We start from the raw sequence: 71,375 nt of genomic DNA on the forward strand, positions 1-71,375 counted from the left end.
TGTATTCTGTGCCTCTCTGTGAGTCTGACTTATACAGCATACAAACTCCTTCACTAGTCTTGCAAGACTCTACAACCAGTGAAGAAGTTGGATACCAAGTGGCTGTAATGCACCAAGAGCCAGATGATGCTGGAAGCCAAAAAAAAAAAAAAAAAGCTGCCTAGGTGCACTAACAAACCCAGGGGCAGACTTGGCTTGGACGAATTGAGGACAGGAGCATAGTAGCTGATGGGAGTTGAGAATGATTGGGATAAGGTTGGGGGGGGGGGGGGCTGGGAGTCTGGAAAATCAAAAGTTATTTAATATGCCTCAGAAGCCAGACTGGTTACAGCATTGGATCCCCCCAAATATATCTTCATCTGTTTTATCCGACGCTGGTTCTGGCTATTAGGTTAAATCTTTTTGGCAGTGTGGCTCCTGTTTCCAAAATAGTGATCCTTCTCTCTCTAATCCTACCATCTCTCTTCAATAAAGATCATGAAAGAAAGCGTCAAACAGAACTGCAGGAGCATTTGTACAGGTGTTTGCTTTCTTTTTAATCAGGTTCATGAATGTTGTGAGATTTCTTTTAAAACTAGTTAAAATAAGCTAATAGCTGATACCTGCTCCAGCCCATTTGTCATCTAATGTACTAGGGATAAAATTAGATCAAACTATGAGATGTACGGCTGAAAGCACTTTTCTTCGTGCAAATTCAGGAAAATCACTTTAGTATATAGCTAGTGTCAGGATTGCGGGAATTCAAAATTATACAACCCCAAGGCTTCTCCCTTCCTCTGAACAAACACCCTATCCTTTCTTTCTCTCCCGAAACACACACAGATACAGCCCTGTACCAGTTACCTGTTCTAAGTGCTGTAAGCCTATACATATCTGCAAATATAATATACTTTAGATCCAAACTCGTGTGGATTCTTTGGGAACCCACTGCCTCTGTGAGCTGGACTCGGGACCAACCCTAGACAATGATTGCTGACATCTAGCTCTCGGGCTACTTCCAACTTTCTCTGGGTTAAAACCTCCACTAAAACTGAGCCCGGCAGTGTTTGTTACAATGTATTTAGTCTCCTTTTGAAAGGGCTTCTTCCCCCCCCAACATGATTAAAAAAAACAACCAATAACCTACTATCTGGACAGATTTATTCCTAAATGATGGGTCCATGTTTACCACCTGCAGATTTGCCTCTGCAATGCTGCTGCCTACGGAGAAGTGGGGTGGCCCGACTTGCTAACACACTAACCTCTGCTGCTGGGCCCAGCCCGCCTGCTGTACTCCTTATACTGCTATAGACATTTTGAAGCCGATAAGGTTAGTCTCTGTTTCTTCTCCCCCCACACAGCCATCTTTCCAGCTACACTCAAAACAAAGCAAACAACCCTATGAGCTGCTGCATCAACCTTGTCGTTCTTTATTGGTGGGTAGCATTTTTATTTAACCCATTAGTGCCCACTGTTCCCATATGGCTTCTTATTGGGCACTAATGGGTTACTCGCTTATATTTTCAAACATGCCAAATTGTGCAGCATGTTTGAAAATATAAGCGGAGGAAGTATAATAATGGAATAACAGGATCTCCTCACTGAAATTCGGCTGTGTATTGCATAGAACAGTATAGAAAAATGAGCACAAAATACAGCCTTTATTAGTGCTGTTTTCACCAGCGACAACAATTTTTGAAGCTGTTTTAGTGATACTCAGTTTTCATTTCATATGGAAAGCTTTCAAAGAAGGTTTTTTATTTTTTTTTAACTTTTGTCCTCTACCTTTTAAGGCACTGCCTATCCAACTGGAACAGCTTTTGACTTTTTACAGATGGACCACGCATAGGCAATTCATTATTTCTAATAATCTTTTAATATTGTTTTCAGTGGCATTTGCTGTTGTTTTGGGTGAACCAGTGTGGTGGCAGTCTCCGCCTACTGGCTTCAACCCATATAATGGGCTAGATAGCCTTATTCTTAATCTAACCTCCTTGGGCCAGGGCCAGCTTGTGCACTATCCTGACCTGATGTTTTTTAGTGCTGGATTCCACATAGCACCGTCTTTCTATGTATAAACCATGCTGACACTGAACTATATAAACCAGACATCGCTACTGCCTGTAATGTTTGATTTTTCTGAAGGCCAAAAAGAATTATGAAATTGCCATGTCTGTGTACCTCTTTATACCAAACTGTCAGGGGGGGGGGGTGGAGGGTGTCTGTCTCCAAGAGGATCATAGCAGGGTCTTTTTTTTTATAGAGGGTCCACTTCTGTGCATAGAAAGCAGGATCCTTTGACGTTTGGATGAAATTTTTTATACGTGAGGCTGTCTTCCCTGTCCTTTTGTCACCATTTTATGTGAATGGGAAGGAATTAAAACAGTCTCATCTGAATTGCAGTGGGTCTGAGTGAGCTGAGAGGTGATGTGAGTTTATACATCTGTTTGTGTTTTAGTCAATCTGTATCATTTATAATCTGTGATTTTGTTTTGTGTTATGAATGTGCCTGAAACCATTGGGCAAAGCCATTACATCTGAGAATGAATGAATAGATGATAATCCTCACAGCTGAACAAGATGCAAATTTGGGTTTCACTTGTCCTTTTGTTAAATAAAGTGATGCACTTGTGTGCAAAACAGAATTGTTATTTAAAATGAGTGTGTTGTAATATTCTTTCCCCAATGTTAAATGGATGGGTACAGATTGTGGAATCTCTTCTCCTACCCTCCTCTGCCCATGGAGGTTTATAACTGGAGTAAAAGCTGCCACCTGATTTACCACCATGCTTTAATAACTCAACCTTGTGCACGTATACTATATTTAAATTTGACTAGGGATGGTATGGCTGCTGTTGGATCACATATGTCATGTACGAGTCAAATATTTTTATTAGAATACATGCAAACCAACAATGCTCAAATACAATAGTATGGATTCCCACTCAGCGTATTAGTAAATAAAAGACCACTCAATTCTTCTACACACATGCCCCACCCATCTTCCTCCTCCCTTTTAATATAACAAGTAACCAAAGGACTCTGACACAGAATTAAATCCTATGCCAAATTAAAGGTTCCGTACTGTCTACAATGTTCAGATGGTGTTAAAGAATTCCAAAAAGGTTTCTTCTTTACTGATTTCAAAGCAGCAGCCAATTTTTCATAAGATAGCAAGGAGATCATTAAAGATCTCCACTAGAGAATGACAGGGGGACAAAATTGGTCCCAATCCCAACAGCTTCTGTCTCCATCCTATCCCCATGGGCTCTGTTCTCATCTGCAGAAGCCTGTAAACACTTATGATTTTATATTTAAATCTTTTTATTAAAGTACAAAAAGGAACAATATGCACTTTGTAACTGTTGTGTATAAATTACAAATAGAAAACAATAACAGCAAGCAGCTATAATAACCCTCCTCACCACCACCCTTCCAACCCCAACAATAGCTGATTTCTACTACCCCAAGGAATCCTAATCCACCCAAATGTCCAGGGGTACAAAATACAACCTGTTCTGTGCCCTAGAGGGGAGAAATATGCCCAAGAAGCACTGTTATGATTGTTGAATAAGAAATCATTAACAATCTCAGGATTCAGTCAAGCTCTCCTGTCTTCCACTGTTCTTCCTGTAATAGAGGATGTGCTGGTAGCAGGATGTACAGGATCCCCCATGCAAATTTTGCTAGCTGTGGCCAGCATGTTTTCCCCATAAATAAATATATTGTCATCTGCATCAAATGGACATAACAGGCCATTTCAGTAACAGGCTTCAAAAGTAGAAAGTTTGTCCCCACCCACACCCTTTGGTTACTGCAGGTCCCCCCTGTCATTCTCTAATAGAGAACTAGTGAAGGTGCCTCTGGTGACAGCCACATAGTAAGAATACATTTCTTAGCCTCAAGAAGCCAAGTTCAACCCTAGGCACAGGATGAGTCACAGAAAGCTTCTCAAGATGGGCAAACCCGCCCAGTGTGCATCTGTGCTCTATGCACACACAACGAACAAGAAAAAGGCAAGATGCTGGGCCATGTGAGCTAGAGTGGCTTGTGATTAGAATGTTCTAATCATTCTTGTATGCTTTATAAGGCATATTATAGTCTTAAAAATCATTTTATACTGTAATTACTAGTGTGTAACATTCTTAGTAATGAAGCGAGTTCCTTGTAAACAGGACCTCACATGAGCACAGTAATGGCCAACACCTCCTCCAAGTCTAAAAATGTGCTTTGTAAATGGTAAATCTCAGTGGTGCTTTGAGATTAAGTGCTTCTGGTAAGATCTGCAATTCCAGAGGAAGGGTTCTGCTTTCTATCGAGTTCACACAATGTTTCAATGGTAAGTAAAAAAAAAAAAAAAAAAAATGGATCTGATGGTTAAGTGAAACTCCATGGTCAAAGTCCTGGAATTGTCTAAAGTAGCTGGTATAAATATGGTAATCCCTTCATTTCCCAAACTTGGAAAGCTTTAGCAGAAATCCCAAAGAAAAGAAATCCCTATTATGTGAGTAATGAAAGTAAATAACTTTGAAAAAAAAAAAAACACAGTAATGGGATGTTTTAGGATGAGGCTTGAAATTAATTTCTTAATGAATGCTTAGGAATTTAATCTCCACCAGTGTAGAGCAGGCTTATTTGAATACGAGGTGAAGGAAGGATGAGTGTAGCCAAACTAATTGTCTAGATTCTCTCAAAGGTTTTGGTAGGCCCTGTCCCTGATATGTGCATATAACAGATCTCTGCTTTATGTAAATTTAGCTCAGGTACATTCATGGTTTGTTGTGCTAATCCTGAAAAGCTGACTGGTTCCTTATGGCTCCAGAAGAAGGTGGTTGAGAAGCACTGGCTTAATGCAGTTGTATTCTGCTTACTTCTGAAAACATCTGGCATGTTTTACGAGAAGTATTACTGGAAATTAACTCCGACATCCTTGCTGCTTTATTATTTAAAACAGCAAATGAGAAATCTTCAGTTCTAAAGTAAGAAAATGGCAGGGGGTAAGGGAAGTGGTCTTGGAGATTAAAACATTACTTGTCAACTTTTTCATGTAAAATATGGGATCAGTGTTGCTCCAGAAACTTACTCCCCTGTGTACTAAGGAGCATGCCAATGCCACTACAGCCCATGTTGGCACTGCCATGCAGCTTAGTAAACAGCATTAAAAAAAAAAAAATTTCAAATGGAAGAATTTCCCAAGACTAGACATGACAATTTTGTATTTCTGAAGCACGTAAAGATGCCCTTCTTCCATTACTTTAATTATATAAAGTGATTGTAGTTTACTTAAATATAGTTAAGTGGAAATTTTCTTCTGGAATTAAAGAGCAATAGTTCATAAATTTTTAATTAAAGGCTTAAGAAAATGAAAATCTGAAATATTAAAAAAATATCAAATATATGCAGCATCTATAATTTAACAGGTATGTTAATGCAAAAGCTTTATACTTAAATTTTTTTTTAATAGGATGCCGGTGATAAAGATGGACCTCAAAGATTGGCTTCTAGTTTTTAAAAGTTCACACAATGTATCATACAAAACAGAATTTAAGCCATACAGCAGAGGAAAATAAATCAATACTTTTGTTACTTTCTGTAGTTCCTTTCATAACAGTGTTGATGAAGGTGGGGGCCATTGTGGTATACTTAATCCTTCTCCTCAGGATGCAGTGCTGTAAATGTCTCAGCCTGGCTCAAAGCATCAATTGTGTTCCTATTCCCCTGAACAAACAAAAAAACAAAACAAAAAACCCACAGCGTAAGATGGCCATTCCCAGAGATGTTTACAGGTATTGGAGATCCATATCATATGTAAGCCAGACTAGCTTGTAGGACCAGAAGGGTAGATGCAAGGACCCCTGTTCTCATAGTTAGAGCACAAAATGGATATTCAGCTATTCACCTGTTACAAATTTAAGTAGATTCACATGCTTGTTTAGGATAAAAAAGGTAAAACTGACAGAATGCAAGACAGGAAAAACAAACTATTTGGGGTTTAATCTGCAGCTACTTTAGAACACTTCTGTATTCTATATCGTGTAAAAGGAAAGAATAAAACACAGCAAAATGGTTCACCCTTGTGCTAATAATTGAAAGAAAAGAGCTGCTAACTTGTAAAATGACAATTTGGGCTCCTTTTCTAAGGTGTAGTAATGAATTAGCATGCAGGAAAGAGAAACACGCAGAGTGGGAATGAATAGGAACCCAAGATGCTAGCCAGAACCTGAATTAGGCAAATGGTGGACAGCAACTGTAGAAGGAAGTTTAGGGCCCAACACAGGCCGTGTTTCGGCAGTGGTCCTTCCTCAGGGGTCCTGTGTAAATGCAACGTGTACAAATTTGCTGTCCTTGTACACAAGACAGCTCTGACGGCTGCCAAGTAGAGCATGGAACAGTCAGTCTGGCTATCAGCTTGGTTCATATTCCTGTGGTCATTCCCACTCGTGTTTCTCATTGGTTTGTTGTGGGAGTGGACTAGTCTTATTTTCCTGGTCAAGTGCCATGCAGCCCATTTTATTCCTATGAGCTTCTTAGCATTTAGCACAAACTAATTAGTGCACCTTAGTAAAAAAAAAAAAAAAAAAAAGCCCTTTGCCACCTTAGATGTATAAAGCTCTATGTCCACTTTTAGGGCAAGTATGACAGTGACTCTGGGCAAGTCACTTAACCCTCCATTGCCCCATGTAAGCCGCATTGAGCCTGCCATGAGTGGGAAAGCGTAGGGTACAAATGTAGCAAAAATAAAATAGATACTATTGGAGATTCAGAAGCAGAAGCCTGCGCGGCCACATTGGTGATCTGCAAGGGCTGACTTCTACATGGAATGTTGCTAGTGGAATAGCAACATTCCATGCAGAATCTCAAATAGTAGCAACAGTGGAGGAGTGGCCTAGTGGTTAGGGTGGTGGACTTGGTCCTGGGGAACTGAGTTCGATTCCCACTTCAGGCACAGGCAGCTCCTTGTGACTCCGGGGAAATCACTTAACCCTCCATTGCCCCATGTAAGCCGCATTGAGCGGGAAAGTGCGGGATACAAATGTAATAAAAAATAAATAAGTGGGGTTTTTTTTTTTTAATGCTACAATTAAATCTGTCAATAGGAAAGTATTCCAGGCACACGACTAGACTTAACGGGTGGTATTTTTATTATAATGTCAAAATAAAAGTCAAGATACTCAACGAAGTATAGTCTTCAGTCTTGCAAGGTTTTCTAGCATCTGATTGCAGTGTACAATATTTTTCAGTAGAAGTTGCTGCCGGGCTTCAAACTTCTGTACAAGTTCTTTTACACCTACTGTAGCCTAGTGAAGAACAATCCTTGTTAAATTTTTAGTACATACAGTTATTAGGGCAATAGGATTTGCATTTAGCTCACATCTTTCTCAAGGTATATTACATGTTTAAATTGATTGTCAGACTGCATTACCCCATATCCTTACTCAACTGAGATAGTGGCTGGAACGGGGTCGGCTGAGGACCAGTTGGGGCACTGTTACTATAGCATTTTGTGCATCAATAGGACAAATTTTGGGAACACGCTCCCTTGCTATAAAATGCACAGGTGTGCCATTTTTAAATACTTTTTATTCAGATCACAAGCAATACAATCAAGTACTAAAAACAAATATACGAAGTACAACATTGTATGTAGCATATTAACTATCCCAAAGATCAAATGACCAAAACTGTGATACCAATTTTTAAAGAAAGAAAATACCACACCAGAAAAAAAACAAATTCCTAATGTCTATATCTCAAAGCTCTGCTGAAAATTTTAAATTTTTTTTTGTTACATTTGTACCCCGCGCTTTCCCACTCATGGAAGGCTCAATGCGGCTTACATGGGGCAATGGAGGGTTAAGTGACTTGCCCAGAGTCACAAGGAGCTGCCTGTGCCTGAAGTGGGAATCGAACTCAGTTCCTCAGGACCAAAGTCCATCACCCTAACCACTAGGCCACTCCTCCACTGTTGCTACTATTTGAGATTCCACTAGCAACATTCCATGTAGAAGTCGGCCCTTGCAGATCACCAATGTGGCCGCGCAGGCTTCTGCGAGTCTGACGTCCTGCACGTATGTGCAGGACGTCAGACTCACAGAAACAGAAGCCTGCGCAGCCTTCTACATGGAATGTTGCTAGTGGAATAGCAACATTCCATGTAGAATCTCCAATAGTAGCAACATTCCATGTAGAATCTCCAATAGTATCTATTTTATTTGTTACATTTGTACCCTGCGCTTTCCCACTCATGGCAGGCTCAATGCAGCTTACATGGGGCAATGGAGGGTTAAGTGACTTGCCCAGAGTCCCAAGGAGCTGCCTGTGCCTGAAGTGGGAATCAAACTCAGTTCCTCAGGACCAAAGTCCATCACCCTAACCACTAGGCCACTCCTCCACTGTTGCTACTATTTGAGATTCCACTAGCAACATTCCATGTAGAAGTCGGCCCTTGCAGATCACCAATGTGGCCGCGCAGGCTTCTGCTTCTGTGAGTCTGACGTCCTGCACGTACATGCAGGATGTCAGACTCACAGAAACAGAAGCCTGCGCAGCCTTCTACATGGAATGTTGCTAGTGGAATAGCAACATTCCATGTAGAATCTCCAATAGTATCTATTTTATTTGTTACATTTGTACCCTGCGCTTTCCCACTCATGGCAGGCTCAATGCAGCTTACATGGGGCAATGGAGGGTTAAGTGACTTGCCCAGAGTCCCAAGGAGCTGCCTGTGCCTGAAGTGGGAATCAAACTCAGTTCCTCAGGACCAAAGTCCATCACCCTAACCACTAGGCCACTCCTCCACTGTTGCTACTATTTGAGATTCCACTAGCAACATTCCATGTAGAAGTCGGCCCTTGCAGATCACCAATGTGGCCGCGCAGGCTTCTGCTTCTGTGAGTCTGACGTCCTGCACGTACATGCAGGATGTCAGACTCACAGAAACAGAAGCCTGCGCAGCCTTCTACATGGAATGTTGCTAGTGGAATAGCAACATTCCATGTAGAATCTCCAATAGTATCTATTTTATTTGTTACATTTGTACCCTGCGCTTTCCCACTCATGGCAGGCTCAATGCAGCTTACATGGGGCAATGGAGGGTTAAGTGACTTGCCCAGAGTCCCGAGGAGCTGCCTGTGCCTGAAGTGGGAATCGAACTCAGTTCCTCAGGACCAAAGTCCACCACCCTAACCACTAGGCCACTCCTACAATGTGTATGGCACTCATTGCCAAAGAGGGCAGTTTGTGTCAAAGATTATCCCCCTCCCCCCCCACAGTCTCATTACCCATTCCCTCCCACTGAAGGATAAATGTTAAGGATGGCTGATGGCCTGCACTCTTAATAGGCCCAAGCCATCCCTACCAAAGAGGCTTTTGTGCTAGTTTATAAAAGAGGAAAGAATGAGCAGAGTTTTGAAAATAATCTCAGAAAAAGAGAGGAACGACACTTTTGAGAATGTGAACTGACTGAGATTCTACTTCCTCCAACCCATGCCTGCCCCTGGGAATGCCTTTCTGTATTATAGATAAAACTACACATGCTACCTGCAGAGGGAGGGCAGATTTGACGTGGTCAGTTTACTCCAATACATAGAAAAGTTCCGAGTAAATAGATGGGTCTTCAGTGCTTGTTTGAAAGTCTGGAGAGAAGGTTGGTTACGGATGTTAGTGGGAAGATAGTTCCAGAGTTTGGGGCCCGAGGTAACAAAGTATGGGTAGTTAAACGGAGTTGTGTGGGGGAGGGAAGAGTAAGATATTCTAAGAAGAACAATATACACATAAAATCAAAAATATAAAACAGTAACAATACATAAATCATAAAAATCAACATCAAAAACATTTCTGCATAATTACCTTCTTAGTTCAGATGCTACCACAGGTTATAATCGGTCTTAGTGCCTTTTTTTCGTTTTTTTTTTTACAAAGTCGCACCAGCGGCAAATGAGAGAGAGAGGCCGTAAGAACTGAATGGGCTTCCTCTCAAACTGCACAGAAATCACTGCGGCTTTGTAAAAGAAACCCTTAATCAGTAATTCTCAAACCTGAAATTATCTTTGATCTAGATCATGGATCTTAAGGTTCACACACCAGTTAGGTTTTCAGTGCAGATCTCTCTTGCACATCCTTCACTCTTATGCATATTTATTACCGATATGCAGTCAACCCACCTGACTAGGTGTGCTTCCAGGAGAGGAGCGAGATCCACTAGTCTAGGTACACTACCTTTCTCCAAAGGCTATGAGACAGTACCGAAGAATAAACACTCACCTGCTGTTCAGAATCTTGTTCCCGTGAAACGTTTTCTACATCCATTACAAAATTCTAAAATTAAAAAAAAAGGTACTAGAGTTTGAATGCGATATTAGTTAAGTACAAAGACTGAGGCATGACACTCAGTTTTATACTTATTACATCCGATTTACTCAAGTAATAATGCATTTATAGATAAATAATTACCCTACCTAAATACATCACCTCAAATTCATGTTTGGAAAGACAAGTAATTGAAGATGACCAAGTTAAAAAAAATGTGGGTATTGGTGGATAAGTACTTTATGGTTATTAGAAGTGGTGTACAGGTGCTAGAAACAGTTTATTTATTGCATTTGTATCCCACATTTTCCCACCTCTTTGCGGGCTCAGTGTGGCTTACAATAGGATATGAATAATGGAAATACATTTGTTATAACTTGGTTATGGGTTACATTGTACAAGTTATGTGAAACCATCGAAGTATCGTTAAGAATATAACAATGGGATATCAACATTGAAACGTTGGAAAGAGACAATGGGAAGCTTAAAGGGCAGTGTTAAGACACAAAGACATATGGAGGCTTATTTTCAAAGCACTTAGCCTCCCAAAGTTCCATAGAAACCTATGGAACTTAGCCTCCCAAAGTGCTTTGAAAATATGCCTCATGGTGTACATATTCCTGTGAGTAAAGGTATGAGTGATGTGGAATTACGGGGGATGAGGGTTAGAAGTGGATGTATGATGCATTGATGATCAGTGAGTGTGGACTATGTGTTTTGGCTCTTGCCATAGATTGTTTCAAACAGATGGGTCTTCAGTAATTTGCAGAAGGAGGCTTGTTCCTAAATCGTTAAGTTGCGCGGCAGTGTATTCCAAAGCTGCGTGCTTGTGTGAGAAAAGGTTGACGCGTGTAGCGTATTGTATTTCACACCCTTGCAATTAGGGAAGTGGAGGTTGAGGTATGTTCTGGATGATCTTTTAGCATTTCTGGGTGGTAGGTCTATCAACTTGGTTGACGTGGTCTGTAGGGTTCAACAGGTGTCAAGTGTTATGAACATTGTTGTTCAGCACCATTAGATCACTTACTGCAGTCTCTGGGAATATCATTCCGTTTTTTATGTGAATGATGTTCCAATTATTAGTTTTCCATCAGGTTGACATCAAACATATTCCATATCTTTTAACTACACACCAGAAACCTGATTATAAATCTGCAAAAGTATAACATTCAAATATTTTCTTTTAACATTTCCTCCCTTCTACACCCTCTCCCTCCCCCACCCCTCGTATACCTACCAACTGCCCCCTCCCTCTTACCCCCTCTTCTCTTCTTAGAGTCGTTTTTTTTAAGTCATATGTTTTTAATTGGTTTCCAGAAACTATTCCGTGCTCCCTCTTTGACTCCCCAGCCCCCCTTTTATTTCTAAAGTGTACCACAGAGCATAGGAGCCAACTTTTCAAGATTATTGGGGTTGCTAAGCCTAATGGAAATAAGCCCTCCCTGGACACATACAAGGAATTTTCTCAATATTGGGGGTGCTCAAGCCCCCACAGAGGTACCTTTGCACGTTCACTGAATGAAATCTCAGTACTTCTTGAGAGAGAGCAGAGCTATTTATTTAAATGACACGTTATCCTAACTATGAAGTGAAATAAATGCACCGGCTTCTCTCCCGGACGACGGACCTGCTCAGCCTCCTCGAGACCCCAGATCAGTCGAAGTGATATGAGCCGGCCACGAAAGAGTTAAGTCCTGACCCATCTTCTCTTACCAGCCGTACGTGCTCCTCCTCCTTCAGTGTTAGCGTTGGACCGCAGGCGCCTCCCCTTTTAAAGCGTCGGGGGCGTGGTCCGTAGACCGGAAGCAGCTGATTTGTCGGTCGCTGCCGCACATGTTCCTGTTTGCCCGGCGCTGCTGGTCTTTAATCTGCTCCGATCGCTGGGTCCTGCCTGGTCCAATCGCTGCTATGCGTAAGGAACCGCGCTGCAGGATCCTGCCTTTACCCGGAGGAGGACCTGAAGGTGAGAAGGACCGAGAAGGCCTGTCTGGCTATTTTAGTCCTGTTGTTATGAAGGGAGGGGGCACCTTCCTGGGAAGGAGGGAGGGAGGGCAGTAGGGCACCTTCCTGGGAAGGAGGGAGGGAGGGCAGTAGGGCACCTTCCTAGGAGGGGGAGGGGAGGGGGGACCCCCCTAGGAGGGCTGAAACGCTTATGAGGCGGCCACTCGGATGTCCTAATTCAATGGATCCCAAGGCAGATTTGTTAGCTGCTGGTTGAAAGAAAAGTGGGGGCAGGAGCCAGAGCCAACACTGCCCTCAGAAGTGTATCCGTTCTTCTCTCCCTTTCTGCTTTATTGTTCGCTAGCATACACGCTTATGTCCGCCATTAGACAGCATCAGCGTATTTTGTTTTTGTTTCATGAATATCTTGGAAGTGTACCTGTAAACGTCAGATTCAGGACCCCTGAGGAAGGCCTGCTGGCCGAAACACGGACCGTGTAGGGTCCCATTAAACTTTTCTGGCGCTCTTACTCCCTTGGTTTTTGGTCTGTTTTGGTTTATCTTCCGCCATTTTTTGTGGTTTGTTCCGTTTTCACGGGAGATTTGGACCCCCTTTTTTGTGTTTGACAATTATTTTTTTTCCTGGCAGCTGCTTTGCTTAGGACCACTCAAACATTAATCCCACAAAGATCAGCAATTGTAAATATAACACAACTCCACCTTACCTATAATCAGAATTGTTTTTTCTTATATCTGCTTGTTCAATTTTCTGCTATGTCATTCACGGCCCTTATGTAACACTAATTGTTATCTACCAAGAACCATACATTGTAAGCCACATTGAGCCTGCAAAAAGGTGGGAAAATGTGGGATACAAATGCAATAAATAAATCCTGCCGTGCCCCTCTCCCCATGATCTGATTACTCTATAAATGGCTTTCAGTCTGTTTGGGACATCATTAGCTCATGCCAGTCTCTGGGTAGTAGGCAGTGTTGCTGTCCCGGTAAGTAGAAAAAAAAAAGCATAAGTGGTACCTGTTACATCAGACAGATGGTCCAGTGAACCCAGCATCATACTCCAGCAGAAGCCACTACAAGTCATGACTAAGAGCTTGGTGGGGGGAGTACATTTGATCGCTCCAAAAAATAGGAAGCAGCAATTCTTTAAGCCTGCCTGGCCAATTATTTATGGACCTGTTCTCCACAAAGTTACTCAAAACCCTTAAAAATTATATATACATACATACACTTAGTTTATGCAAGAAAAACCTGATGGAAACGGAGAACTATGGAGTTTGCAGAAATTACCAAAAAATAAAACCCCTTAGTACACTGGGGTTGATATTTAAAGTGATTTAACTGACCAGAAATAGTTCCTGGTGGTTTAAATAGCTTGTTCAGAGCTTAACTAGTCATATACAGTGGCATTTAACAGGATACTGCCGCTGAACATGTCTGCTTACAAGTGTGAGTGGATTTGGAGGGTCGGGGGGAGGGCACTAGATTACCAAGGGATTTTTTTTTATCGTTGGGAGGAGGACTTAGAAACATGTAAATGTATGCTGGACATTGTCTCCCCATTCCTCCCCAATGCCCTGGCTCCAAGCTGGCGTAAGGTTTGCAGCACCCTTGTTTGGCTCGCTGCCTGGTGAGCATTGGGTAGGAATGTTAATGGCCCTGTTTACCATGCATTTGCACGCTGTTAGCGTTCAGAGCCAATGAGCTCATTGTTAAACACGCGCTCCAGCTGTGATCCTAGGCTGCAGGCAAATGCGGGTGTTAGTCCATTGCTGATGGTTTCTAGCGCCTGCGTTTGCCTTTGATTATCGGGGCTTTAGTTTTAACCATATTCTGTAGTTCAAGAAGACTTTTCTCGGCTAGAGTGGAAGCTCCATGGTTTAGGGACTCTGTTGTGTATCTCTGCTGCATTGCTGGTGTCTAATAGTTATTACAGATGATGGCAAACTTGACTTGCAACAGCTTCCCAGGCTGGCATTCCATGGTGTGTGCTTGACCTGTTCCTGGCCCTTCCTAGGTTGGACAGAAGTTCTAAAGGCAGCGGCTGGAGCCCTTCACGAGGGAGGTGTCATAGGAGTCCCGACCGACACTATTTATGGTATAGCCTGTTTAGCCCAGGACTCCCGGGCCATCAAGGAAATCTACAGAATGAAGGAGCGCAATGGAGGGAAACCTTTAGCCATCTGTGTCGGAGATACCCAGGACATATACCGGTAATCCTCGCTTCAAGTTCTGTCCAGTGTCTTAATTATGCTTTGTTAATAAAATATTGGAACATTTCAGCAAGAAATGTCCTATAAGTGGGTCACTCTGAAGCAGCCTTGAAGAGTAAGCGTAGACCTGGAGGTGTTGAAGCGTCCGTTCTAAACCGGAACATCTGTTTCCCTTGTTTTAGTGCACATCTGATTGCAGTACTGGAATTGATAACATGTATGTATAGTGAAGGCACTCTTCAGTTTACACAACACATATTTATTTCAAACAGCTTATAACCCTGGCACCCAGATTTTATTCCTCGGTTACAATTCTTGCTTGCACCCCGAATAAACTTGTAGTAATGATGCTTGAAGCCATCAGGATTACACACGGGTAACCTTCCTTCGAGCTAAAGGAGGTGAAACGTTATGTGCTTTGGGACTCTGAAATGTGTAGTTGCTTCAGCTGTTCTCTTGCCCCTTAACTCTATAAACTCGTGCGCACAGATTTGCGCTTAGCTTGAAATGTTGCACGCGTAAGCTGCGGAATAGTGTAGGTGACGCACGTAACTTAAGTAGCTGCTAAGTGGCGTTAACCAATTGGCTATAATTAGTGTTAATTAGCACTAATTAGCAGTTGTGTACGTGCAACTGCCCTTACTCGGATTTAATGCGCTCCATTTCTAAAATTTGCTGGCGTACACCTGAGAGGGACATGGGCAGGTCAGGAGTGTACCTGGCACTTATGCATGCACACAGGTTATAGAATACTAGTAGTTTTACGCACAAGTATTTACACCAACTAGTAACCGAGGAACTGGTTAAGCGCTCACTCCTAAAGTTAGTGCATAACTGCAGACATGCTTGTGGCAGGGGCATAGCCACGGGCGGGCCTAGGCCCACCCAGTTTGGGTTCAGGCCCACCAGCAGTGGAGCACCTTCGTCAGAACGGCAGCGGAGGGAGCAGGCTGAGCTCCGATCCTGCATCTGCTTCCCAGACGCTGCCTACCGCCGCCACGATCCTGCATCTACCTCCCTCTGTCTCGGCAGCAGCGGACCAGCGGTAGCGATTCATGCTGCCTCCTGCTTCTAACCCGGAAGCATCTCCTCTGCCGCGTCCCGCCCCCCCATTATTACAACTTCCTATTTCTGCTGGGGCAGGGCGCGCGGCAGAGGAGACGCTTCCGAGTTAGAACGAAGCAGGAGGCAGCATGAATCGCTACCGCTGGTCCGCTGCTGCTGAGACAGAGGGAGGTAGATGCAAGATCGTGGCGGCGGTGCAGACAATGAAGGCGTATTGCTGCCACGCCAGAGAAAATGCTGAGGTACACCTGCAGGGCTGCCAGGCCATGGGCAGGGGGATAATACTGGATCCGGGGTTGGAGAAAAGGGAGAGAGACGCAGGACAAAGTGGGGGGGGGGGGGTAGTTTTAGGAGGCCCACCCATCCTAACTGTGAGCCCACCCAAAATGATAGGTCTGGCTACGCCACTGGCTTGTGGGTCTATAATGGCAATTATGTATGTAATTTACCGATATAGAATTTGCGCTTCGTGTGAATCATCTCGGTTCCTACCTTTAGGCAGTCTATAGAGAATTGCCCTCTATACTTCTATCAAAAAAAGTATCATTCGTCTATCTCAAGGTGACTCGACTGCAACCTCATGCACATTACATTTTAAGTTGAATTTGCAAGCATAATCTGCTTCCCGCTTCTCCTGTCAGGTCTCAGTGAGAATTCCTTTCTCATCCCTAGATACTGTCGTGTGCATGTTCCAGACCAGCTCTTGCAAGATTTGTTGCCTGGTCCTGTAACGCTGGTGTTGGAGCGCTCGGAGGCACTCAGCAAAGACCTGAACCCCTTCACACCTGTAAGTCCTAGCGAGCAGATAAGCTCTTCCTGTGCTCCATTTTTTTTTATTACTTTGTTGTGCGAGACAAAGATTTTATTTATTTATTTATTGCATTTGTATCCCACATATTTGCAGGCTCTATGTGGCTTACATTGCTCTGTCGTGGTATCACCATGACTGAATAAACATATACAATTAGTAATTATATAAGAAACATGGGAAATATAGGGTATAAAAGTAACATGTATAGAGAGAACATTAATGGAATAACAGATGAAAATGGTACTGTACTAAAGTTCAGATGATGGATCATTATGGTATGTTTTGTTAAAGAGGTGGGTCTTCAAGGATTTCCGAAAGTTGATTAGATCGTGCATTTTTTTCATAGCAGTTGGTAGTGCATTCCATAGCTGCGTGCCTATATAAGAAAAACTAGATGCATGTGTCAGTTTGTATTTTAGTCCTTTACAGCTTGGGAAGTGGAGATCTAAATGCATGTCTTGCTTGCAGAAAGTTCTATGTAAATTGGGGGGCAAAAAAAGTACAGTTTATGTGAGGTTGATTAACAAAGGCAGACCACTTGCCCTGGGATTGGTAGCATGGAATCCTTCTACTCTTTATGGGATCCTGCTACTCTTTGGGGTTCTGTCAAATACTTGTGACCTGGATTGGCCACTGTTGGAAGCAGGATACTGGGTTAGATGGACCATTGGTCTGACCCAGAATGGCTATTCTTATGTTCTTATAATATTTATATCCTGCCAACTCCTAAAGTGGATTACAAAATATTACAGTATAGAAGTTTCCTAAATAAGTTTTTAATTCCTTTCAAAAGTTTAAATAAGAAGGTGACATTTTCAGTCAGATGGAAGAGGATACTAAATCTGAGCAGCCTGAGAAGAGATTTTTTGGAGAAATCCTTCCATTATACTGTATTCCAGAAAAAGAGGGGGGAAAGTAACTTAGATGACCCTGCTTGTGAAATATTAGGGTGAAGAGGAAATGAGAACAGACCTGGTAAATGTTCTGGACAAGTACCGTGAAATAATTTAAATATCAAGTAATTTAAATTAAAAGTAATGCCTGAAAAGGTAACCAACGCAGGTTTATTAAAGAGGGCATTCCCCTATCAATTTTTTTAAAGGCAAAAAATCATGTTGGTAGCAATGTTTTGAAGTTTTGAAATCAACTGAACAGAAATAGAACAGTATAATCCATGACAGTATTGTAAATGGGACAGGATAAGTGACTGAACAATGTTTTTCGGCAAATATTTATTTTATTACATTTGTACCCCGCACTTTCCCACACAATGCAGGCTCAATGCGGATTACATAGTAATTTGAAATACAAAGTTATAGAATAGAAATTTCAAAAACAGTAGTGAAACATTGTAAAGTTGAGCGTGGTAGTGTATGATTAGGATAAGAGAGGGGTAGACAGGATAGGATAGTATGAATTGGGAGAAAAGGGGTAAGGAGGGATAAAATTAAGGGGAGATGGAGAAGAGAAGGATGGGAGGTCGGTATCTAAGTCAGAGCAGAATTGGGAGTGGAGGTTTGTAAGATTAGGTTGGGGCATTAGGGTAGGCTTGCTTTAAAGAGATAAGCTTTCAGAATTTTTGTAAAGGGCAAATAGAGATCCTGTATTTGGAGTAGAGTATCTCTGGTTTGCTTATGTTTAGGTGTATCTTTAAATCATGTCTAGCTGGTGTAGTTTTTCCAATTTAACCCACTTTTTTTGTATGTCTGTATGGACATTTTATTGAGGTGACTTATTCTTTCCCCCCCCCAGAATACAGTCAATAAATCTAGTTGACCCAGGAAAGGGAAAAATTGCTGGATACTAACTTGCCTTAAACCAGCTGCAAAATATTACTCTCTCCACCCCCCCCCCCCCCCAAAGAAAAAATGTACTGAGATTCGCCTTCATACTGAGCAACTCAGGATAGTCACAGTCCCCTAATTTTTCACGCTTAGCACACACTTATGCACGCAAGTTATAGAATGCTGCCAGTTCCATATGAACTGCTATGGGGGTGTGGATATGGGAGGGGCATAGGTGGGTCAGGGGCGTGTCTAGCAGTTATTCACTAAGGTAAGAGAATATAGTCAATTACAGGTGTAACTGCTATGGGGGTGTGGATATGGGAGGGGCATAGGTGGGTCAGGGGCGTGTCTAGCAGTTATTCACTAAGGTAATAGAATATTGTCAATTACAGGTGTAACTGTTATGGGGGTGTGGATGTGGGAGGAGCATGTACAGGTCAGGGGTGTGCCCAGCTTTTTGGCTGTTGAGCTAGTGGGAGTGCTCGCACCGAAAGGTTGGCGTGTTCCTGTGGACTTACTTTTAGTATTAAGTGGCAATTACTTGTACAGTTGCTATAATAGAATTTCTTTTTGGCGCCTAACCGTAGGCGACTTTTCGAGAATTACCCCCAGTGTTTCCAGCGGCAGAATTAAGCCTCCATGCTGTTTGTAACCCGTTACCTCTCCCCTCATGCTCCCCTTCTCTCGCAGCTTGTTGGGGTACGCATTCCCAACCACCTCTTCATACAGCAGCTGGCTCAGGCGTGCTCGGAACCGCTGGCCTTGACGAGCGCCAACGTCAGTTCTCAGGGCAGCACACTGACCGTGGAGGTGAGGATTCGGTCACTTTATTTTACTATGTAACTGTTATCCTAGACACGTCTTGGCCACTTGCATGTTGGTGACCAGTAGGACAGAATAACATGAGGCCCAACATAATCTAAATTTTCAGAGAAGAAGCTGGGGCTCTGGGGGTCAATTCTTTCAGTGGAGCAAGGGAAATAGGGTGCCCCAGGGATCTGTAGTGGGATGGTGCTTTTTCTAGAGAAGGGAGTGGCAAGTGAGTGAACAAATCTGATGACCTGTATTATGCCACAAGTTGACTGAGGCATTGCAAGAGGGTTTGACCAGACTGGGGGGGTGATTGGGTGTCTAAATTTCATCTACTGTTTAATGTGTGTGGCAGTGGTTGAAACCCCCCCCCCCCAACAAATACAATTTTAGGAATTTTCAGGGTCAACATCCAAGCTGTGATACTACCTTCCCATTGGACTAATATTTGACAAGCGTTCAAGAGTTGTCCTTTCATCAAGTCAACGAAGAAACAATTTAGTTACACTTTCTTTCAGCAGTACTAACTTGTCTACATGTAGATTTTAGATTATTTGTATATGTTGATACAGCACAGTGAAAGGGGGGATAGACAAAGGTGACCAGGGTACAGTTTTCTTGGAGATGATTTTGGGGTGATGTTCCTTTTGGTTAAAGGATTCTGTTAGAGCTTGAAGTGTTCCATCTTGTGTGTCTGCTCAGGAAGTTTTAGGAATGGAAAATAGACAAAATATCAAAATGCTATGATCCAGGTGTGACTACATGTTAAGTACTTTGTGTGTCATTCTGCTTGTCGGCTGTATCTAGAACGGCTTCTCAACCCAGTCCTTAGGACATAACCTAGCCAGTCAGCTTTTCAGGATACCCACAATGAATATGCAAGAGACAAGTTTACATGCAGATCAATCTCTTTACATATTCATTGTAAGATATCGTGAAAAACCGGCTGGCTAGCTGTGTCCCGAGGACTGGGTTGAGAACACCTGATCTAGAAAGATATAACTGAATTAGGAAAGAAAGTGGCTGCAGCGGAGCTTGGTGAGGGAAATCCCTGAAAAATGGCGGAGCTGGGTCATGGAGAGCTGTCTAGTCTTTGCCATTGATTCCTCCATCCCTTAAGTACATAAGTAATGCCATACTGGGAAAAGAGCAAGGGTCCATCGAGCCCAGCATCCTGTCCCCAACAGCGGCCAATCCAGGCCAAGGGCACCTGGCGAGCTTCCCAAACGTACAAACATTCTATACATGTTATTCCTGGAATTGTGGATTTTTCCCAAGTCCATTTAGTAGCGGTTTATGGACTTGTCCTTTAGGAAACCGTTTAACCCCTTTTTAAACTCGTTCTCCGGCAACGAATTCCAGAGTTTAATTACGTGTTGGGTGAAGAAACATTTTCTCCTATTTGTTTTAAATTTACTACACTGTAGTTTCATCGCATGCCCCCTAGTCCTGGTATTTTTGGAAAGCGTGAACAGACGCTTCACATCCACCTGTTCCACTCCACTCATTATTTTATATACCTCTATCATGTCTCCCCTCAGCCGTCTCTTCTCCAAGCTGAAAAGCCCTAGCCTCCTTAGTCTTTCTTCATAGGGAAGTCGTCCCATCCCCGCTATCATTTTTGTTGCCCTTGTTTTCCATGGGGTAATAGCAGACGAGAGCTTTCTCAACCTCTGACTGCTAAGTTGTTTTTTTTTTTTTTTTTAAGCTGGCGTGTAGCTCCAAAGAATATAGGGTTGATTTGTTAACAGGCCTTCACAAATCATGCAATCTACAGATGTTTGAGAATCGGTCACCAGAGCATGTTTTGCTGACGTTGAGGAACCAGAAAGCATCTTGGTTAACTGCTCATGTTCTGCATTCCCAGGAATTCCAGGATCTCTGGCCTCAACTGTCTCTCGTCATCGATGGGGGCCCGATTGGCGATGATACGAGCCCAGCTTGCCGACTCGGATCAACGGTAGTTGACCTCTCCGTGTGCGGCAGTTATACTGTTATCAGACCGGGAAGGTGAGTATTTTAGAGAGGAGCCAATGATGGGACTTTGCTTCAAGATAAAAATGTGCTTATGTAGGTTGAAGCTCCTGGTGAATAGGAAATGGTCATGTGACTGTATTGTGTTGTGTTGTGTATTGTATTCTGGAAGTTATTTTGCAGCTTAAATCCAGGTTCTGTACCCACTTTGGGTGATAAGGAGTAGTGTGAATTCCCGTACTTGGTGGGGTGGCCAGATCTGACCATGCTGTGATTATTTCAGTAATCTCAAAGCCTCCAACTCAAAAGTTGGCTCTAGTCAGTGAGCATTTGTTGATCTGAGCTGTGCTTATTTTGGCTGACCTCTGCCTAGCACCCTTAAGTGTTTGCCTTCTCTTTGCAGTGCATTAATACCGACCCTTAAGATTCTGGAGAAGTACGGCTTGACCCCTAACTCGCAACAGAATGCCTGACTGCAAATCTCGAGGACATGCAGAGGGGCGTTGGAGTCGGGACTGAGTTTTGATAGCTGTGGGTTCGGTTTGTTTCCTTTTGAGGTTCTATTTCAGTACTTCTGACCTTTTCAGGACACGGGCGCAGCAGTTCTGATCCAGTTTCTCTTAGTGCCTCGCAGCCGGTGTGTTGAAGGAAGGTCGACAACCACAGTGTCTACCGTGACTGCTACAGTGTACTGCCAACTAGCAGCTCACCCACTCATGTTTATCGGTCGAGCGTGTGGGTTATTGTGAAATGAAATCGGCTTTTGTGGAACTGCCTCCAAGCTTCTGTGTATGTTTATTTTTTATCCTTTAGCAGGTGACATCTGGATTTCACATTCCTTCTATGTTTTACTACTGGAGTTATGACCAAAGCTTCAGCAGAGCTTCTGGAACCTGTCCTTGCTTTTTTTTTTTGCCTTGTTGGCTTTCAGATGGGCGATGGAGGTCGGAGACCCTCTGAAGTACTGACTGAGGGCAGGTTCTGCATGTCCTACTTAGTTCCTTCTGTTACTTTGTCTAAATATTGAATTTTAAAGCATTCATTTTGTTAAATGCTGGCATCGTGACTGGAAAACATTCAATTTTGTAAATACGTTAAATATACAAGAGGCTTGTGAGTTTATGTTTGGTGTATCCCCTCTCTTTCCCCCTTCCCCCCCTCCAATAAATTAATATTTGTCCTATCTGAACTGGATTCAAAATTTAGAACTGAGCGATAACAGGTGTTCTGGGATCGGTGCCCTTCTTAGAACAGTGCGTAGCTCCGGGATCCACGCCCAACTTTGGGTGGAAGGAGTTACACCAGTGTTGGCCCTACCATTAGGCCACCTGAGGCGGGGGCCTTAGGCGACACTCTTCCGGGACCAGCATATCCCCCCCACACCGGCTGCAGTCTGGCATATTCCCCCAATCCCCTTCCCTGAGCCTACTTTTGTTTATTAAAAGGCGACAGCAGCGATTCCCATTGGCTGCCCTGCCACCGGCACCGGCCTCTTCTCTCTGCTGTGGCCCACCTCTGACATAATTTCCTGTTTCCTCAGAGGCAGGCTGCAGAGAGAAGCAGGTGCTGAATGCAAGGCGGCCTATGGAAGCAACCAGGGGCGTAGCCAGACTTCGGCAGGAGGGAGGTCCAGAGCCCGAGGTGAGGGGGAATATTTTAGCCCCCCCCCCCCCCCCGCCATTGCCGACCCCACCGCCGCCACCATCAACTTTGCCCCCCCCCACGCGGATAACCCTCTCGACCATCCCCCCTCCCGCCGCCAACCCGCCGTCGCCTACCTTTGCTGGCGGGGGACCCCAACCCCCGCCAGCCGAGGTCCTCTGCAAGGCTTCGTTTTGTGAGTCTGTACGTGCAGACGTTGTACGTGCAGGACGTCAGAAACAGAAGGAAACCTTTTGCGGGAAGAAGACCTCGGCTGGCAGGGGTTGAGGTCACCCGCCAGCAAAGGCAGGCGATGGCGGGTTGGCGTCGGGAGAGGGGGGTCGAGAGGGTCGTCGGCAGGGGGGTCCAGGGCCAAATCTACGGGAGCCCAGGCCCCCCTGGCCCCACGTAGCTACGCCACTGGAAATAACTGCTGCCATCTTCTTTTGCAAAAGAAAGGTAGGTTTGGGGAAGGGGGTTGAAGAAGGAAGTGGTGGGGGGGGGGGGGGGGGGGGGGGGGAGGCGCCACCTCTGCCCTCGCCTCAGGCAGCAGATTACCTTGGGCTGCCCCTGAGTTACCAGCTAAATTGAGTTCGGATCTGTTTTGTTCCATCATGCCGCGCATTTTAAAGGTCTGTCATGGCCACGCCCTTGCAGATCTGCACACAAATACTTAGGTGCCGTTCTGTATATGGGCACCGTGTGCGTTTTCATGCGGGATCTGCTGTTTTCGGCGTCTTGCGTCCGTTAGAATGCTTTTCCATGCTGAAAATCCAGCATAACGTTCAGTGCCATATATACAATTTCCACTGTTAATATAGAGAATGTGTCAAGGAACATATCAGGGTGTGGTGCTTGTAGGATGAATTTTTTTTTTTTTTTTTTTTGGGGGGGGGGGGGGGGCGGGATCCACATACGTGTATTGATCACGAATAGATTTACACGTCTCATAAAGCTGGTTCCTCTAGTTGGTCTTTTTATTTTAGTTTAAATAAAGGTGTTACACTCCCATTTCGATCTCAAAAAGCAGCTCCTTTCACAGGAGAGAGAGAGAAAATGAGGTCCCTCATTCACCCATTGCTCCCTCTGAGACCAGATCTAGAGAAGCTCATTTATGATTTTTTTTGTTTTGTTACATTTGTACCCCGCGCTTTCCCACTCATGGCAGGCTCAATGCGGCTTACATGGGGCAATGGAGGGTTAAGTGACTTGCCCAGAGTCACAAGGAGCTGCCTGTGCCCAATAGTAGAAGTCGGCCCTTGCAGATCACCAATGTGGCCGCGCAGGCTTCTGCTTCTGTGAGTCTGACGTCCTGCACGTACGTGCAGGACGTCAGACTCACAGAAACAGAAGCCTGCGCAGCCTTCTACATGGAATGTTGCTAGTGGAATAGCAACATTCCATGTAGAATCTCCAATAGTAGCAACAGTCCATGTAGAATCTCCAATAGCAGCAACAGAATCTCAATAGTAGCAACATTCCATGTAAAATCTCCAATAGTAGCAACAGTCCATGTAGAATCTCCAATAGCAGCAACAGAATCTCAATAGTAGCAACAGTCCATGTAGAATCTCCAATAGCAGCAACATTCCATGTAGAATCTCCAATAGCAGCAACAGAATCTCAATAGTAGCAACATTCCATGTAGAATCTCCAATAGTAGCAACATTCCATGTAGAATCTCCAATAGCAGCAACAGAATCTCAATAGTAGCAACATTCCATGTAGAATCTCCAATAGTATCTATTTTATTTTTGTTACATTTGTACCCTGCGCTTTCCCACTCATGGCAGGCTCAATGCGGCTTACATGGGGCAATGGAGGGTTAAGTGACTTGCCCAGAGTCACAAGGAGCTGCCTGTGCCTGAAGTGGGAATCGAACTCAGTTCCCCAGGACCAAAGTCCACCACCCTAACCACTAGGCCACTCCTCCACTCCATATTAAGGGGCAGAAGGGAGTGTAATGATCTGAAGTGGCACTAAAGTAAATGCTGCAGCATGTCAGCCTTCTGCCACAGTAGAGGTGGTTGTGAAACATGCCCAGTCCTGAAAAATGCCATATCATATCGGTGAATACCATTTGTCAGCAATGGAGAGGAGGCGGCAGGGTGCAAGGATTCTATGGACACTGTATTAAGAACATAAGAGTAACCATACTGGTTCAGACCAATGGTCCTTCTAGCCCAGTATCCTGTTTCAAACAGTGGCCAATTTAGGTCACAAGTACCTGACAGAATCCCAAATAGTAGCAAGATTCATGCCGTTATATCGCTCCATGGTGCGACCGCACCTTGAGTATTGTGTTCAATTCTGGTCGCCGCATCTCAAGAAAGATATAGTAGAACTGGAAAAGGTGCAGCGAAGGGAGACGAAAATGATAGCGGGGATGGGACGACTTCCCTATGAAGAAAGCCTAAGGAGGCTAGGGCTATACAGCTTGGAGAAGAGACGGCTGAGGGGAGACATGATAGAGGTATATAAAATAATGAGTGGAGTGGAACAGGTGGATGTGAAGCGTCTGTTCACGCTTTCCAAAAATACTAGGACTAGGGGGCATGCGATGAAACTACAGTGTAGTAAATTTAAAACAAATCTGAGAAAACATTTCTTCACCCAACGCATAATTAAACTCTGGAATTCGTTGCCGGAGAACGTGGTGAAGGCGGTTAGCTTGGCAGAGTTTAAAAAGGGGTTAGACAGTTTCCTAAAGGACAAGTCCATAAACCACTACTAAATGGACTTGGGGAAAATCCACAATTCCAGGAATAACATGTATAGAATGTTTGTACGTTTGGGAAGCTCGCCAGATGCCCTTGGCCTGGATTGGCCGCTGTCGTGGACAGGATGCTGGGCTCGATGGACCCTTGGTCTTTTCCCAGTGTGACATTGCTTATGTACTTATGTCCTCTACTTGGCTCACTTTTATTACATAGAGCAGTGATTTAACCTATTGTGATGTCATAGTGGCTCATTCCACCAATAAGAGCCAACCTCATTAGTGATGTCACAATGGCTTGATTGTATAGAATGTTTGTACGTTTGGGAAGCTTGCCAGGTGCCCTTGGTCTGGATTGGCCGCTGTCGTGGACAGGATGCAGGGCTCGATGGACCCTTGGTCTTTTCCCAGTGTGGCATTACTTATGTACTGATCCAAGCAGTGGCTCCCCCCATGTCTTTCTCAATAGCAGACTGTGGACTTTTCCTCCAGGAACTTGCCTAAATCATTTTTAAGCCCATTATACTAACCACAGATACAACATCCTCTGGCAGCGCTGCCTAGTCATTCCTATAAAGGAAAAGTTTTGTCTGTAACGAAAATCACTGAATGATTTGGTGATGGGCAGAAATCCCATCTGGATAGAGTTCAGCTTGTCTTGCCGCTTCAGAACAGTCCTAGACGTCATCTGCAGGGATCCTGGACTGGATGTGGTCTCTCCTCAGAATCCTTTGTGGAAAATTGAACTTCCAGGACCTGAGCAGGCAGCTTTATCAGCAGCACAAGTGAGAAAGCGGAGGCTGTGAAGTGATGAAGATGCTGCTCGGGCTGCTTAAGTACTGGAGGCTGGGATCCAGACTGTGGGGTAGAAAGACAAACTTTTATCCATCATAGGTGTTGATTTAGGAACTTTGGACCCCAGAAGGAGAAAACATTTTGAAAAAAGAGAACCTACAACCTTTTTATTTATGTATGTATTTATTTTTAAATAGCAAGCTTGAGGCCCTGTTTACTCAAAACAACCTTTTTAAAGGCGTTATTTGGTTCAGTTTCTTCAACTCCATCAACTGGCGTTTACCAAGCACAGACTCCCGAGGCAGGCGGTGTTCGCCGAAACACGGTGTCGAGTCTTATTCACCATCTTTCATCTGCTTGGATTTGTTTGCAAGTGTCCTCTACATCACGCTACTCCCTTCCCTCTGCATTTCTTCTCATGGCGGATCCAGTTTCTCCACTGCTGTGGCTTCTCATGCTGGTGAACAACATACAGTGACGGAAAAGTGTGAGCGTCTCGGGCAAATATTAGAACATGATGTTAGTGGGGGGCTACTGTGGATGAGTAACCGGTCTTTTTCCAGTTCGTTTTTATTTATTTTATTTGTTACATTTGTATCCCACATTTTCCCACCTAGTTGTAGGCTCAATGTGGCTTACATAGTACCGGAGAGGCCTTTGCAGACACCGGTGTGAACAAATGTTGTGGTAGGATAAAGTTCATGTGGCAGAGCCACATTAGGGCATCGTATAACGGAAGAGTTGTGTTATCTTCATTACGTGCTTTAGTTTTCTTGTGTAGCCGAGATCAGGCATTTAAGTTGGATCGAGTAGGGTAGGCTTTTTTTTAAACAGGGTGGTTTTTAGTATTTTCCGGAAGTTTAGGTGGTCGTACGTTGTTTTCGAGCCTTTTGGTAGCGCGTTCCACAGTTGTGTGCTTATGTAGGGAAAGCTGGATGCGTAGATTGGGGTCTTTGCTTGCAGTTACTTTACTCTTCTGGTATATTGTGTCTGTACTTTGCACCCTGGATCCTTGTTTCAAATGTTCTCCCTGAGCTTATTCTGCATGTCTGTATTTAAGTTTTGTATATCTATCTGACACCTGCAAGGGGAAAAAAACCATGTCTTAATTGAAGCATCAAACACGGCCCATTCAGTGGATGATTTTGGTCCAAATATTTTGCTAGGAATCTTTGCTGCACTTCTGCACTGTAAAATACAAGTGCCTGCCTAATTCCCTCTTCTTTTACCTGTTTGTGTCTTACTACTACTTATCATTTCTATAGCGCTACAAGGCATACGCAGCGCTGCACAAACATAGAAGAAAGACAGTCCCTGCTCAAAGAGCTTACAATCTAGATAAGACTTGAGACAGACAGAACAATTAAGGGTAGGGGAATAAAGAGGTGAAGATAAAGGACAGGGCAAATGAGCAGTGGTTAGGAGTCAAAAGCAGTGATAAAGAGGTGGGCTTTAAGTTTGGACTTGAAAACGGCCAAACTGGGGGCTAGACGTACAGGCTCGGGAAGTCTATTCCAGGCGTGAGGTGCAGCAAGATAAAAGGAACGGAGTCTGGAATTAGCAGTAGGTTTTGAGGTCTTATTCTCTGCTTGCCCCTTTGTAAATATATTAACACACTTCTGGAACCATGGCCTTTTTAAATGAAATTTTTAGTTACCCTGAATTAAGAAGGTGCAGTCTAGCTCTCTAGGATTTAGCGTGTGGTTCCCCTGTCGTCGTCCCCCCCCCCCCCCCCCCCCCCCCCCCCCCCGGATGCCTTTCTGAAACCTTTCCCTTGGGCTGCTAAACTTTTTTTTTTTTTTCCCCTGAATAGTTTGGCTGCTTTGAAAACCAGGCCCACTTGCAGCGCTCAGGGCCAGGCTTGACTACAGGTTGGTTCTGCAGTACAGCCCTGTACTTTACCCCTGTCAAGAGCGAGCTCATCTTTCAAAAAGGTTTAACACATTTTGTGCACCCTTTTTATCCAGGAGAAGATGAAAAAGTGTTCTCATTTTTGCAGTTTTGAGTTCTTTTAAAATTGCTTTAATGTGACACCTGTTTTATCTGCACCGGGGCCTGGGGAAGGAGGGGGGTGGTAAAGCTGCACCTCTAGCGACTTCACAGCAGATTAGTTATATGATTAAAAAAATATAAAAAAGAAATTTAAAATGCCTGCTACTGTTTACAGAGAATCTTTCTCTCCTTTTACTCCTTGTGCCATGATTAAAATTCAAGAAAATGAAAGCATGAAAATGATTTTATTTCCATTAAATCATTAAAAGAGAGGTGGGGTGTGCTTGGAGGCTGGGTTAACCAGGGGGGGGGGGGGGGGGGGGGGGGGGAGACTGTGCTCACATCGGTGGTGAACAGCTTGAGCATTCTGCAGGACTCACACTCAGTGGAGGTTGATATATTTGAACTAGAACTGTGAAATTGAACCACAAGTGCAAGGTTCCCTGGTCCAGGCCTGTTAACTGAAATGACTGGGCTGAATGTAGGGGGGTGGGGGGTGGGGAAGGAAAAATAAATACTCCAGCTAGTTGAGGCTCTAAGGGGGTGTGATGCAGTTCTATTTGAGTCAGAAGCCAAAATGAGCAGGAGGGTGGGAATACAACCCCCACCACCACCAAAAGAAAGACTTAACTATCACAGTACAAACTGAAAAATTATTTGACTGATCTTTTCTTAAGTTTGAGTGCCAAAGCTCAGTCCACATTGGTTTTGTGCCCTGGAGGGTAAGAGGCACCATGACCTTGACACCTTAAGGACGGGACATGTACAGGATGGTTTCAGACACACCAAGCTTTCCAAGAAAAGCAGGCCCAGGTCACTTTTACAAGGTTTTATACCAAAACTTGAGTAAACAAAGATCTGAAAGATCTGCAGATTATCTTCTCTGTATTTTTTTGCTCGAGAAAAGTCTGTGGTCACAGCCTTGCTTCACAAATACATCTCTTGTGGGTAGACATGCTGATGGGCGTGAAAGTACTGCCTCGTCTTCCGTGAGAGTTTTTTGTTTTCTTTTTTTAAGACTGAAAAAAACCCCATCTGAAGCCCAGCCTCTTTTGTCTACTCCAAACTTATATGAAAAGTCATAACATAAAACAGTGGTGATCCTGGGGCGGATCGCCGCTGCACACCCTCCCCCCCCGGCAGCAGCGGCGTCCATCCCCCCAGGGTGCAGCACGACACCCCCCTCCCTGACGCATCAACCCCCCCCCTCCAGTGCATCAACACCCCTCTCCCCCCCCCCCCCCCCCCCCCCCCCGGTGCCTTCTTGGCTGCTGGGAGCAGCCGGGCGCCTGTTGGCTCCGCTGGCTCTCTGCTCCCTCTGCCCCGGAACAGGAAGTAACCTGTTCCGGGGCAGAGAGAGCAGGGAACCAGCGGAGCTGACAGGCACGCGGCACCCCCCCCCCCCCTCCAGCAGTGTGCACCCAGGGCGGACCGTCCCCCCGCCCCTCCTTCGTACGCCACTGATATAAAAGACATCCTTTAATGCTTTTCTACATTTCACATTCTGCCTAAGACAGGACCTTTCTTGAGTGGACCTGATTTGTCTGTAGGATAAGGCTGCCAACTGGCTATGGATTCTTGCGACAGAGTTGATCCAGTCCTGGGTTTCTCTCGGTGCATGCTGGAGCTTGTGGTTTTGCTTTTCTTAGGGACTGCAGTGGAGAAATCAGAACTACAAGTTCCGGGGTGCAATGGAGTAAACCCAGGACTGGATCAGCCCTGTCCTGCGAACCTGAATCCAGTTGGCAGCTATGGAAATACTGGTGGTTGCCAGCGACGACATCTCTTACAAACCGCACTACCTAAAATGAAGAGTGAAAAGGAATGTGAAGTAACTGAAGGTGCTGAAAATTGCCATAACAGCTTAGGTGTTGCTTGGCACGAAGGCCAGAGGTGAGGTCAGGATGTGGTTAAATCAGGATTTCCAGTCACTATAGCAGAGGTTGCTGGAAAAGTAAAAATAGAGGAAACATGCACTTGCAGGTGATGGCCACAAGGTGGCAGTCATAGTGTAGCTTGGGTCAATGAAAACCAGCAGCTTCTCACCTGATACAAAAGGCCCTTCCTATTTAGTAATAGTTCTTTGCATTATGCAAAGATCAGAATCCCCCATAGCAGGGGCATAGCCAGACTTCGGCGGGAGGGGGGTCCAGAGCCCGAGGTGAGGGGGCACATTTTGGCCCCCCTGGTGCCCCCTCCCACCACCAACCGCCCCCCGTCATCGCCTACCTTTGCTGGTGGGGGACCCCAATCCCCGCCAGCAAAGGTCCTCCAGCGCAAGGCTTCATTCTGTTTCTGACGAAGCCTTGCGCTGGAAGAAGAGGACCTCGGCTGGCAGGGGTTGGGGTCCCCCGCCAGCAAAGGTAGGTGGCGGCTGGAGGGGGGTCGAGAGGGTCATCGGCAGGGGGGTCCAGGCCCCCGTGGCCCCACGTAGCTATGTCACTGCCCCATAGGCCCCTGAGGTGTTCACTACACATACAAACACATTTTAGACACAATTGAAATAAGGAAAGATTTTGGGGTGCCATTGTGTCCAGCAGGACCATGTGCCCCTGGAGTACACACCGAGTCCAGCCTGTGACACAATAGCACCTGCTTAACATAAGAACCAGCACCCTTATCTGTAGACTCAGCTTTGAGAGAGGTGAGTGGGCCAGTGGCAGCATAGCGGGTAGGTGTAGACCCAGCGGTCATTTCTGTGGGGGTCTGTCATAACCTGAGGCTGTCCTTCCTTGCCTATCATGCTTTTGCAGCCTGAAGAGTCTAGTTTTGCCATGGTACTTGAGCAGTCTGTTCTGACTTTGTTTCTAACCGTTCTAACGAAGCTCCCATCTTTTTGAGGTTGGGGCCTGTTTATGAGCTGGAGTTTAGTCTTTAACTAGTTGTTCCTCAGATAAAGGACCTCTGTGTCAAAACTGAATGATGAATTCATTGGCTCTTTCTCTGTTGTGCTCTCAGCTTTTCTCAGTGACTTGGCTCATAAAATTCATAGCACAAGGGTCCCATGCCCCCTTCAAATGTCCACATTCCTACCTTCCTGCTGCTCCTCTGTGCCCAAGAGAAGGCTGTTCGCTTGCACCTGCATGTCCCAGGAAGTTTTGTGTAAAAGCCAGGGTTTGCACGAGGGCTGCTCATTTGCACAGTGGTGGTTTGGGGTAACGTTTCTCATGCAAGGTCGGTCATGTCCCTTACATCAGCCACTGTTCCTTCTCTTTGCTGTAGTGCCGGGCCCACTTTCGGGTCAGCTCTAGGTAAAGGTCAGTTTGATGGGGAGCATAGTCCAGGTACAAGCGTGTGGGGGTCTTCTTGGGGACTGCCTTCTCTATCTGTGTGCCTTCATGCCACTCGTTGAAGGAAGTGATGGACACGATGTCTGGCCTCACAGTGAGTGCTGCCTGCAGTGCTGTCTCGTAGTATTTACCGTTGACTCGATTTCTGGTGTTGTGGTTATTCCACGGGCGAATACTTGTGTCTATGTATCCCGGGCCAACGCTCGGGATGAACAGCAAGTTGTTGGCATCGCAGAAGGTCTTGATAGCTTTCCAGTTTTGGTGGGATGAACCAAAGGAGAAGCCGTTGGACGCAAAGTAGGTGTACATGCCGTCGTAGCCTGCCGAGAGGATGTCGTGCTTGTGTGCCTCTTCTACGAGCAAGGCTATGAACATGGCATCATAAGGGGTGTTTCGGATCGAGTGGGAGCCCGAGGGCAAAAGTAGGTTGGCCCAAGAGTCCGGAGGTGTCAGGTATGAGTCATAGATGTAAAAGAGTGGAAGACTTCTACCTGTGCTCGTCTTGTACCTGTAGAAAGCCGTATGAGATCCATATCTGCAGGAAACACAAAGGCATGGTTATTCACATGGTCTCTTTTCTAACCAAAGCAAGTCGTAATGAGTGAGGGAGGTTCTTTTGATCTGGCAGTTTCCCCTTGCTTTGCGCTTCCACCTCGGTTGGAGCCCTGAAGTTTCATCCCCGACGCCAGTGATTTCTTTTAGTTCGGTCATTGCAGTGACCATTCTTTACCAGAGGGTCATGCACCAGTCTACTAATGAGCTACAGTTGCAGGACCTGAATCTGGTCACCAGGTGTCACTCTTATGCAAAGACTACAAATCCTCTCTCTTAAGCTGCTGTGAGCAGTACCTCGACAGTGTCCCCAGCCAACCAGAGAAGCAGAAGACCTCATTTGTGGATTGACTTCAGGACCTCCTCTACGGGTTGGCCAGTTAATGAATGTTCGAACAGTTTAACTCATTCTAGAATTTTGCTTGGAGCGTGGAAGAGAACAAAATAGTAGGCTTTGCAGATTCACAATCAATTATTCTTTTTTCCTCACGTTTCAAAGAACTGAATAATTGATCAGATCGACTGTTAGCCTGTTATCATTGATATCTTTGTACCACTAAATGTATCTCTTACCCTGAAATGGTGATGCCATGACAGGTCTTTGTAAGCCACATTGAGCCTGCAAACAGGTGGGAAAATGTGGGATACAAGTGCAATAAATAAATAAATAAATAATAAATAAATAAATAACATTGGAAATCATTGGTATTATTAACCTTTGAAAAGCATTTCATCCCAAACTGTACATGATTTGCATTGTTCTAGGTCCAAAAGCCTTCAACATTACCGTGGTGGAAGGAACCAGCTTCCAACCTCTTCCTCTTATTTTTACAATAATCAGATTTTATTATTTTGGTACCAGGGTTGGCCTAATGATGGTTCTGGGTTCATTCCTGGGACTGGCTCCTGCTTCTCAAATAGATAAGGTCCGGGGAGGAATAGGAGTGGCCTAGTGGTTAGAGTGGTAGACTTTGGTCCTGGGGAACTGAGTTCGATTCCCACTTCAGGCACAGGCAGCTCCTTGTAACTCTGGGCAAGTCACTTAACCCTCCATTGCCCCATTGAGCCTGCCATGAGTGGGAAAGCGCAGGGTACAAATGTAACAAAAATAAAATAGATACTATTGGAGATTCTACATGGAATGTTGCTACTATTGGACATTCTACATGGAATGTTGCTATTCCACTAGCAACATTCCATGTAGAAGGCTGCGCAGGCTTCTGTTTCTGTGAGTCTGACGTCCTGCACGTACGTGCAGGACGTCAGACTCGCAGAAGCCTGCGCGGCCACATTGGTGATCTGCAAGGGCCGACTTCTACATGGAGGAGGAGTGGCCTAGTGGTTAGGGTGGTGGACTTTGGTCCTGGGGAACTGGGTTCAATTCCCACTGCAGGCACAGGCAGCTCCTTGTGATTCTGGGCAAGTCACCCCAGGTACAAATAAGTACCTGTATATAATATGTAAGCCGCATCGAACCTGCTATGAGTGGGAAAGCGCGGGGTACAAATGTTAACAAAAAAAATATCTGTACAAGATCCCGCCGCCCTCCTCATCAACACAGCCAAAAAAACTCCTCTAAGTGTCTACCTGTCACTGATGTATTTGACATTGTCATGCACCGTCTGGTCGCTGCGGCCTTTGTATGGCTGAATGTGGAAGGCAACCTGTAAAAAGAGGGTTAAGAGGTTAGGAAAGAGTCTGCACAGCTGCTTCAGTTGGGGTTGGGGCTGGGGGGGGAGGGGGGTGTTAGGGAAATTAGGTTTCACAAAGCGTCAGTCATACAAGCCCCACAGGTGTCAGTGCGTCAGATGTGATTCAAGGTTGATTGTAATGGGTTAGTAACTTCATTAAGAATCATATCTGGACTTGGACAAACTACATTCATTGGACGTTTGAGTCGAATACACCTGCCATTTTTGCAAACACTGTACTTGGGGGGGGGTTGGTACTCTGTTCGGAGCTTTGTCACCTCCTTTCCCTCCTGGATAAGTCTTGCTTGGGTTACAAAGTAACTGCAGACTTTCCAGCTCTCTGAAGAGCTGCTGGCCTGTACAGCCTAGAAAACCACAAGTCTCATGTTTACAGAGTATCTCTGAAGTGGCCCCTATTAATAATGCATAAAACCTTTCCCTAAGCTGCTACAGGTAGAGAGCTTTTCCACAGATCAAAGGAATCTTCATCTTTCTTTTAAGAAAGCTAGGTGAAATGAAATCTCTCTTCCTTGGAAGGTTTTGCATAACACACAGTCATGTGTTAAATGATTAAACGCCCCAGAAGGAAGGGATATTGCCATTTGCTTTTTGCTGTAGAAATTCTAGAAGGTGTAAGGAAGGGATTCTCAGATTCTCGTGGGCCGTTAAACTTCAACTTTTTACATTTCAGGCAGCCTGCATGTGTTTATCTACCATGAGGGGTGGCTCTGTGTCTTGCTCCATGTACCTTCAAGTCCCCCTACCAAAAGCAAGCAACACTAGCTTCAAAGGTGATTGCTGTTCAGATTTGACCATTTTGCTCCGGTGGAATTCATCTAGGTGCTGTCCATTTCCCGGTTAAAAGGTTTTTTTACTTGTTTCCCCACCCAAGGGCCTGGATCAAGAAATACATTAATTGGGGGCTGGCTGACTCGCCATGGTGCAGCATCAGGGCTTGAGTGGGGCCCAGCCACCCTGAAGTTATGCTATAGCGATGTCAGTCAGCTTCATTCAGGTGGTGGAGATGAAAACTATAACGGAATTCAAACATGCGTGGGATAAACATAAAGGAATCCTGTTCGGAAGGAATGGATCCTCAGAAACTTAGCCAAGATTGGGTGGCAGAGCCGGTGGGGGGAGGCGGGGCTGGTGGTTGGGAGGTGGGGCTAGTGCTGAGCAAGACTTATATGGTCTGTGCCCTGAAAATGGCAGATACAAATTAAGGTCAGGTTTACACAAAAAGTAGCACGTATGAGTTTATCTTGTTGGGCAGACTGGATGGACCATGCAGGTCTTTTTCTGTCATCATCTACTATGTTACTATGTATTACGGGGGACATAACCAATTCTGCTTGCCGTTACTGCGGTTTTAATTATGAGTCCCCATAAATCTGCCAATTTTCTGGACTCCTGGACAAGGTCACCATGCACTGGTCTGTATATCGGCCAGTATGCAGTTAGCTTCCATGTTGCTGCACTAAACCCCTATCATGGTCTTATCTGAATCTCCACTACCCTAATTGCAAAGGACTAAAATACAAGACAACCCATGCGTCCAACTTCTCTTGCATAAGCACGCGCCTGTGGAACGCACTGCCACAAGTGGCGAAAACAACTTATGATCACCTAAAATTCAGAAAATTATTAAAGACTCACCTATTCGGAAGGGCATATCCGAATGACCCAACTTAGGTGACTCAACCCTGCAACACTTCACTATCAAAGATCATATTGAACATTGACAAACCCTTTTACCTCAAACCCAACTTGATTGAATCTTATCTTCCCTATTCCACTATAACATTTTGTACTATTCCCATACCGGACTTGGCGAATGCCTTCATGGTATTCTGTAAGCCACATTGAGCCTGCAAATGTGTAGGAAAATGTGGGATACAAATGTAACAAAATAAAAATATATTCAATGACGGAAGCTGGCTATGTCCCAACATTGACTAGCTGGGGTTAACTTGACCTGTGGCTGTCAGTGGCTTACAAACTGCTTATTGCCGTGGGCTGAATATTGACCCTTCTGTGTATAATTTTAGAAAATGTTGGGATACACGAATCGTGTTCTCCAACAGCTGACAAATGCTTGCTTTGAATATTGGTTTGCTGACTGCGTATAAACCGTGTTCACCACTGGAACTGGCCCCCATGTAGCTGTAGTATCTTCAGAGGGTAATATTACCCATTCCCTGGGAGCAGTACCTTTATGCTGTATCTGTGTGCTGCATCCAGTATGAGTGGCACCAGATCGTCAGCTGGTTCCCCATTGTCGTCCGCCACACCAGGAGGGTACCAGGACAGAACCAGCACACCTACAGTGGAAAGATAAGTCAATGTGAACGTTACGGAAGCCTACTTCTCTTCTAGGTGATGCTCAAATACAGGGTTTTCCAGTCGTATCTCGAAGACCCCATAGTCGGTCCTATTTTCAGGACATCCGCATTAAATATGCATGAGATAAATTTCCATATACTTGGGTTTCTTTTAATGTAAGCACGTTTATTTCATGCAAATACATTCCGCATAGTCTGAAAATCTAGCTGATCAGGTCTGGACTAAGAAGCCCTGCTCTAGAATTGGGTTGATGCTTTGTTGGTTCCCAAGCAATGAATTCCACCCCATTCCAGCAAAATTTCACCTGTTGCAGCTTATCTTTAATAGATTTACATTTTTAATATAAATTTATCCTAGAGGGCCTGAATCACAGAGGCTTTATTTCCCCTGTTGTATCTATCAGAAAAAGCTTAGCAAAGCAGATTCAAGGTGTTCAAGGTTTGCATCCAGTTTTCAAAAGACTGGGGAGTCCATCTATCTCAGTTGCTTGTCTAAAAGGTTGTCTCTAGTACTGAATAAATCACCCTTTTGCTGGTTTTTCTCCTCAGACATGGTGCTGTTTTTACGATTTTTCTAACTATTGGTATATGACATAAGTACATAAGGATCACCACACCGGGATACAGCAAAGGTCAATCAAGCCCAGTATCCTCTTTCCATCGGTGGCAATCCAGGTCACAAGTACCTGGCAAGATCGTAAAAGAGTAAAACAGATTTTATGCTGCTTATCCTAGAAATAAGCAGTGGATTTGCTCAAGTTCACCTTAGCAATGGTTTATGAATTTTTCTTTTAGGAACGTGTCCGATCCATTTTTAAAATCCTGCTAAGCTAACTGCTTTTGCCACATTCTCTGGAAACAAATTCCAGAGTTTAATTATACATTGAGTAAAGAAAGAAATATTTTCTCCAATTTGGTTTAAATGTGCTACTTATTATTGCATGCTCCCTACTATTTGAACTTCTGGAAAGAGTAAACAAGCGATTCATTCATGTCTACCTGTTTTAAAGACCTCTGTCTTATCTTCACTCAGCTGTCTCTTCTCCAAACTGAAGAGCTTACCTCTTTTGTGTTTCTTCTTACACGTGATGAATTCCTCCATTAAACACATGCACTAAATATACCTCTTAATTGTGCAAGTGTATGCTAATACAGAAAGAGTAAATAAATACTTTAAATAGATAGAAAAAATGACAGCAGATAAAGATTATATGGTCTATCCAGTCTGCCCATCCATATCTCTTCCGTAGAGATCCTAAATACTTGTCCCAAGCTTTCTTGAAGTCAGACACAATCATTTCCACCACCTCCACTGTGAGGCCATTCCGTGTCTCCACCACCCTTTCTGTAAAGAAGTATTTCCTTAGACTAGGCAGTCTGTTCAGTAGTTTTGTGTTTGTCATAAACTGTCTGAGCTGTCCTGGCACTTAGGTGATTTAAAAGGCAAATGAAGTCTCTGTGTCAGTAATAGCAACAAATTAGAGTCTATTCAACAGGGCTGGAAACAACTTAGCAGCATGGAGGGTAATTATGTGCTCAGGCAGACAATAATGTCCATAGCGTTTGGGAAAGATTGTCCATTGTGCTAGGCAGGGGCGTAGCTACGTGGGGGCATGGGCCCCCATAGATTTGGCCCTGCCCCCCCCCCCCCCCCCCGCTGCCATCGGGTACCTTTGCTGGCGGGGGTCCCCAACCCCTGCCAGCCGAAGTCATCTTCTCTGGCGCGGCCGCGTTGCTCATGTGCAAGGGCAGGCTTCTGTTTCTGTGAGTCTGACGTCCTGCACGTACGTCAGACTCACAAAAACAGAAGACTGCCCTTGCAGATCAGCAACGCGGCCACGCCGGAGAAGAGGACTTCGGCTGGTGGGGGTTGGAGACCCCTGCCAGCAAAGGTACCCGACGGTGGTAGCGGTGCGGGAGGGTTGGCGGCGGGAGGGGGGGGGTCGAAGGGGTTGGCAGCGGGGAGGGCCAGGGCCAAATTTATGGGGCCCATGCCTCCAGCAAAGGTACCCGATGGTGGGGGAGGGTTGGCGCCGGGAAGAGGGGGTCGAAAGGGTTGGCGCCGGGGAGGGGTCAAAGGTGGTGGTGGCAGCAGCAGCGGCAGGGGGGTCAAAAATGGTGGCGAGGGGTTAAAAATGGTAGGGGGGGTTGGCGGTGCCGGGGGGGGGGGCTAAAATGTGCCCCCTCACCTCAGTCTCTGGACCCCCCTCCCGCCGAAGTCTGGCTATGCCCCTGGTGCTAGGGCCTGACATTGGAACTGAATCAAGCTGCAGCAGAGACTAAGTGGGGTGCACATCAGTAGCCCTGGAGCTGTCCATGGTGTTGGGGCTGAAGTTGAATCTGTAATCAAGCTGCAGAATAGGTGGGGTCCAGACCTCCAACCCGGGAGGGCTGCTGGCTGGTCTGATTCTCAAGGTAAATGAGCTGGGCAAACACATCTGTTTCTTGAACCAAATACATCTCATGAACATTGGTTGCGTTTCATCCTGCAAACCAAAACAATTTACAGTTTTCCAGACTATTCCCCCTACTGATACAGAAGAGGTGAACGAATGCAGAGAAATCTTGTCCTATGTTTTATAGCCGCTAACAAGAATCCCAAGGGAGAGACAAAAATATTATGTCATGAAAAAGTCAATCCCAGAAATGTGAATATCTGGAAAAACAATATACCGGATGTCTACAGAGAAATCTACAATGATAAATATAGAATATTTAGTAGTTTTGTAAGAGTTCAAAGGAGAGTTCAGTTGAGCAGTACTTCAGTGAGTCAGGCCGTCAGAAGCGGCTCACTTGAAAGCTCTATACATCATGAAATTATCTCCAAACAGAACTCTCAGTTTTTAGTAAGGTGCATGAACCCAAAGTGAAATATTAAATGAAAACCAACTGGTAATAATAATAGAATTCTCTATAAACATCCTTTGTCACCAGAATCCACCTAATGGAGGAAAATAGTGGAGTCCTTTGTATTTTAAATGGAGTTTTAGTCTTTCAACCTCATTAACTCTGCAAAAAGGAACAGACTTTTCTGAACTTGCAACTCTGTTCCTCATATGCTGTTGAGTTCCAAACGCCCTACAGCAATTTCCGTTTCAAAAAATCTTCCTGAGGGACGCCAGTGTTAAAGTGCAAAAGAATCCTCCTTCTTGAATGTTTTCTAGAGCAAGTCTTGATGGAATCTTTCAAATGTAGAGGAAAAAAAAGATTAAGGAAAGCAGAGAAATAGATTTGAAGTGGATATGATCTAGGAGAGAGATAGATGAATGAATACATAAGTAGAGAAGCAGTAAAGAATGGTAATAAATCAGGAAAAAGGAGGTCTATAGGGAGTAAGGGATATGCTACTGGAGGGAGAAAAGCGAGCGTTGCATACGGAAAGCAGTTTTAGAAGAATATGAAGAGAAACTTGCCGTACGGTCTAAAATTCACAGTGACAACTTTTTCAGGTACATCAGACGTTAGTTCACGAAGGAGCAAAAGGGGTGCTCAGGGAGGACAAGGCCATAGCGGAGAAACTGAATGAATTCTTTGCTTCTGTCTTTATGGACGAAAATGTAAGAGATCTGCCTGTACCGGAAATGCTTTTCAAGGGTGATGATGCGGAGGAACTGAAAGAAATCTCGGTGAACCTAGAAGATGTACTGAGCCAAATTGACAAATTAAAGAGTCGTAAATCACCTGGACTGGATGGCATACATCCAAAGGTACTCAAAAAACTCAAACATGAAGTTGCCGATCTGCTTTGAGTAATATGTAACCTGTCGTTAAAATTGTCCGTAGTACCTGAAGATTAGAGGGTGGCCAACGTGACACCAATGTTCAAAAAGGGTTCTGTGGGGTGTGTTCTTTTAGCCAGGTGATGTGTTATAAACTTACTTTCATCTGCCCAGAGCTGTATTTTTCTAATAGAAATGAGAAGAAACAGCCAAGGTGCTTAACGAACAGCGGCAAGCATCAGGTGTTCGTGACAAGAGAAATTCCCAAAGTTGCCCTTATCCTCTTCACTCTGTATCCTATCCAACTCACCTAGACATGTCTGCTTATTTCAGATGGGCTTAAAAGACTACAGATATTTGTGTGCTAACTTTTCGGCATCATTTCTATCCCCATTTCTCTTTTTTTCTCCTTTTGCCCTGGTGTGCGTCTCTGTTGTTAAGTGCATTAGATTGTGGCAGACAGTGAAATTGGATTTGTAAATATGCAGGCGATTCTGGCACAGATTTTCCTGTAGCACGGAAGACTCTCCCAGAAAGCAGACGTTTGCCTGAGGAAGGCTGGGCTTGGCTGTTGAAGCAAGTAGGCTGAGATGATGGTGCAGACTGGCTGATTAATAAGAGGGGTTTTAATTGATTATTATGGTATATGAAAACTAGCAAGGTTGATGTGTGGATCATAAATTATTTATATACTTTTGGTGCTGTAGAAAAGCTGTAGCTTATGCTTTAGAAACTGAAGCTTTAAGGGTCATGGATTTGATACACTGCCATTCTGTGGTGCAGCCAAAGCAGTATACATATCCTATATAATAATTCTCACCTCCAACATTCTGAGGCTGCCTGGAACCATTGTTTCCGCTGGAGGTGGTGTCCCTCATGTAGTAGATAATAGTGATGTCACACAACCCACACCAGATTGGCCAGTAGAAGGGAGAGGGGCGGAGCCACGATACAGGGAGCAGCGAATCAGCACAACACTGGGAATGCACAGCAGCAGGAACAGAAGCCTCTCTCACACAGTCACTCTCTCAAACATACACACTCAGAGGAAAACCTTGCTAGCGCCCGTTTCCTTTCAAACAGAAACGGGCCTTTTTTTTACTAGTCTTTTATATTATATGGAAGTACTTTCTCTGTTCCTAGTGGGCTCTGTCTAAGTAAAAGGAACTGGATTTCAATGTTTACTAGTCAATGAATTTTAGGGCATGTGAAAAGGGAGGTTGAGATCACTCAAAACTGAAGTTCTTCATCTATCCACAGTTTAGGTGCAGCACAGGCAGCAGCAGTGCAAGCGTCCCTCACATACAACACAGGCAGCTGCAGCAGCACACGCACACTTGAAATTTTGAACAGAAAATAGGGTAATTTCAGGAGCAGACAGGACAGTAATAGTTTGGTGCTGAAGAATTTGAAAAGCAGGATTGACTAGAGAAGAGGTCCATAAACCGTTATTAAGGTAGACATGGGGGAAGCCACTGCTTATTCCTGGGGCTAGATAGCATGGAATCTTGCTACTCTCTGGGATTCCGGAATCTTGCTACTCTATGGAGTTCTGGAATCTTGCCTCTCTTTGGGTTCTGCCAGGTACTCGTGACCTGGATTGGCCACTGCTGGAAACAGGATACTGGACTTGATTGACCTTTGGTCTAAGTACGGCAATTCTTATGTACGTATAGATAAAAAGGCCAGACAGCTTTTTCTGCAGTTTGAAAAAAAATCACTTACATAAATTGTGTAACTACCCTTAATGCTCTGTTTCTTCTCTGGAAATGTATTTAAAGAGTACTTTACCAATTGCAGCCGCCTTCAGCTGTTTCATATGCTCTTCAAGAACAGCTGGATCTCTTGAGCTGTAAGGTCCTAATTCAGGGTAGAAACTGGAGCCGAGGTCCTCGGGGGGGCTGTGTTTCCCCTTAGGGTAACTTGCAGAGATTTTGGGGTCCCAGTGAGGCACCATCACATGATCCCAGTGCAAGTACTTGCCGTCGAACTTGGGGTTCCCGTACCACATGTAATAAAAGATGTGGAGGTCGTAGTGAACCGTGTGCTCCAAGTTTGCACGTGTGCTGGTTAAAGGGTGAGAGCGTGAGATTGCTTCCTGGGACACTGCATGCTTTTCCAGCCCACCCATGAAGGGGGACAACTCTAATCCCGGAGCCAGGTCGGAAAAGCCATCTGTGGGCTTTAGGGTCCTCAGTCCCATCATAGTCCCGAAAAGAAACAAGAGAAAGAGAAAAAGAGCTACGAAGGCCCTCCGACGCAGTCTGGCCATGGCGGATCCCCCACACCCTCAGTTTCCCAGGAAGAGCTGCTTCGTCCCAAGATTCCTGCAGCACTTTTGAAAGGCGGAGACCGTGCAGAAATCGACAGGGTTGGGGTGAAACAACAGCATCATCGAATCCTCCTGCAGAAATGAGAGAGAGAGAGTAGTTATTTCTGTGATGTCATCAGGGTACATTACACATACAAATGATGAAAATTCGGCCGAATACAAACAACGGGCATCGAGATTTAACATAACAAATAATGAAAGAAGCAACGTGAAATCAGAGGTCAAGTGTATTTTTTTTCAGTAGGATTTAGCACAGTAGAGCCCTGGATTATTCGTATTCAAACTTAAATCACTATTCAGCCAAATACGAATACTCTGTTCCGGGCGCTATTTGGGCTGAATCAAATTGAATATGAATGTTTGGTGCAACCCTAACACATGCACAGTGCTTTCTGTGCATTTTTTATTATGATTATACACCGTGTTAGAAAAAGAAAAAGGAACCACAAATTTTGGTCATTCTTCTAGTTACTACTACTTAACATTTCTAGAGCGCTACTAGGGTTACGCAGCGCTGTACAGGTTAGCAAATAAGGACAGTCCCTGCTCAAAGGAGCTTACAATCTAAAGGACAAAACGTCAAGTTGGGGCAGTCTAGATTTCTTGAATAGTGGTTAGGTGCCGAAGGCGACATTGAAGAGGTGGACTTTCAGAAAGGATTTGAAGATGGTCAGGGAGGGGGCACGGCGTATGGGCTCAGGGAGTTTGTTCCAGGCATGGGGTGAGGCGAGACAGAAAGGGCGGAGCCTGGAGTTGGAGGTGGTGGAGAAGGGTACTGAAAGGAGGGATTTGTCTTGAGAGCGGAGGTTACGGGTAGGAACGTAAGGGGAGGTGAGGGTAGAGAGGTAAGGAGGGGCTGCAGATCGAGTGCATTTGTAGGTTAGTAGGAGAAGCTTGAACTGTATGCGGTACCTGATCGGAAGCCAGTGAAGTGATTTGAGGAGAGGGGTGATATGAGTATATCGGTACAGGCGGAAGATAAGACGCGCAGCAGAGTTCTGAATGGACTGAAGGGGTGGATAGGTGGCTAAGTGGGAGGCTAGTGAGGAGTAGGTTGCAGTAGTCAAGGCGAGAGGTAATGAGAGAGTGGATCAGAGTTCGGGTGGTGTGCTCAGAGAGGAAAGGGCGAATTTTGCTGATGTTGTAGAGAAAGAAGCGACAGGTCTTGGCTATCTGCTGGATATGCGCAGAGAAGGAGAGGGAGGAGTCGAAGATGACTCCGAGGTTGCGGGCAGATGAGACGGGGACGATGAGGGTGTTATCAACCGAGATAGAGAGTGAAGGGAGAGGGGAAGTGGGTTTGGGTGGGAAGACATTAAGCTCGGTCTTGGCCATGTTCTCCTCTATGTGCTTCAGAGTGATGTTGCTTTCTGATGAGGAGCGAGTCAGCAGCATCCCTAACTAACGCAGATCCATCTCGGTGACAGCAGCTACCCACATTACACTTCTGAAAATATAATGGCAGTAATTTATTTTATTTTATTTTATTATTATTATTGCTTTATGTGTTTTATCTAATGACTAGTAAAAAAGGCCCGTTTCTGACACAAATGAAACGGGCGCTAGCAAGGTTTTCCTCGGAGTGTGTATGTTTGAGAGAGTGTGTGTGAGAGAGAAAGTGAATGTGCAAGTGTGTGTGTCTGTGAGAGAGAGAGAGTGTGTGCCTGGGGCCCCTCCCTCCCACCCAGTTCCAGTGTCCCCCCTTCCTCCGTGTTCCATGGTCGTTGTCCCCCCTCCCTCCAAGTTCCAGGGTCGTCCCCCCGTTTTTTTTTTTTTTTTAGTTTTTGTACAGGTGGTGCATTCCCCCTCTCGTCCCCTCCTCCAAGTTCCAGACCTCCCTCCCCCCGAGTTCTAGACCCCCGTCCCCCCCTCCCCAGTTTCAGACCCCCCTCCCTCTGAATTCCAGACCCCCCTCAGAGTTCCAGACCCCTCCTGCTCTCCGAGTTTCAGACCCCACCTCCCTGCCCCCTCCCTCCGATTTGCAGACCCCCCTCCCTCTCTCCAAGTTCCAGACCCCACCTCCCTGCCCCCTCTGTCCGATTTGCAGACCCCCCCTTCCTCCGATTTCCCAACCCCCCTCGGAATTCCTGACCCCTGGACCCCCCTTCTGCGACCCTCTCGAGCCCCCCTCCCGCTGCCAACCCTCCAGGCTTCGTAGCCCATCTGTGAAGAAAGTTATGGACACAGGCAGGCAGACACATAGAATGTTGGAGGTGAGAATTATTATATAGGATTATGTATGTTATGATTATTTGCCGCCTAGATTTGTAGATGGGCAGGATATAAGAATTTTATACATGAAATAAAAATAAATGTATCTGGGTCTCTTCAAGAATTAAAGTAGCCCTACCCCTAAAGAATCTCCTTTCTATTGGTTGAAGAGGGACCCCGAATGATATTGAAACCTTCGGATTTTGATGTAAGTCTGTGACGTATGAGGTAACAATGTTTTCCTCTTGGTGTGAATGTATATATATTAGAGGGTGAGGTTCCTATGAAAACAGTTACATTGTATTTACCCTCCTCACAAGGCTTTATGGAAGATAATATTCACCCGGGGAATAAATATGAGAAATGGAATAGTTCCAGTTTTGAAGTAGGAAAGTTCAGTGTTGTCATTGCTGTACCAGGGCCTTGAGCCCAATTGTGGTCCTTCTTCAGATGATGGGCTTGAAAGTTCAAGGTTGCATTTTCTTGGGAGAATTTTCAATGAAAAAGTGCCAGAACTCGCAGGCTGTCCAGTTCACTCCGATAGGATTGCCTGAACCCTGCCCTACACCACCATATACATTTCTTCCCCCCAGATCCCATTCAATGAATATATGAACTGTATATTTCAACGGCACACCCAGCCCTGTCTCCCCCCCATTGCAGTTCTGGACTTGCAAGTTATTATCGATCCTGCCTTGATCTGCTCTCCTCTGTTGGCCACTAAAATTTCTGCCATTATCTGCACCCCATAAACTCTTAGGGGGTGATTATATAGGTTAAAGGTTTCATTTATTTAATATGGTGCAAATCAAATTTACAAACTAATCAGATAACAATCACTAAATCTATAAAATCACAGATATAACATATCAACAAGTAAAAAACATAAACAATCAATAGTTTACAACCACTAAAAATCAATAAACAAACATTCATTAGGCCTGTATATCATTGAGCCTTTCCTTTACCCAGTACACTGGTCATACAGTGATGAGCAGGGGCGGAAATAAATACAGTGTAAGACAGGATAAGATAATAAATGCAGCGTAAGATAAGAGTAAACAATAATCCAAAGATTAGCTAGTTCTACTCTAGCTCCTAATATTGTCCTGTTTAAGTACTATTCTGAAAGGCAAGGCAGAAATAGTGAAGGCAGCCGATGGTCAGTGTTTCTTTAAACGCTGGTCACCCCCTACTGAATTAGTCTTAGATATTGAGAGCTGGCCTCTGTCTTGCTACCCTCACTGAATGTACAGGTGCTCCTTAGCAGCCTACTGGGAGTTAACATGGACTGTCATTTAGCAGCACTTTCTGAATAGCTGACCCGATGAACTTAGGATGGTCTCCACGTCTGCTACACCTGAGGGTTTTTTATTTTTATTTTTTTTAATTAATTTTACTATTTTTAAATTTATAAAAAAATCTGTTTATTACTATAAAAGATAAATATATATAAGTACAACATATATTTTGAACAATTCTCATGGCGATTTTAAGGTTTTGTTATTTAATTCATTACAGTTAGGAGTATTTATCATATTTGCATAACTTCATAAATTTATTGTATATGTTATTTCTTCAATTATGCACATGTATTTCATTAAGTGATTGTTCTTTTTTTAGAAAAAGTATCTTTAAACGTAGTTTAAACCATGCGTATTATCAGATGATATATACTAGTAAAAAAGGCCTGTTTCTGATGCAAATGAAACGGGCGCTAGCAAGGTTTTTATCAGAGTGTGCACGTTTGAGAGAGAGTGAATGTGCGAGTGTGTGTGACACAGAGAGAGAGTGAGAGTCTCCCCCCTCCCCTCTCACCCCCTCACCTCTGCCCTCTCTCCCCTCCCTCCCCCCTCCCAGATTCCGAGAGCAGTGTTTGGTAATTATACAGGATTCCTGCTGTGTTTTCCTTCACTGCTTATATTTGTCAGGACTCAGGAGCTGTGTTACAGAGAGAGCGAGGGCGGGGCAGACACTCATGGGGAAACCGGATATCTACACCACTTCATACTTCCGGCTGGAGGCTTCATTTAGAACGTTGGTGGTGCCTTTTATATATATATATATATTAGAAAAAAGTATAGTCTCATAAAAATTTAGATCAAGGTTTTAAATTGTTGTATATACAAAAAGAAATAGTGTATTAATTATTTATTTAATATTTATTATGCTTTCATGTAGATTGATTAAGACCCCTGAGGCAGGCCTTTGGGCCGAAACACGGCCGTGTCGGGTAGTTTCTTGAAAATCCTTAATAAAGTTTTGGTATTCCTCCATGGTTTATCCTCACTCTTTTTTCTATATCTCTTTGTCCAATCAGGTAGTTATCTGAGTTCTGCTACTTAATATCCTTAGAGCCTGGGTAACTCTTGACTGCAAGTCAGTGTGAATTAACCAGGGCTGCCCAAGGGTACAAAGTGCATCATGGGTTTAAAAATGACCCCTCAGGAAGCAGTTGGGAAATTAGCTTCACTGCTTGCAGGCCTGGGAGCACTTTTTGCCCCACAGCCTGCTAGTGAATTTTCAAAGGGAAACTACCCTTTGAAAAATTTGGGGGTCGACCAGCACTGCGAGCCAACATTACACCAAGATGAAGCCTGCGCTATGAGTCAGGTAGAGAGATTTCAAAATGAAATTTCCACCCTATTGTGATTTGGCTACTTGCAAAAAATGAGGGTAATTCTCAGCTGAGGCTTTTACCAAGGCGAGTGCTTACTTATTTGGGGTAAAATCATTTGAAAAGGATTCCTAGGAGAGTAATTTTAAAAAGGGACCTGCTTGTTAATTCTAAAGAAAAGTATGCATACGCTTTCCCGTTAACATAAGTACATAAGTAATGCCACACTGGTAAAAGACCCAAGGGTCCATCGAGCCCAGCATCCTGTCCACGACAGCGGCCAATCCAGGCCAAGGGCACCTGGCAAGCTTCCCAAACGTACAAACATTCTATACATGTTATTCCCGGAATTGTGGATTTTTCCCAAGTCCATTTAGTAGCATTTTATGGACTTGTCCTTTAGGAAACCGTCTAACCCCTTTTTAAACTCTGCCAAGCTAACCGCCAATTAACCCCAGTGTATTACACGTTTATATCTGCTCTTCAATGTGCACAGATTTTACTGGTTTATTTTATTTATTTATTTATTTATATTTCTTTATTCATACTTGTATCCCACATTAATCCAAAAACGAGTTTCAGTTCAACGTAACTTACGTTTTAACAGTTGTTAGAGATTACATTGATTCCGTTAACATTTACAAGGTTGTATGAAGCTGTGTTTTACATTAGTTGGTAAGATAACTATTAGTGCGTATGGAATAGTCATTGGGTTTCTTGAGAAGATATGTCGTAGTTCATTTCTTAAATGAAAAGATGCGTTACAGTTAGAGATTGTGTTGTGTATTGTTGTTCCAGAATGATTAGTGCATATTTTATTCATAGAATTTCCTGAAGAAATGCATGTATGTTTTAAAGTACGCACACCCTTTCCCTTTAAAAATTACTCCCTCCCCCCCAGTGTGTACATATACACATTTATACCTGCTCTTCAGTGTGCACAGATTTTACTGGTTTATTTTATGCTTATGCATGCATGTCTTAAAGTATGCACTTACGTGCTAACCCTCCCCAGCCGCCCCAGGAGTGCATTCCCTCACTTTGCGGTGCTTGCAGGCTGTATTCACACACTTCTACCCATGTATAGAATCTAGGACATGTTTAAAAGAAACCCTTTCTGTGCCCAAATGTATTTCATGTATGTAAATGACCTTTAAAGTGAATACTTTGAGGAAGCTGAACCTACATGATTGATCACAAGCCTCTTTTGTGGCTTTTGTGGAGTCTCAGTGCATTAAATGAGAGCATTTCAACCCCCTTCTCGAGTCTCTTCTACACCCTGAACTGGGGACAGTTCGTTCTTTGCACTGCAGAGGCTAAGACAAAGGATAATGTGTCCCTTCTGACACCACACACCAGGAGGATAATTGATGCAGGGTCCAGGCAGAACACAGGCTGACCTTTCTATTCCATTGCTACCCAGCAGGGCCTGAATGTCTAGTAAAAGGGACTGGAATGAGTCAGTAAGGGAGATACGGGCTGGAAGCTCCATGCCAGGGCAGGTGTCTTTATGCTGGCAGTAATTCTGACCTATAGATTTGCATTTAGATTGGCTTGAATAGTGATGCAGAGGGATAATATATTTTATAAAGCAAATAGGCAAATGTACATGAGATTAAGTTTGAAAATAGAATGATTGATTATTTTTGGTTAAATGACATAAGAACATTACCCAGAGATGGCTCTGCTTCCAGAGGTCCAGACAACGTACCATAGACGGCCGTGATTAAATTAATCTCTTCCAGTGACTGATTTATGGTAAGCAAAAGGCCTCATGGATGTCTGAGGACAATAGACATTGAGCGGGCCTTCTGGCAACAGGGCAGGGCTGGGGGCCCTCAAAGGGTTAATTACATGGATGGTACGCTGCTGACTATCAGATCTCAGCCAAAATGTCGAAAATTATAGGCCCTATTCAAAAATCCTCTTTCCTGTTCTGTATCGATGGAGAACATGGCGCTTTAGGATTTTAAAAAACATGTTATTTTGTATCTTGGCGACATTCCCTTAAAAGAGCGGCCTTAAAGCTGTGGATCCCTCTCAGCCTTCCACTCTCGTCCGAGAGCACCTTGTATTTACATGTATTTATTTATTGAGGTTTATTAACCACCTTTACGAAGAGATGCACACTGATCCACACAGCTTTTATAGTACAGAAGATAAGATTTTTCTACCAACCTTGCCTCTGGTTCTTGTTTCTAGTTGCTGGGCTTCTCGGTCCCTCTTTCTTCAAATGTCGCCCTCATCCTGGCAGGACCACTGTCAAACCGGTGAATCCTACCTTGCAGGGTCTTTACTGGTGATCATCCCCTTGTCTGCGACCCCCAGATGGGATCTAAGAGCATCCCTGAGGGGGGGACACCCATGTGAGAATGATGAGGATCAGATGCTGAGCAGGCAGGAGCTCCCTCTCCTGTGACTCGGGGAGAGAAGGGGTGGGGCTGTCCGGGGAGGCTTTGTAAGCCCATCAGGATACAGACCCCAGGCCTGTGTGGGCTGAGGGGGGAGGGAAGCAGATATTTATTCCATAACCCAGAATAAAATCTCATTGAATCACAGTGCACCTTCCAGTCCCTGGTTTCAAACATAATCCATGCACAAAGGATATGTTGGTGCGGACCATTTTATCCCAAAGGGAACCACCGCCAACAGGTGCAGAATGGAATATTGCAGCTGGCGAACTGTCCTGCGTTTCTGGAACACCAGCAGAGACGGGCAGTGCCATCCAGTGCACTGAGGCTTCGTGAAAAGGTCTGATTTGAGTCGGGAGCAACCCCAGCCTATTCAGGGCTGGAAAGTGCTCCCCCCTGCCCTGGAAGACAGATGGGTAAAGCCCAGGCTCAGCAGGCATGAGGCTGCCTTTCAAAGTACTCGCCTCACATTATTGGGAGGTGGGGGGGGGGGGGGGAGAGAGCTTAACCCCTCCACTGCCACTCCAGCTGCAGGCTGAGGCTTTTATTTTTGTTGAAGGATTGGATTCTTAAATCCAAATTGGGATTTTTATGGATTTCCCCCCCACCCCTCCCCTTTGAATATTGTAACCATCTGAGGATTTCCTTTTTACTTCCAGCTGATGCCTGCTATTTGCAGACAGCCTTTCGGAGATGCCAGGCTGTCCTGAAGTGCCCCTGCTTTAGATGACAAAATCTTCAGACCAGAATCAGGTGGTCACAAGACCTAAATCCTTTGCCAGTTTACTTTACAACAGTCAATTAGTCTCTTTCATGGCGGTGGGGTGGGGTGGGGGGGGGTGTCTTTTATTCTAGCATTGAGTGGCCAATGATATCAGTGATATATTTTCACTGCTGCTGAACTGGTTGGCTTTTGTTGGGCTGCCTGTATGTTTAGTGCAGGGACTGGCACAGACAGTGTAATTCTGTTATCCCCATTAAAACAACAAAGAAACACATACAGGCTTTGCTGCCTTTTTTTTTAACTCATCTTGCCCTCCCTTTCTTTCTGCTCCTTTTGCCTTCTCCGATTTTCCAAATAACACGTGGGTGTTCTTTTGCTAAAGATGATTACTACTTTCTGTGTGTTACCAGGAAAGGGTAGGCGATAGACAATACAGTTCAAACTCCTCTTATTGACCTATAAGTGCATTCACTCTGCAGCTCCTCAGTACCTCTCCACTCTCATCTCTCCCTACATTCCTCCCCGGGAACTCCGTTCACTGGGTAAATCTCTCTTATCTGCACCCTTCTCCTCCACTGCTAACTCCAGACTCCGTTCCTTTTATCTTGCTGCACCATATGCCTGGAATAGACTTCCTGAGCCGGTACGTCAAGCTCCATCTTTGGCCATCTTCAAATCTAAGCTAAAAGCCCACCTTTTTGATGCTGCTTTTAACTCCTAACCCTTATTCACTTGTTCAGAACCCTTATTTTTACCATCCTCACTTTAATTCCCTTATCTCTTGTTTGTCCTGTTTGTCTGTCCTAATTAGATTGTAAGCTCTGTCGAGCAGGGACTGTCTCTTCATGTTCAAGTGTACAGCGCTGCGTACGTCTAGTAGCTCTTTAGAAATGATAAGTAGTAGTAGTAGTCTTTGGGATTCCGTAATCTTGCTACTCTTTGGGATTCTGGAATCTTGCTACTGTTTGGGATTCTAGAATCTTGCTACTCTTTGTCCTTATCCCTTATTTGTCCTGTTTGTCTGTCCTAATTAGATTGTAAGCTCTGTGGAGCAGGGACTGTCTCTTCATGTTCAAGTGTACAGCACTGTGTATGTCTAGTAGCGCTATAGAAATGATAAGTAGTAGTAGTAGTCTTTGGGATTCCGTAATCTTGCTACTCTTTGGGATTCTGGAATCTTGCTACTGTTTGGGATTCTAGAATCTTGCTACTCTTTGTCCTTATCCCTTATTTGTCCTGTTTGTCTGTCCTAATTAGATTGTAAGCTCTGTGGAGCAGGGACTGTCTCTTCATGTTCAAGTGTACAGCACTGTGTATGTCTAGTAGCGCTATAGAAATGATAAGTAGTAATAGTAGTCTTTGGGATTCCGTAATCTTGCTACTCTTTGGGATTCCAGAATCTTGCTACTCCTTAGGATTCTAGAATCTTGCTACTCTTTGTCCTTATCCCTTGTTTGTCCTGTGTGTCTGTCCTAATTAGATTGTAAGCTCTGTCGAGCAGGGACTGTCTCTTCATGTTCAAGTGTACAGCGCTGTGTACGTCTAGTAGCGCTTTAGAAATGATAAGTAGTAGTAGTAGTTGTGAGGAGGTTTTTTATTCACATTTAAAAAAAGAAGAAGACGATAGAGGGCTTGGTACTGCTGTAAATGCCATTGGTGTCTTGAGTACCTTAAAGGTGTAAATCATAATGGACGCGGCAAATGCCATCCCAGTGGAAATGAGTTTGTAGAACAAAAGTTCCCACATGGAAGTTCCTAAGGGTCAGAATCAGGAGGGGGACCTCAGGATATATTTCCTGCTGGAAAGGTTTTCCACTGGAGGCAAAGGCGATACAAACAGAACTCAAGAAAAAACCCAGGATAAGCGGAGAGGGTGTCTAGCTTTAAAGAAGCGAGGGAAAGAGCTGGAAATCAACTAGTGTCTATGGTATCACAACAAGAATTAAGCTATGCAGACTGGTTGCTGTCTGTGTTTTTTGATAACTTAGTAGATACGTAAGACCCTGCGAAATCCAGTCTATGTGTATTGGGGATGCTTCTTTAATAAAGGCTTGATAGTTGGGGGAGGGCGAGGGCGAGGGCAAGATGATGGATCTCAATGTGCGTTTGTCCTCTTGGAGATCTGTAAAACTAACCAGCATTACACCAACTCATGGTGAAGTTGGCAAGCAGAAACTGAGGGGGGAAGACCCTCCCTTCTCTGCCAGCAGCACTCATTTTTGCTTTTGTGGTCTGGGGAGTGGCCTTGGATCACTTGTGGGAGAGATGGTGGGCGGAGAGATTCGGCAGTTAGCTCGGTTTCCTCTTCTACATGGGTCTCCTCTAGGTCTTAGGGGAGGCCCCATTGCCACTGTGAGGGATTTCTAGGACACTAGACAATGAAATCAGACATCAGGAGATTAGAGCACACACCCAAGCAGGAACACTTCATGGGGCCAACTCTGTAGAGCAGACCACCTTGGTTGTTCTTTTTTTTTGTTACATTTGTACCCCGCGCTTTCCCACTCATGGCAGGCTCAATGCGGTGGGCAATGGAGGGTTAAGTGACTTGCCCAGAGTCACAAGGAGCTGCCTGTGCCGGGAATCAAACTCAGTTCCTCAGGACCAAAGTCCACCACCCTAACCACTAGGCCACTCCTCCACTGTTGCTACTATTTGAGATTCTACATGGAATGTTGCTATTCCACTAGCAACATTCCATGTAGAAGTCGGCCCTTGCAGATCACCAATGTGGCCGCGCAGGCTTCTGCTTCTGTGAGTCTGACGTCCTGCACGTGCAGGACGTCAGACTCACAGAAACAGAAGCCTGCGCAGCCTTCTACATGGAATGTTGCTAGTGGAATAGCAACATTCCATGTAGAATCTCCAATAGTAGCAACATTCCATGTAGAATCTCCAATAGTAGCAACACTCCATGTAGAATCTCCAATGGTAGGCAACATTCCATGTAGAATCTCCAATAGTAGCAACATTCCATGTAGAATCTCCAATGGTAGCAACAGAATCTCAATAGTAGCAACATTCCATGTAGAATCTCCAATAGTATCTATTTTATTTTTGTTACATTTGTACCCTGCGCTTTCCCACTCATGGCAGGCTCAATGCGGCTTACATGGGGCAATGGAGGGTTAAGTGACTTGCCCAGAGTCACAAGGAGCTGCCTGTGCCTGAAGTGGGAGTCAAACTCAGTTCCTCAGTTCCCCAGGACCAAAGTCCACCACCCTAACCACTAGGCCACTCCTCCTTCTATTCTGTCATTTACTATTTTAATTTGAGGACAGGGGGAGGGAAACGGAATGGTTGCTGCTGTGCTTTCAGGGGAATCCCTTGATGGGGTAAGACCAGATACTCCTAGAGAAGGAAGGAGGTGGTGCTGGAGACAGACGTTCAATGGGAGACAGATGGTCTCTCTCTGCTTTGAGTTTCAATGTTCCCTCCCTGTCTACAGACTTCACCAAAAGTCTTGATGCAAGATGTTTGAGCTATGCCTCTCTGACAGGGGCAGAAAAACAGCTTTGTACTTCTTCTGAAGCTGCAGTTAAATAATTGAGAGATGAAGGTTTGTGCACACTCTGATCAGGTTCAGGGTTGGCGACACTAGAGAATAATTCAAGGGATATAGGGGCCGATATTCAGATCGCGGGAGTTAGACCGGCTAACTCCCATGGTTGGCGCTAAAGCCCAGATATTCAGTGCCGGGCCATTTCCGATGGCCGGCGTTGAATATCTGGCTTATTTTTGGCTAGTTTAAAAGATATTCAGACTTAGCCGGTTATCTTTAAACCGACCAAAGATATACCAGGGTTTTCACATGGCCAAATATGGCAGCGAAACCCAGTTTAAAAATTAGCGCTTAGCCGGTTATGTTGGCCGATATAACCAGCTATCCGCCAGTTGCTATCCGGGGATATCGACAGATAGCCAGTTAAGCGCTATTACCGGTCAGCAGCTCTTCTGACCAGTTAAATAGCATTGAGTATCAGGGGGGCAATCTTTACTTGATAAATGTATTTAAGATTTGTCAACTATCTTTACTACTACTACTTAACATTTCTAAAGCGCTACTAGGGTTACGCAGCGCTGTACAGTTTAACATAGAGGGACGGTCCCTGCTCAAGGAGCTTACAATCTAAGAGACAAGTGTACGGACAGTCAGATAGGGGCGGTCAAATTGGGGCAGTCTGGATTTAGTGAACGGTAAGAGTTAGGTGCCGAATGCAGCATTGAAGAGGTGGGTTTTAAGCAAAGACTTGAAGATGGGCAGGGAGGGGTTGTGAGAAGCTTCCATGGCGGATAACGCCGCTCAATCCCCTTATATCTCCTCGTCACATGGAGCAGGTGGAGAGCCCAGTTCGCGGCCTGCCCCGGTTTCTCATTGTGATGCACCATGCGCCGGTAGGCAAGGTCTCCCGGTCTCAGATTATAATTTATAATTATGGTTTAGATAAAGTGGAACCTTTATCTTTGTGAACAGATTCACCAAGGCAGTGTAGAACAGTAAAGCTTACATGTCAGCACAGAACACAGTTCAAACACAGTTGTAGATAGGCAGATTAAATCCTAGTACGTACAGTATCAGTAATATACACATTAAAACAGCACAGTAGAACTTTTATATAGAAGAAATATGATTGAATTTGAAGAGCAAAGGGGGTGGGGAGGTGGGGGGAAGTTGATGGACAGAATAACACGCTTCCTAGTGTTAGCGAGAAGCATTTGGGATTCCCCACCTACATCACCTGACATCTGGTGTTATCCCAATGCCTGTGTGGACTTTTAGTCCCGCTTCTCCTGGGGACTGGAATTATGACACACAGATAGCTTGTCCTGTTCTCGGTGATGTCCTTAAGGCCACCTGGAAACTACGTCAAACCTTGGGGAGACACCAGTGGCTAGGCAGCTGGATTAGTTCTGCAGAGTTCTGCAGAGGGGGTGTGGGCTGCTCTGCAGCCTTCTTCAGATCTATGAAAAATGACCTGTCCACTTTGATAATTAGCTTCTGTTCCTACAGGGAGGCCCCCCCCCCCATTGGCTTCCATTGTTTGTGTGCTGCTTCTCAGTTTAGAGGTGAATGAATGGCTGCTTTATGGGGACTAGTCAGTCTCTCCTTTCAGGCACTTGTTTACTCCGGTCAGGAAAAGAAAAGCCGGGTGGGGGCTGCCAGAGTCCACTGACTTGCAGAGCAGGATCTGGCTCCCCCCCCCCCCCACCGAAAAAAAAGCAGAACAGTTCTACCGAGGGACACTGTGTAAGGAGACATGGGGGTCCCACAGAAGTGTGAGTTTAAATACTCACATTTTTCTGAATTGGACATAGAAGACTGAAGAAAAAGTCACAAGAAATCCCTGGATGAAAGGTCAAATCCCCCCGCCCCCCCCCCCCCATGGCTTTCTCTCCCAATAACTGCAGATAACAATGATATCTTTGTTCCTTTTGTCCCCTTTAGAAGCTTTTGTGCAGCTGAAGTAACAGGAATTTGAGGCTAGGTCAGAAACACCCCACAGAAGGGGCTGTGTAAAAGTGTAGTGAAAAGTGCTATATGCATTCACAAGATAAATAAATCCTGGACATTATTAATTTGGACAAAACAGGGATGATATGTGGATAATTTACCATTAAGGCTTAAAAACTTGCAAGGAGTAAAAACAGTTTAAGCAAGAGCTATAGACCTAGCTCTTTGTGGAGTGGAGGAGTGGCCTTGTTAGAGTGGTGGACTTTGGTCCTGAGGAACTGAGTTCGATTCCCACTTCAGGCACAGGCAGCTCCTTGTGACTCTGGGCAAGTCACTTAACCCTCCATTGCCCCATGTAAGCTGCATTGAGCCTGCCATGAGTGGGAAAGTGCAGGGTACAAATGTAACAAAAATAAAATAGATACTATTGGAGATTCTACATGGAATGTTGCTACTATTGGAGATTCTACATGGAATGTTGCTATTCCACTAGCAACATTCCATGTAGAAGGCTGCGCAGGCTTCTGTTTCTGTGAGTCTGACGTCCTGCACGTACATGCAGGACGTCAGACTCACAGAAACAGAAGCCTGCGCGGCCACATTGAGTGGCCTGGTGGTTAGAGTGGTGGACTTTGGTCCTGGGGAACTGGGTTCAATTCCCACTGCAGCTCCTTGTGACTCTGGGCAAGTCACTTAACCCTCCATTGCCCCAGGTACAAATAAGTACCTGTATACAATATATAAGCCACATTGAGCCTGCCATGAGTGGGAAAGCGCGGGGTACAAATGTAAGGAAAAAAAAAGCATATGGTGTTGAGAATGCTTAAAGATCACACTGGCAGAAAATAAATTAGAGTGTTTTAATGTTTTTAGTATGGCTTTATGTATGTAATTTGCATGTTGTTTACATGAATTTATAAACCGCTGAGAACTCTTGGATTGTGCGGAATAGATTGCATAAATAAATACAATTCTACTGAACTCTGTGGGGGAGGGGGTTTCTTTTTTCAGTAAATCTCATCATATTTAAAAAGAACACCAAAATCTACTGTTAAATCCAGTTTCCTTAACAGTATTAAAGTAAGATATACAAGGAGGGGCATTTTTGAAAGAAACGTCCAAGTTGGGATTTGGACGTCTTTGTAAAACGTCCAAATCCGGGAGGGGGGGGGGGGGGAGAACGTATTTTTGAAAAAAGATGGATGTCCATCTTTCGTTTCGAAAATACCAAGGACATCCTTAGAGATGGACGTCCTTAGACATGGACGTCTTTGACTTTCAGTGATTTTCAAAACCAAAGACGTCCATGTCAAAAACGTCCAAATGCAAGCCATTTGGACGTGGGAGGAGCCAGCATTTGTAGTGCACTGGTCCCCCTGACATGCCAGGACACCAACCGGGCACCCTAGGGACACTGCAGTGGACTTCATAAATTGCTCCCAGGTACACAGCTCCCTTACCGTGTATGCTGAGCCCCCCCAATCTCCACTACCCCCCGAATGTACACCACTGCCATAGCCCTTACGCGTGAAGGGGACACCTACATGTGGATTTGTGGTGGGTTTTGGAGGGCTCGCTGTTTCCTCCACAAACGTAACAGGTGGGGGAGGGTATGGGCCTGGGTCCGCCTGTCTGAAGTGCACTGCACCCACTAAAACTGCTCCAGGGACCTGCTTGACCTGTCATGGACCTAAGGCTGGCACGACATATTTTGAAAGATGTTTTTTGAGGGTGGGAGGGGGTTAGTTACCACTGGGGGAGTAATGGAAGGTGTATATAGTTATATACAAAGGTCATCCTCGATTCCCTTTCGTGGTCATCTGGTCATTTCAGGCACCTTTTTGTGCCTTATTCGTAAAAAAAACATGTCCAAATTTTACTTTACAACGTCGGACAGACGTCCAAAATCAGGTTTTGATTATACTGATTTGGACATCTCTTTGACAATCTAAGTTTGTACCTGAGGCAATGGAGGGTTAAGTGACTTGCCCAAGATCACACGGAGCAGTGGTGGGATTTGAACCTGCCACCTCTGGATTGTAAGACCGGTGCTCTAACCACTAGGCCACTCCTCCACTGTTAATTCCTCCACATCTCTGGTATGTTGAGCCCTTTCATTCTGCCCCATCTTAGCATCTGCAGTTTTTTACACCTCATATTTTGTGGCAGGTCTCTAGTGTTCAAAATCTGTTGTTTTTTTCAATTTTCCATGTTTGCAGCTCAGTGTAGCCTGGAAAGGACATGTGCAGACAACAGGTGTTGGTGTGTGCCAATATGATGTAGGCCACTGGATGGCGCTAGATCACTGCAAATCATTCATTCATACCCGCACCTGAAGCAAGGAAAAGCAGTATCTGTATGTTCTAATATGTGGCACACGCCAGGGAAACTGTAAGATTCCCATCTAACAGAGCATCCCATAGAAACAGCTTCTCATAAATTGATTAGGCAGAGCAGTTTGGACTGTTTAGCACAGGCTAGAGCAATCAATGCAGTGCAGATAGTGAACTTACAATCTGACGTTGAGCAGAGAGAAGGTAAGTGACTGACAAAATGCAGACCTGCCAGTTGCCCCAGTGCAAGGAGGGAGCTTAGAGGCTAGTCCCAGATTTCCGACAGCTGATACAAGCTGGGACTTGCAAGTACCACAAGAACTGAAGCTCAATAATCAGGCCAGGCCAAAAGTTTGTTTACTTGCACTGGGTTCACTGGCTGCTCTGGAAGAATCCCTAGATCAGAAAGAGATAAAGCGACTTAGACATACAGGGGAACATTCTACCCCTCCATATAAGTACCCCCAAGGATGCGTAGGAGTTTATTCTGTACTGGCATCTTGGCACCCAGATTCTGTCATAGAAAGCTGGTACAACCTGGTATAAGAACATCTAACATTTACACTTCCATAGTTACACCAGCTGTAGACCTGACATAGCTGTGGGAAACGCAGTACAGTTTACTCAGCTTCATAAGATCTGGAATGGCTAAATTAGTACCTTTAATTTCTTCAGAACCAGGTATTCTGTGGTAACCCATGTAGTTTTTTTGTTTAAAAAAAATTTAAACATTATTTTTCAAGTCCAAATACCATCCGTCCTGCAACTTAAGAATAGCCATACTGGGTCAGAACAGTGGTCCATCTTGCCCAGTATCCTGCTTCCAACAGTGGCCAATCCAGGTCAAAAGTACCTGGCAGAAACCCAAATAGTAGCAACATTCCATGCTACCAATCCCGGGTCAAGCAGTGGCTTCCCCCACGTCCATAACAGACTATGGACTTTTCCTCCAGGAACTTGTCCAAACCTTTTCTTAAACCCAGATGCGCTAACCACTGTTACCACACCCTCTGACAGCGAGTTCCAGAGCTTAGCTATTCTATGAGTGAAAGAAATATTTCCCCCCCTCTTTATTTTAAAAGTATTTCCATGTAATTTCATTGAATGTCCCCTGGACATTTGTACTTTTTGAAATAGTGAAAAATTGATTCACTTCTACATCACTCAGGATTTTGTAGACCTCAGTCATGTCCCCCCTCAGCCTTCTCTTTTCCATGCTGAAGAGCCCTAACCTCTTTCCTCATATGGGAGGAGTTTCACCCCCTTTATCATTTTGACTGCTCTTCTTTGAACCTTTTCTAATTCCGTTATATATTTTTTGATATACGTTGACCAGAATTGAATACAATACTCAGGGTGAGGTCGCACCAGGGAGCGATACAGAGGCATTATAATATTATTGGTCTTATTTTGCATCCCTTTTCTAATACTTCCTAGCATCCTGTTTGCTTTCTTGGCCACCGCCGCACACTGGGCAGAAGATTTCAACGTACTGTCTACAATGACACCTAGATCTTTTTCTTGAGTGCTGACTCCTAAGGTGGACCCTAGCATCAGATAATTATGATTTGGATTATTCTTCCCAATGTGCATCACTTTCCATTTTTTTTGTTACATTTGTACCCCGCGCTTTCCCACTCATGGCAGGCTCAATGCGGCTTACATGGGGCAATGGAGGGTTAAGTGATTTGCCCAGAGTCACAAGGAGCTGCCTGTGCCAGGAATCAAACTCAGTTCCCCAGGACCAAGTCCACCACCCTAACCACTAGGCCACTCCTCCACTGTTGCTACTATTTGAGATTCTACATGGAATGTTGCTATTCCACTAGCAACATTCCATGTAGAAGTCGGCCCTTGCAGATCACCAATGTGGCCGCGCAGGCTTCTGCGAGTCTGACGTCCTGCACGTACGTGCAGGACGTCAGACTCGCAGAAACAGAAGCCTGCGTAGCCTTCTACATGGAATGTTGCTAGTGGAATAGCAACATTCCATGTAGAATCTCCAATAGTATCTATTTTATTTTTGTTACATTTGTACCCTGCGCTTTCCCACTCATGGCAGGCTCAATGCAGCTTACATGGAACAATGGAGGGTTAAGTGACTTGCCCAGAGTCACAAAGAGCTGCCTCTGCCTGAAGTGGGAATCGAACTCAGGTCCAAAGTCCACCACCCTAACCACTAGGCCACTCCTATCTAGACAGAAGCATTTACACCAGCTCGATGGTATGAATGATTGCACCTAAAATATGTTTGGCTTTGACCTGTTACACTAGTGTTATATAAAGAAAGATTGGTGCCAACAATCCTTCATAGAATAGGTTCCAAACAGGTGCCAAAATGTAGCCCCTCCCAATTATAGTATTGCCCTCTTTATGAGGTAATGATGAATGATTTCTAGTCTTCTGCAGTGTTTAGTTTGATGTAATCTAGAAGGTATCGGACTACACTGGAAGAGAAATTAGAGAAAGCCCCAGAGTCAGGGTAAGGGTATTAGATGCTATAGGCAAATATGCAAACTTGCCCCCCCCCCCCTTTAATAAACTTCAAGATCCATAAGAACATAAGTGTTGCCTTACTGGGACAGACCGAAAGTCCATCAAGCCCAGTATCTTGTTTCCAACAGTAGCTTCAATACCATTGGAGTGGTTAGCACAAACTTACAGCCACCAGGGTTTAATTATCATTTCTTTTCTTCTTTATATAGAAGTGGGAGTTATTAAATGTAGATAACTTTATAAAAGCTACTTCTATCACCACCTATAGTGTCTATTTAGAGGATTCTACAACATCTGGAAGAGCAAGGACATCAGCCTGGCAACCAAACGTAGATCAGTGCAATCATCTTTCCAATAGCAACATATTGGATGCTGAGAAAGGCAGACGGGCGAAAAACTGATGCATTTGAATTATGGTGCTGGGGACGACCGTTACGCATCCCAAGCACGATGTCTTTTTTGAGGGACTTGCTTTGCATGATGTGACCAAAATAGGAGAGCTTTTGTTTTGCTACCTTGGCCTCCAGTGAGATTTTTGGTTTGATACGTTCCAGAACTGCTTGGTTTATTATTTTGGCTGTCCATGTAACATAGTAACATAGTAGATGACGGCAGAAAAGGACCTGCACGGTCCATCCAGTCTGCCCAACAAGATAAACTCATATGTGCTACTTTTTGTGTATACCCTACTTTGATTTGTACCTGTCCTCTTCAGGGCACAGACCATGTAAGTCTGCCCAGCATTAGCCCCACCTCCCAACAACCAGCCCTGGCACAGACCGTATCAGTCTGCCCAGCACTATCCCCGCCTCCTGCCACCGGCTCTGCCACCCAATCTCAGCTAAGCTCCTGTTTAGAAGGAATGGATCCTAAGGAGCTTAGCCGAGATTGGGTGACAGAGCCGGTGGCAGGAGGCGGGGATAGTGCTGGGCAGACTTATACAGTCTGTGCCAGAGCCGGTGGTGGGAGGCGGGGATAGTGCTGGGCAGACTTATACGGTCTGTGCCAGAGCCGGTGGTGGGAGGCGGGGATAGTGCTGGGCAGACTTATACAGTCTGTGCCAGAGCAGGTGGTGGGAGGCGGGAAATACTGCTGGGCAGACTTATACGGTCTGTGCCCTGAAAAGGACAGGTACAAATCAAGGTAAGGTATACACATATGAGTTTATCTTGTTGGGCAGACTGGATGGACCATGCAGGTCTTTTTCTGCCGTCATCTACTATGTTACTATGTTACATGGACAGCCAAAATAATAAACCAAGCAGTTCTGGAACGTATCAAACCAAAAATCTCACTGGAGGCCAAGGTAGCAAAACAAAAGCTCTCCTATTTTGGTCACATCATGCGAAGCAAGTCCCTCAAAAAAGACATCGTGCTTTTGAACACTGATCCATGGAGTAACCGAGAGCCGTACTCGACTGATTGGATAAGGAAGGAAGATGCACTGCATCACCTTTATCCACGTGTTTTATTTATACAGTCAACAAATACGAAAACTTAACCCCCTTATTCCCCCCTTCCCATATCATTCCCTACATCAAACAGGACCACAAGGTATTTTCCCCTTGAATGAACCCTTAACCTCCCCTTACAACTATATTGTGACAAACACCCCACCCCATACTCCCCTCATTTAACTATAACTTCTTTCTATCTATGAGACTTTTAACCCATACCTCTCTAACCCCATCATCCCAACCTGTCCCCTTTCCTTTCCTTCCCACCCTCACCCCCAATCTGTCCTCTTTCCTCCACACCTCTGAGTCCTAATCTGCCCTCTTTTCTGCCTACCCTACCCTCAATCTGTCCCCTTTCCTCCCCTTCCCTCCCACCCCATCTGCTCCCTTTCCTCCCCTCCCAAAAAAGTAACCCCTCTCTACTGAATGATAAATGGGCCCAATGAAACCTGCTGCAAATACAGCTCATTACACTTACAGCTTCGTTTCTTAATCTGAAAAATACTTGTCATTAAGACCTAATTATCCAAGGACAGATTTTCTCTTCATGCCTTCTGCTTTGGTCTAATTTTTCTTCTCTCCCTTCTGGAATGAAACCCTAATTGACTTCCCCACTTCTAAAAGTGGAAACATTTGCCATTAATTCTTAATCAGCCTTTCGGAATGACGTTCGCTCATGGTGAGTCCTGTATCTCATCATTATATGGATTCATTACTTTGAATGTTTTAGGGATTTCTTTCTTCATGTTATACTAACACTGTAGGGGAAGCTTAGCAGAGATTGGGTGGCAGAGCCGGTGGTGGGAGGCGGGGCTAGTGGTTGGGAGGCGGGGCTAGTGCTGGGCAGACTTCTATGGTCTGTGCCCTGAAAATGGCAGAAACAAATCAAGGTCAGTTATACACAAAACGTAGCACGTATGAGTTTATCTTGTTGGGCAGACTGGATGGACCGTGCAGGTTTTTTTTTTCTGCTGTCATCTACTATGTTACCATGTTACTTTGAATGGGTTGTGTCGGCATTGCTGCACGGCAGCTGCTAACATGGCTTTGTAAACAGGGGGGTTGGTTGCAGGGGTGGACTGAGAGTGGTCTGGGCTCCATGCCTGGCCGCTGCCTGACACACCCCCTGCTGCTGCTCCTGCTGCCGCAGCCGATGCCCCCGCTGTCCCGTCCTACCTGAGGGGTCCTGGTGGTCTGGTGGCCTCTGCGGTGGGGGGGGGGGGCATGTTCTTTCCTGCCCGCTGTGCTGCAGCTATTCCCTTGCCTGCTGGCACTGCTGTATTTTCAAAATGGTGTTATTAGCACTGATCATCAGACAAGAGTGTAGGAGGATTGTGCCTGGGCGTGTGTTCAGGCACAATCCTCCCACACTTGTTTGACAGGTCCAGGCTGTCAAAAAAAAAAAAGCCCGGATCTGTCAAACATTTGGACACCCCCCCCCCCAAAAGCAAGGCCCTGGTAGCCTAGTGCCCCCCCCCCAAATCCCCAAGCTACCACACTCCCCGGACACCGACATAGGGAGACTGGAGATCCGGTGGACTTCATCCCCCGAACACCGCCCCGTGGTCTAGTGGTCCCAAACCTCCCCCATACCTTTAGATGATGGAGGAGGAAGTAGCACTCCTTCCTCTTTCCAGCGCAGTCTCTAAAATGGTGACACCCTGCTCTGCCTAGTGCATCCTGGGATGAGCTGAGTGGAGCTTTTCTACCATATAAGGGGGGGGGGGCGGGTCTGGAGGAGTCATGTCAGGGGGGATAGGAGGGCCTCCGCTAGCCTGCAGATGCATGCTGGACAGGGCTCCCCATTCTTCCCCAATAGTTTGTAAACCTTAATGCGGGGTTTACAGCGGTAGCAGCACCTTTGTTACGCTGCCCGCTGAGAATTGGGGAGGAATACAAATGTCCCTGTTTAGCATGCATTTGCATGCTATTAGCGGTGCCGGCAAGCACATTGTTGTACGCGCTCACAAACTCTGATTCTGGGGCACGGGCAAGTGCGGGTTCTAGTCTGGTGCCAATGGCCTTTAGTGTCTGTGTTTGCTTTTGATCATCTGGGCGAGTCCCTTAACCCTCCTTTCCCCCAGTTACAAAATAACAACCTGTTATGTAAACCACTTTGACTGTAACCATCGCAAGGTGGTATATCAAGTCCCAGTTCCTGTTCCCTATTTGAGATTCTACATGGAATGTTGCTAGTGGAGGAGTAGCCTAGTGGTTACTGCAGTGGAACATGGAATGTTGCTACTATTTGAGATTCTACATTGGAATGTTGCTACTATTTGAGATTCTATGTGGAATGTTGTTACTATTTGAGATTCTACATTGCTACTATTTGAGATTCTACATGGACTGTTGCTAGTGGAGGAGTAGTCTAGTGGTTAGTTAGTGCAGCGGACTCTGATTCTGGGGAAGTGGGTTCAATTCCCATTGCAGCTCCTTGTGACTCTGGGCAAGTCACTTAACCCTCCATTGCCCCAGGTACAAATAAGGACCTGTATATACTATGTAAACTACTTTGATTGTAACCACAGAAAGGCAGTGTATCAAATCCCATTCCCCCCTCCAATTATTGAAATGTGTTACTGTATGTAAGCTAATGAATGAGCAGAGCTGCTGGAACTCTGCCCTGTGTCTTCACCTGTTCTGTTTCCAGTAATAGCCGCTTTTCCTAGTGTTGCTGTTTCAATGTCACCAAGAAAGGGTCCCAGAGCCATTAATATTGCACAGCTTGAATGCAGCCTGTCCAGTATTTATGGATGTGCTTTATACAGACTGCTGTCTGAAGTCACTCTGATAACTTATAGCTTCCACTGGCAGTGTAATGGCTCTAAGGGAGCTGTTATAATGTCAAATGAAGCAGTTATATTACAATGAAAAATGCCCACAGGAAATGAAATACATAAAACTGCATTACAGCACTGTTAAGCATTTCATTTCAGCTACGAATGACAACGAAATTCAGACACCGAGTCTGCGCTAGGACGATGGATGTTTTTCTTTCCATGGGGGAGGAGGTCTGTGGGCATTCTCATTCGGCCAATGCAAATCTCAGCAACATTTTTGAGGGACTGTTGGAAGGGAGCACTTATGTGAGTGGAAATGGGATGCTCTTTAGGAACATAAGAACATAGGCATAGCCATACTGGGTCTGACTGGTAGTCCTTCTAGCCCAGTATCCTGCTTCCAACAATGGCCAATGCAGGTCACAAGTACCTGGCAGAAACCCGAATAGTTCAACATTCCATATAGAATCCCAGAGAATAGTTAGATTCCATGTAGAATCTCAAAGAATAGCAAGGTTCTGGAATCCCAAATAGTAGCAACATTCAAGAATCCCAAAGAGTAACAAGATTCTGGAATCCTAAGTAGTAGCAACGTTCCATATAGAATCCCAGAGAATAGCAAGATTCTGGAATCCCAAAGAGTAGCAGGATTCCTTGCTACCAATCCCAAGGCAAGCAGTGGCTTCCCCATGTCTGTCTCAATAGCAGACTGTGGACTTTTCCTCCAGGAACTTGCCCAGACCTTTTTTTAAACCCAGATACGCTAACCGCTGTTACTACATCCTCCAGCAAAGAGTTCCAGATCTTAATTATTCGTTGAGTGAATAAATAATTCCCTCCTATTTGCTTTAGACGTATTTCCATGTAACTTCATTGAGTGTCACCTAGTCTTTGTACTTTTTGAAAGAGTAAAAAAAATTGATTCACTTCTACTCATTCTACACCACTAAAGATTTTGAAGACCTCAATCATATCTCCCCTCATATCTCCCCGTCTGTTTTCCAAGCTGACGAGCCCTAACCTCTTTCACCTTTCCTCTCATAAAAGAGAAGTTCCATCCCCTTTATCATTTTGGTCGCTCTTTGAACCTTTTCTAATTCCGTTATATCTTTTTTGAGATACGGCAACCAGAACTGAATGCAATACTCAAGATGAGGTTGCACCGTGAAGCGATAAAGAGGTATTATGGTATTCTTGGTCTTATTAACCATCCCTTTCCTCATAATTCCTAGCATCCTGTTTGCTTTTTTGGCCGCTGCACCACACTGGGCAGAAGATCTTTCCGCACAGGAAGCAAAGTTCATGGGACAGGTGCAATTACAGAGAAGGGAAAGATGCGTAGGTCTCAACCTCTCCCTATCTCCCCTCCCACAAGGATAAAAAAAGGCTTACAAATTTGGGGGGTATGAGGAGCCCACATTTAGTGAAATATGCATATACTCCAAACAATTAGCAGTATTTCATTCCAGAGACGAGAAACGCTCTGTTTGCTGAGAGGTTCTAACTCCAACCCAATAATCGTGCTGTGTGCTAGACCTACTTTTCTAATCTTTCTTCTCTCAAGCATCTGTGCCTAGAAGAAACCCCGAAATACTCAGAAAAGGAAGGATTTCATAAAAGCAGGACTGTATCTAAGCATGAGTCCTAATCTGGTGTGTGACCAGGACATGCAGTGTCATCTAGAGTGAGAAAGATGCAGGTCATGAAGTGAAAACCGGGACTGGATCAGCCTGACCAGAAGAACTGGAGTCAATCCACAACCTTAATCACATACGTATGACAGGTGGGGATGAGAAGCAGCATTCCATTTTCTATGGTGATCCTACCCCCTACTTTCTTAGCTGGTGTCACACAGGTTGTAATATTTTGTACTTGACTGAATCATGGACATCTGTGTCCCATGCAGGTATCACACTGATACATGCAAATCATGATTACAGCACGGACAGCTGAAGAGCAGATCTTCCTTAGGTCCTCCTGCAGGTGTCACACTGATGCATGGAAAGCATGAATACAGCATGGAGAGCTGAACAGCAGATCTTCCTCAGGTCCTCCTGCAGGTGTCATTGATGCATGAAAAGCATGAATACAGCATGGAGAGCTGAACAGCAGATCTTCCTCAGGCCCTCCTGCAGGTGTCATTGATGCGTGAAAAGCATGAATACAGCATGGAGAGCTGAAGAGCGGGGCTTCCTCAGGTCCTCCTGCAGGTGTCATTGATGCGTGGAAAGCATGAATACAGCATGGACAGCTGAAGAGCAGATCTTCCTCAGGTCCTCCTGCAGGTGTCATTGATGCGTGAAAAGTATGAATACAGCATGGAGAATTGAAAAGCAGATTTTTCTTAGAGCCCCATGCAGGTGTCACATGTAAAGCATGAATACAGCATGGACAGCTGAAGAGCAGATGTTCCTCAGATCCCCATGCAAGCATCACACTGATGCGTGGAAAGTATGAATACAGCATGGACAGTTGAAGAGCAGATGCTCCTTAGGGCACCAAGCAGGCGTCACACTGATACATGTAAAGCATGAGTACAGCACGGATAGTTGAAGAGTAGATTTTCTTCATAGTCCCATGCAGGTGTCACACTGTTGTGTGGAAATCATAAATACAGGATGGCTGGCTGAAGGTTGTCTCAACATGACCTTCCGTAATTCAGGCTTAGCTTTGTCTATCCCTGTACCACTTTCTCCTCCTTGTCTCTCCCTCACCCTGTGAGTTTCTATTTTTATTGTCTATCTTCTCTCCTCTCCGTTCATTTAGGGAAAGTCCTTGACTAATGAGCTACATGGAGGAAGAGGCCGTTCGCCAGCACAGATTTCTTAAACCATCAACAGCTTTCCAGAATTGATCACAAATAGTGAATTAATATCTCAGCCCAATTATACTCTTTCTCTCCTGTGATAATATACACATTTCCTCTGTTTTGACAGTAGGGAAATTTATTTAACACTTTCAATTTACAGCTTGTAAGATAATTAAGACATCAGGCTAAAGAAAGCACCATGCAGCGGAAAAAAAAATCTTAGAAACAAGCAGACGTTATTTCAGTTCTAGTTGCAAATGAATTCAACTATTCTTAGCCAGTCTGTATTCTGTACAAAGTAAAAAATGACATTGTTATAAACTCCGTAATCTCTATTCAGGTAAATAACATTCCAACCGCAGGAACCCAAGCCATTATTTTTTATAAATCTATGAGAAATGCAATGAAATCTGACTGGTTTCATGTTGTCTACAATTAACTACCCGCAGTACCTGAATGTAACTCAGCTTGAACCTACTTGAGCACACAATTCTGGAATGCGCTGCCGTGCAATATAAAAACGATCTATGAAGTAACTAACTTCCGCAAACTACTGAAGACCCATCTCTTTGACAAGGCATAGCACAAAGATCAACAAATGTGAACCCTTACACATAGATCCAGAACTGCCTCACGATATTTCCTTGTTATTCTACCATCCTGCTTTATCATTATCATGTTACCCAAGATCCTTATGCAATACTAAATGTATAATTTCTTATATATTTCCACTATTCATGATGAATTGTAAGCCACATTGAGCCTGCAAAGAGGTGGGAAAATGTGGGATACAAATGCAATAAATAAATAAATAAATCTATGAGAAATGCAATGAAATCTGACTGGTTTCATGTTGTCTACAATTAACTACCCGCAGTTCCTGAATGTAACTCAGCTTGAACCGCTACTGAAAAGTTGTGAGCTACGTCCAAATTTCGTAGAAGAGCTTTTGCTATTATAAGGTTTGTCGAGTGTTTAAAGAAAAATGTCTATCCTATTACTACTACTACTATTTAGCATTTCTATAGCGCTACGAGGCATACGCAGCGCTGCACAAACATAGAAGACAGACAGTCCCTGCTCAAAGAGCTTACAATCTAATAGACAAAAAATAAATAAAGTAAGCAAATCAAATCAATTAATGTGAACGGGAAGGAAGAGAGGAGGGTAGGTGGAGGCGAGTGGTTACAAGTGGTTACAAGTCAAAAGCAATGTTAAAGAGGTGGGCTTTCAGTCTAGATTTAAAGGAGGCCAAGGATGGGGCAAGACGTAGGGGCTCAGGAAGTTTATTCCAGGCATAGGGTGCAGCGAGACAGAAGGCACGAAGTCTGGAGTTGGCAGTAGTGGAGAAGGGAACAGATAAGAAGGATTTATCCATGGAGCGGAGTGCACGGGAAGGGGTGTAGGGGAGGACGAGTGTGGAGAGATACTGGGGAGCAGCAGAGTGAGTACATTTATAGGTTAGTAGAAGAAGTTTGAACAGGATGCGAAAACGGATAGGGAGCCAGTGAAGCGACTTGAGGAGAGGGGTAGTATGAGTAAAGCGACCCTGGCGGAAGATGAGACGGGCAGCAGAGTTTTGAACCGATTGGAGAGGGGAGAGGTGACTAAGTGGGAGGCCAGCAAGAAGCAGATTGCAGTAGTCTAAACGAGAGGTGACAAGGGTGTGGACGAGGGTGTATCCTACGTTTGGACTGAGAAAAGTTCAGCCTGATAATAAAAGAGAGTTATGCATTTTGCCAGCAGGTGGCGATCTCATTGCCCACTTTTTTTGGTATATTTTCAGCTCTTAAAGATAAAATTGGGCCATCGAGTTAAAATCTGGCAGTTTAGCTATTTTTTTATTGTGTAATAAGAGACCAGCACAGGAGAGAAACGAAGGAACTTTGAAGAATTGTCCAAAAATTGACAACTAAGATTTAATGCTAAGAAATTGCAAAGTCATGCACTTGGGTCACAAAAACCCAAGGGAAAGTACAGTGTCGGGGGAGGGGGGGGTGAAGTGCTTCTATGTATGAAAGAAGAGCAGGACTTGGGGGGGGGGGGGGGTGATTATGTCTGATGACCTTAAGGTGGCCAAACAGAAATGGCGCACGCTCAGGGCGGGACTGCCACCAGCAGTAAAATTCTCATGGAGATTAAACTGTATTATCCGATTAGGGCAATTGGCAAACAACATATGTGGGGGAGAAGATATAACAAGAAAGAGTGGTTTTACAAAACTAAAGTCGTAAAAGTTGTATAATAGCATTGACAATCTCATAAAATCCTATATAATAAAAGGCACCTCCAACATTCTGAAGCTGACTGCATGGCTGAGGCATTCCTGCTCTCTGTATCCATCTCCTGAATTGACATCACGTACTTCTGGGTTGGTCACAAGCAGAAGTGACCAACCACACGAGGTTTCTCGGCTTCAGAATGTTGGAGGTGCATTCTATTAAATAGGATTGGTCAGTTCCTTGAAGCACAGCCAGAGCTCAGCGTCCTGCACAGTAACGCTCACACACCAGAGAGAGAGGGGGGGGGGGGGGGGGCTGACACCAGATAGAGAGAGGGAGGGGGGGACCTGACACCAGAGGGGGGGAGGTATATCTGTCACACACACACACTCTCTCTCTCACACACAATGTCTTTCTTTCTCTCTCTCACTCACACACTGTCTCTCACACACTCTGTGTCTCACACTGTATCATATTCACTCTATGTGTCACACAGTCACTCACACACTCTCTTGGTCTCATACACTCAGTCTCACAGAGAGTCTGTGTCTCACACACACACACTCTCTCTCGCTCACACTGTATCTGTGTGAAACACACTCTCTCTCTCTCACACTGTGTCTCACATACGCACTTGCACACACTCTCATTCTCACACACACACTCTCTCTCTCACAGACACACTTGCACCCAGACTCATTCTCTCTCTCTCTCTCTCTCTCTCTCACACACAGTCACTCTCACATACACTCCGAGGAAAACCTTGCTAGTGCCCGTTTCATTTGTGACAGAAACGGGCCTTTTTTACTAGTGTCAAATAAGATGTAAAACACTGCATAAAAGAACAGATGCATCGTATGTGTTAAAGGAGATATCGTAAATTTATGACGCATATCTAGGTTTAATGTATTGGCAAAATTTGCTGCTAAGCCATGAATGTAAAACGTTGAAACCATAATATCGACAGTGTCAAAACGTGAGAGTTGAATGTGTATGACAAACTATGATCATGCTGCTATCATGAGAAAGGTGAAAAATGCCAAAGCCTAGTATGCAAACACTTACTGTCTGCCACCAATAAAAAAAAGGAAAATACGCTATCAGGCTTATTTTCGAAAGAGAAGGGCGCCCATCTTTCGACCCAAATCGGGAGATAGGTGTCCTTCTCCCAGGGTCGCCCAAATTCGGCATAATCAAAAGCCGATTTTGGGCGTCCTCAACTGCTTTCCGTTGTGGGGACGACCAAAGTTCACGGGGGCGTGTCGGAAGCATAGCGAAGGCGGGACTGGGGCGTATTTAACACATGGGCGTCCTCGGCCGATATTGGAAAAAGGAAGGGCATCCCTGACGAACACTTGGCCGACTTTACTTGGTCCTTTTTTTTTTTTTTACGACCAAGCCACAAAAATGTGCTCTAAATGACCAGATAACCACTAGAGGGAATTGGGGATGACCTCCCCTTACTCCCCCAGTGGTCACTAACCCCCTCCAACCCTAAAAAAATTTTAAAATATTTTTTCCATCTTCTATGCCAGCCTCAAATGTCATACCTAGCTCCATGACAGCAGTATGCAGGTCCCTGGAGCAGTTTTAGTGGGTACTGCAGTGCACTTCAGGTAGGCAGACCCAGGTCCACCCCCCTACCTGTTATACTTGTGGTGGTAAATGTGAGCCCTCCAACCCCCCCCCCCCCAGAACCCACTGTACCCACATGTAGGTGCCCCCCTTCATCCCTAAGGGCTATGGTAGTGGTGTATAGTTGTGTGTTTGTGGGGCTCAGCACACAAGGTAAGGGAGCTATGCGCCTGGGAGCTTTTGGTGAAGTCCACTGCAGTGCCCCCTGGGGTGCCTGGTTGGTGACCTGGCATGTCAGGGGGACCAGTG

The 71,375-nt window shown here is 44.8% G+C and overlaps 2 protein-coding genes and 1 long non-coding RNA gene across 3 annotated transcripts; 1 reads left to right on the forward strand and 2 right to left on the reverse strand.

The window, feature by feature from the left end:
• Positions 1-4,463: 4,463 nt before the first annotated feature.
• Positions 4,464-12,042, reverse strand: LOC115479459. Its single transcript, XR_003943698.1, has 4 exons — positions 12,001-12,042; positions 10,243-10,296; positions 7,157-7,277; positions 4,464-5,697 (listed from the first exon to the last, which is right to left on the reverse strand). It is a non-coding gene; the product is annotated as an uncharacterized LOC115479459 (long non-coding RNA).
• Positions 12,043-12,083: 41 nt separating this feature from the next.
• Positions 12,084-22,089, forward strand: YRDC (yrdC N6-threonylcarbamoyltransferase domain containing). Its single transcript, XM_030217369.1, has 6 exons — positions 12,084-12,250; positions 14,264-14,459; positions 16,197-16,311; positions 18,813-18,932; positions 20,800-20,942; positions 21,310-22,089. The coding sequence occupies exons 1-6, from the start codon at positions 12,121-12,123 to the stop codon at positions 21,377-21,379; spliced, it is 774 nt and encodes a 257-aa protein (XP_030073229.1). The 5' UTR covers positions 12,084-12,120; the 3' UTR covers positions 21,380-22,089.
• Positions 22,090-31,111: 9,022 nt separating this feature from the next.
• On the reverse strand, positions 31,112-49,107 carry MANEAL (mannosidase endo-alpha like). Its single transcript, XM_030219553.1, has 5 exons — positions 48,983-49,107; positions 41,436-42,048; positions 35,795-35,904; positions 33,480-33,556; positions 31,112-31,875 (listed from the first exon to the last, which is right to left on the reverse strand). Exons 2-5 carry the CDS (start codon positions 41,914-41,916, stop codon positions 31,239-31,241), a joined length of 1,305 nt encoding a protein of 434 aa, XP_030075413.1. The 5' UTR covers positions 41,917-42,048; positions 48,983-49,107; the 3' UTR covers positions 31,112-31,238.
• Between the last annotated feature and the right edge of the window lie 22,268 nt (positions 49,108-71,375).

Source organism: Microcaecilia unicolor, chromosome 11 (assembly GCF_901765095.1).
Source record: "Microcaecilia unicolor chromosome 11, aMicUni1.1, whole genome shotgun sequence".
In the NCBI taxonomy this organism is placed as follows: Eukaryota; Metazoa; Chordata; class Amphibia; order Gymnophiona; family Siphonopidae; genus Microcaecilia; species Microcaecilia unicolor.

What these genes read in the sequence shown, in the direction of transcription:
- YRDC (XM_030217369.1), top strand. Translation starts at nt 12,121, where the DNA reads ATGTTCCTGTTTGCCCGGCGCTGCTGGTCTTTAATCTGCTCCGATCGC. An exon ending in GATACCCAGGACATATACCG is followed by an intron (nt 14,460 to 16,196) that starts GTAATCCTCGCT and finishes TCTCATCCCTAG; the next exon opens with ATACTGTCGTGTGCATGTTC. An exon ending in ACTGTTATCAGACCGGGAAG is followed by an intron (nt 20,943 to 21,309) that starts GTGAGTATTTTA and finishes TTCTCTTTGCAG; the next exon opens with TGCATTAATACCGACCCTTA.
- MANEAL (XM_030219553.1), bottom strand. Translation starts at nt 41,916, where the DNA reads ATGGCCAGACTGCGTCGGAGGGCCTTCGTAGCTCTTTTTCTCTTTCTC. An exon ending in GCTGAAGGCGGCTGCAATTG is followed by an intron (nt 35,905 to 41,435) that starts GTAAAGTACTCT and finishes TTTCCACTGTAG; the next exon opens with GTGTGCTGGTTCTGTCCTGG. An exon ending in CACACAGATACAGCATAAAG is followed by an intron (nt 33,557 to 35,794) that starts GTACTGCTCCCA and finishes CTCTTTTTACAG; the next exon opens with GTTGCCTTCCACATTCAGCC.